This window comes from Somniosus microcephalus, unplaced genomic scaffold (genome assembly GCF_052327205.1).
Source record: "Somniosus microcephalus isolate GS21.2 unplaced genomic scaffold, FLI_Smic_1.0 unresolved_chr7, whole genome shotgun sequence".
In the NCBI taxonomy this organism is placed as follows: Eukaryota; Metazoa; Chordata; class Chondrichthyes; order Squaliformes; family Somniosidae; genus Somniosus; species Somniosus microcephalus.
The window spans coordinates 19,306,636-19,377,760 of record NW_028225185.1 but is presented as its reverse complement, the minus strand read 5'-3'; the positions used below and the strand labels follow the sequence as shown (position 1 = coordinate 19,377,760).

Genomic DNA, 71,125 nt, shown 5'->3' with positions numbered 1-71,125 from the left:
CTGCACGGCCCGTGTGTGTCTCAGTGTCAGCTCCTGTACATGTGCAGCACACACAGCGGGTAAAAGGGAACGATTCACTCCCGTCTGGTACTGTACGGCCCGTGTGTGTGTCTCAGTGTCAGCTCCTGTACATGTACAGCACACACAGCGGGTAAAAGGGAACGATTTACTCCCGTCTGGTACTGTACAGCCCGTGTGTGTCTCAGTGTCAGCTCCTGTACATGTACAGGACACACAGCGGGTAAAAGGGAACGATTCACTCCCGTCTGGTACTGTACGGCCCGTGTGTGTCTCAGTGTCAGCTCCTGTACATGTACAGTACACACAACGGGTAAAAGGGAACGATTCACTCCCGTCTGGTACTGTACGGCCCGTGTGTGTCTCAGTGTCAGCTCCTGTACATGTACAGCACACACAGTGGGAAAAGGGGAACAATTCGCTCCCGTCTGGTACTGTACGGCCCGTGTGTGTGTCTCAGTGTCAGCTCCTGTACATGTACAGTACACACAGCGGGTAAAAGGGAACGATTCACTCCCGTCTGGTACTGTACGGCCCGTGTGTGTCTCAGTGTCAGCTCCTGTACATGTACAGCACACACAGTGGGAAAAGGGGAACAATTCGCTCCCGTCTGGTACTGTACGGCCCGTGTGTGTGTCTCAGTGTCAGCTCCTGTACATGTACAGCACACACAGTGGGAAAAGGGGAACAATTCGCTCCCGTCTGGTACTGTACGGCCCGTGTGTGTGTCTCAGTGTCAGCTCCTGTACATGTACAGCACACACAGCGGGTAAAAGGGAACAATTCGCTCCCGTCTGGGACTGTACGGCCCGTGTGTGTGTCTCAGTGTCAGCTCCTGTACATGTACAGCACACAGCGGGTAAAAGGGAACGATTCACTCCCATCTGGTACTGTACGGCACGTGTGTGTGTCTCAGTGTCAGCTCCTGTACATGTACAGCACACACAGTGGGAAAAGGGGAACGATTCACTCCCGTCTGGTACTGTACGGCCCGTGTGTGTGTCTCAGTGTCAGCTCATGTACATGTACAGCACACACAGCGGGTAGAAGGCAACGATTCACTCCCGTCTGGTACTGTACGGCCCGTGTGTGTCTCATTGTCAGCTCCTGTACATGTACAGTACACACAGCGGGTAAAAGGGAACGATTCACTCCCGTCTGGTACTGTACGGCCCGTGTGTGTCTCAGTGTCAGCTCCTGTACATGTACAGTGCACACAGCGGGTAAAAGGGAACGATTCACTCCTGTCTGGTACTGTACGGCCCGTGTGTGTCTCAGTGTCAGCTCCTGTACATGTACAGTACACAGCGGGTAGAAGGGAACGATTCACTCCCGTCTGGGACTGTACGGCCCGTGTGTGTGTCTCAGTGTCAGCTCCTGTACATGGACAGCACACAGCGGGTAAAAGGGAACGATTCACTCCCGCCTGGTACTGTACGGCCCGTGTGTGTGTCTCAGTGTCAGCTCCTGTACATATGCAGCACACACAGCGGGTAAAATGGAACGATTCACTCCCGTCTGGTACTGTACAGCCCGTGTGTGTCTCAGTGTCAGCTCCTGTACATGTACAGTACACACAGCGGGTAAAAGGGAACGATTCACTCCCGTCTGGTACTGTACGGCCCGTGTGTGTGTCTCAGTGTCAGCTCCTGTACATATACAGCACACACAGTGGGTAAAAGGGAACGATTCACTCCCGTCTGGGACTGTACGGCCCGTGTGTGTGTCTCAGTGTCAGTTCCTGTACATATACAGCACACACAGTGGGTAAAAGGGAATGATTCACTCCCGTCTGGTACTGTACAGCTCGTGTGTGCCACAGTGACAGCTCCTGTACATATACAGCACACACAGCGGGTAAAAGGGAACGATTCACTGCCATCTGGTACTGCACGGCCTGTGTGTGTCTCAGTGTCAGCTCATGTACATGTACAGTACACACAGCGGGTAAAAGGGAACGATTCACTCCCGTCTGGTACTGTACGGCCCGTGTGTGTGTCTCAGTGTCAGCTCCTGTACATATACAGCACACACAGTGGGTAAAAGGGAACGATTCACTCCCGTCTGGGACTGTACGGCCCGTGTGTGTGTCTCAGTGTCAGTTCCTGTACATATACAGCACACACAGTGGGTAAAAGGGAATGATTCACTCCCGTCTGGTACTGTACAGCTCGTGTGTGCCACAGTGACAGCTCCTGTACATATACAGCACACACAGCGGTTAAAAGGGAACGATTCACTGCCATCTGGTACTGCACGGCCTGTGTGTGTCTCAGTGTCAGCTCATGTACATGTACAGTACACACAGCGGGTAAAAGGGAACGATTCACTCCCATCTGGTACTGTACGGCCCCTTTATAACACAATATGTTTATTGTGTAACTCGGGTAAATTGAAAAATATAATCTTATTCCTGTACTAATTTTATATGAGCAATTACAATTGACTTTCCAGCAGAGGGCAGCACAGTCCAGCCATGTCGGACTTGGTCCCTCTGAGATGGACTCAGGTATAGGAATGGATGTTCACCCCATCTAAACTCATTCGGCCAGCGATAACGCAGGCCCCTCGCTAATTGGGGATGGCGTCGAAAGGGTTCAGTGCCAACCGCACTACTAGATATCTCTCCCAAACATCGATCTATTTCATTAGTTCTTGGGTTTATTCCCACAGAGGAGATACGGGACAGAAACAGGCCATTCGGCCCGCCCAGTCCGTGCCGGCCCTGAGAAGGCGGTGGTGGGCCGCCTTCTTGAGCCGCTGGTTCAATTGATTGAGACAAAGAGAGTGCCCACTTCCGAGGGGCAGTTAAGTGTCAACCACGTTGGGTGTGGGACTGGAGTCACCTCCAGCCTGTGTCCAGTGGTGTACCGCAGGGATCGGTGCTGGGTCCCTTTGCTGTTTGTGGTCTACATTAATGATTTAGATATGAATGTAGGAGGTATGATCAGTAAGTTCGCAGATGACACGAAAATTGGTGGGGTGGTAAATGGCGAGGAGGGAAGCCTCAGGCTACAGGACAATATAGACGGGTTGGTCAGATGGGCAGAACAGTGGCAAATGGAATTTAACCCTGAAAAGTGTGAGGTGATGCTTTTTGGGAGGACTAACAAGGCAAGGGAATACACAATGATTGGTAGGACCCTAGGAAGGACAGAGGATCAGAGGGACCTTGGTGTGCATGTACATAGATCCCTGAAGGCAGCAGGACAGGTGGATAAGGTGGTTAAAAAGGCATATGGGGTACTTGCCTTCATTAGCCGAGACATAGAATATAAGAGCAGGGAGGTTATGATGGAGCTGTACAAAACTCTGGTTAGGCCACAGCTGGAATACTGTGTGCAGTTCTGGTCGCCACACTATAGGAAGGATGTGATTGCATTGGAGAGGGTGCAGAGGAGATTCACCAGGATGTTACCTGGGCTGGAGCACTTCAGCTATGAAGAGAGACTGGACAGGCTGGGATTGTTTTCCTTAGAGCAGAGAAGGCTGAGGGGGGACCTGATTGAGGTGTACAAAATTATAAGGGGCATAGATAGGGTAGATAGAAAGGAACTTTTCCCCTTAGTAGAGGGGTCAATAACCAGGGGGCATAGTTTCACGGTAAGGGGCAGGAGGTTTAGAGGGGATTTGAGGAAAAACTTTTTCACCCAGAGGGTGGTTGGAATCTGGAACTCACTGCCTGAAAGGGTGGTAGAGGCAGGAACCCTCACAACATTCAAGAAGCATTTGGATGAGCACTTGAAACGCCATAGCATACAAGGCTAGGGACCAAGTGCTGGAAAATGGGATTAGAATAGACCGGGCTTGATGGCCGGCGCGGACACGATGGGCCGAAGGGCCTCTTTCTGTGCTGTATGACTCTATGGGCAGGATTTTCATTGGGCCGTGGAGGCGGGATTGGAGGCGTGTGGGGGTTAAAATCTTGAAATCGGGGGTCACGAACCCATCCCGCCCCCAACCCGCCTCCATGCCAGTTTCAAAGGAGGATGTGGTGTATGTAACCTGTTCCACCTTAAGAGAACTACTTTAAGAGATGTACTACTTTCTCTTGGCTGCTGTATACTGTAATACCGGTGGTGACCACACCGGTATATAAGTGTTGTGTAAGGATTTGCTGGGCAGTTCAGCCCTGACCTCCGAATAGTAAAGACCTGTTAAAAGTTATTCTTGTTGTCTGTGTCCAGTGATTGATCCTAAACATAACTGGGACACACAGACTCAACAGTGGCGACGAGTCCGATCTTACACTGCAGCAGTTTTACATCCAAGGCAGCTTCGTCCTCAGAACGGGCGTCGAGAAGAGGCATCCGCCCTCATCATCCTGCTGAGCACCATCGCACGGGAGGCATCGAGAACCCGGGTTAAAAAGAAAAAGAATTCTGACCACGAAGCCCTCCATCAGCGACAGGCAGTGATCATCCCTTCTACCACGGTGGTGGGTAAGCCGATCAGCGACACGAGCAGAAAGTCGGCCGCGTTGGCTGTGGAGTAGGGGAGGGAAAACGGAGGAATAAGGGCGGAGAGCTCGACCACGGCCGGTAGAAAGGGCCGGGCTGCAATCGAGGCCGAGAGGCACAGCGACTGTGGCAGCTTAAGGCTCGAGAGCCGCGGAGAACTCAAACGCAGCCGGTGTACAGGACCGGGCTGCAAGCGGGGCTGCGAGGCAAAGCAGCGTCGGGGAATTGAGAAGCTTAAGGCACAAGAGCCGTGGAGAATTCAAACGCAGCCGGTGTAAAGGACCGGGCTGCAAGCGGGGCTGCGAGGCAAAGCAGCGTCGGGGAGTGAGAACCGCTGGGGAGGCGAGAACGGCAGCAGCACGGCAATCGCCATTGCAGCCAGCGGGGGAAGAAGGCAAACGCGGGAATCCGCCATTGTAGTCGGCGGGGGAAGAAGACGAGCGCGGGAAAGACCGCCAAGCACGGGAAGCCGCCATTTTAGTAGGCGGGGGAAGAAGACAAGCGCGGGAAGCCGCCATTTTGAGAAAAAGAAAATTTAAATTTTTTTTTAAAATTGCAAGGATGCCTAAACATGGGAGCATTAATACCTTTGATAGTGATATCGAAGATTGGACCACGTATGTAGAACGCATGGAAGTGTATTGTAAAGCAAATAAGGTACCAAATGATGAGAAAGCACTAACCTTATTAAGCTCAATGGGTGTGAAAACATACGGGCTATTGAAGCACCCTCTATCACCAAATAAACCGGCGGATCAGACTTTCACGAATATTGTTACTGTCCTGAAAGATCATTTAAACCCCACGCTGCTGATGATAGCGGAACGATTTAAATTTTACAGAAGAACGCAGCTGAAAGACGAAAGCAACGCTGAATTTTTAATTGAACTGCGTAAGCTAGCAAAGTACTGTCAGTTTGGAACAGGACTAGCAGATGCGCTGAGAGATAAATTTGTGTGTGGATTGTTAAAAGAAGGAACACAAAAGTGACTGCTTGAGGAGAATGAGCTTATGCTTGATAAAGCTGTCACTATTGCAGCATCGCACGAAGCCGCAGCGAGAGGCACTGCGGAAATGCAGCTACGGTCACCGGAACTCAGCACCAATCAAATGGTCTTGAGTACAGTAAAATGTTATCGTTGTGGAAAGACAACGCACGATCAGAACCAGTGCTGGTTCAAAAATCAGGAATGCAGAAAATGTGGCAGGCTTGGTCACATAGCTAAAGTATGCCGGTCAGGAAAGAAGACCAGCAACAAAAGGTCACCGCAGGAAAAGTACAGAAAGGTACACAAGGTGACAGAGAACAGTTCGAACGAACAGGAGTCAGATTCAGACCAGCAGTAATGAACTGGGTAGTCTAAGAGTACACAATGTTGGTAAGGAAGCAGACCTCCAAACAGTTTGGGTCACACTTCAGATAGCAGGAGTCCAAGTGAAGATGGAATTGGACACTGGATCGGCATTGACGGTCATGAATAAGAAAGATTACAAAAGGTTATTCCCACATATTCCCCTACGGGATACGGAGATTGTATTGAAAACATACACGGGGCAAAGAGTATACCCCATCGGGAAGATAGAGGTAAAGGTGGTCCACAAGGGCAAAGAAAGCCGAGGAATGGACTTATATGTGCTACCTGAGGGAGGTCCACCACTACTGGGACGGGAGTGGATTAGGAAAATAAATATGGACTGGCATTCCTTAAAAGCACTAACGGTACAAAAGATGTCAAACCTAAACGATTGTCCAGAATATTGGACGATGCTAAAGAGGTGTTCCAACAGGGACTGGGAACACTGAGAGGAATTACGGCAAACATCAAGGTTGAAGAACATGCAAACCCGAAATTTTTCAAAGCCAGTCCGGTACCTTATGCAATATGACCTGCTGTGGAAGCTGAGCTGGAAGGGCTAGAACGTTCAGGAGTACTGTCTAAGGTAGACTGGAGTGAGTGGGCCACGCCCATTGTCCCCGTCATGAAGCGTTCATCGAGCAACAAGCCGGGGGAACCGGGGAAGGTTCGCATCTGTGGAGATTTCAAGATCACTGTTAATCCGGTGCTTCACACGGTGCAGTATCCGCTTCCGCGGATTGAGGATATCTTCGCTTCGTTGTCTGGCGGGAAACACTTCACCAAGATAGACCTGGCGCAGGCGTACTTACAGATGGAAGTTGAGGAAGAGTCACGCCAGTATCTCATGATCAACACGCATAGAGGCTTGTACCGGTATAATAGACTGTTTTTTGGAGTGGCATCGGCTCCAGCAATTTGGCAGAGGGCCATGGAGCAGGTATTACAGGGAATTCCAGGTACACAATGTTACCTGGACGATATTCTGATTACAGGAGATGATGACGAGGAACACCTTGCAAACTTGGAACTGGTGCTCACCAGATTGAAAGAATATGGTCTTCGAGTTAATCGCCAGAAATGTGAATTCTTTCAGAAGCGGATCTCGTACTGTGGTCATGTCATTGACCAGGAGGGGCTTCATAAGTCTCTTGACAAGATCAAAGCTGTTATGAAGGCTCCCGCTCCGGATAATGTATCCCAATTGAGGTCGTTTCTAGGGTTGATTAACTATTACCATAAGTTTCTGCCAAATTTATCCACGGTGCTGCACCCGCTGAACGCTCTTTTGCAGAAGGGAGTACCATGGAAGTGGAGCGAGGACTGTAAGAGGGCCTTTCGCGAAAGCAAGGCATTGATCACCTCAGAGGAAGTGTTGGCTCACTTCAACCCAACGCTGCCTATTCGTTTGGCTTGTGATGCTTCGCCATATGGTATTGGGGCAGTACTCTCACACAAGTTGCCAAATGGCCAGGAGAGGCCAGTTGCGTTCGCATCCAGATCATTGACCTCCGCTGAGCGCAACTATGCTCAGATAGATAGGGAGGCTCTCAGCCTTGTGTGGGGAGTAAAGAAGTTTAATCATTAACTGCAGGGCCAAAAGTTTACGCTTCTGACAGACCACCAGCTGTTGGTATCCATTTTTAACCCTAAGAAGGGTGTTTCGGTGATGACAGCACAGAGACTCCAGAGATGGTCCCTTTTCCTAGGGGCACATCAATATCAGATAGAATTCAAAGGTACAAAGCAGCATGGTAATGCTGATGGGCTGTCGCGCCTGCCACTACCTACAGAGGAGGAGGCACCGACGGTTGACCCTGTTGAGTTATTTCACTCGACCATCATCGAATGTTTACCAGTCACCAATGCAAGTATTGAAAGAGAAACCAGGAACGACCCAACACTGTCCAGGGTCTACAAAGTGACAGTGAAGGGATGGCCAGCACATGGTGATCCACTGTTACCGGCATTCTCAGCACGACGAGAACAGCTGTCCGTCTGTCAAGGAACATTGATGTATGGAACAAGGGTGATTATTCCTCCTAAGTTAAGAGAGAGAGTTCTAAAGGAACTGCATGAAGGCCATCTGGGGGGAGTCAAGATGAAAAGCCTTACTAGGGCTTATGTGTGGTGGCCGGGTATCGACCAACAGATAGAGGAGCTGACGAAAAGCTGCTCAGGGTGCCAAAAAGTGCAAAATGCACCTCCGATTGCACCGCTGCATCCATGGGAATGGCCTTCAACCCCATGGCAACGTGTACATATTGACTTTGCTGGTCCTTTCATGGACTCCATGTTTTTAATTGCGGTGGACGCACATTCTAAATGGCCAGAAGTGATTAAGATGACTACCACTACCTCGGAAAAGATGATCGCGGTGTTAAGAACGATATTTGAAAGAAATGGATTGCCAGAACAAATATGTTCAGACAACGGACCGCAGTTCGTGTCAGAAGAATTCCAGAGATTCATGAAGAAGAATGGGGTGAAACATTATACCTCTGCCCCATATCATCCAGCTACAAACGGGTTGGCTGAGAGATTTGTACAAACGTTCAAAAAAGCGATAAAGGCCATGAGCGAAGATCAGATTCCACTACAACACAAGGTGGACAAATTCCTACTGGCATATCGAAACGCCACCCATGCAGTGACAAACCAAAGTCCTGCCATGATGTTCTATAACAGGAGGTTGCGGTCCAGGTTGGACTTGTTAAAACCAAATGTGCGGAGGGAAGTTGAAAACAAACAGTTCCAGCATATAAATAACAAGACCACTCGGAGTTTTGAAATAGGACAACCAGTGTTAGCCCGGGATTATAAAAACGAGAAATGGCAATCTGGAACAATTCGGGCCAGACAAGGACCCCTGATGTACACGGTAGATGTTGGTGAAAATGTAATACGGCGTCATGCTGACCAACTGGTAGAATCGAGAACAAGGGTCGAACCCATGGTTACGGCAGAGACAACCGTGGAAGAAGTGAGTGAACCTGAAGCATCTACCTCAGAAGTGAATGTACCTGATGATGATGTCCAATCCATAAGAGACCAACTAGATGAGTCACCCCAACAACGAGAATCAGAGGCCCCTGAAAGGCGTTATCCAACTCGAATCAGGAGGCCTCCTCAGAGACTGAATCTTTGAACTGTTTTGCATGAAGTTGTATATATATTATGTTATGTTAAATGGGGATATAACTGTTAAGCTAAAAAGGGAGGATTGTGGTGTATGTAACCTGTTCCACCTTAAGAGAACTACTTTAAGAGATATACTACTTTCTCTTGGCTGCTGTATACTGTAATACCGGTGGTGACCACACCGGTATATAAGTGTTGTGTAAGGATTTGCTGGGCAGTTCAGCTATGACCTCCGAATAGTAAAGACCTGTTAAAAGTTATTCTTGTTGTCTGTGCCCAGTGATTGATCCTAAACATAACTGGGACACACAGACTCAACAGAGGGCGATACCTGACCTGTGCTGGGACCCGCCTCCCCGAGGCAGGAAGGGGATTAGTGCCAATTAACTGCCTGTTAACTGGTAGTTAACAGGCAGTTTTTAGCCTAATCCCTATTTTTATTGCTGAAGTGTGGGATTCCTGACAGCTCCAAACCACGCCAAGTTAGCGAGGCGGGATGAAGGGCTTGGAGGGTTCGAGATGTCCGGTGTTCAGGTGAGTGATGGGTGCATGAGTGCAGAGGTAAGTGTGTTTGGTGTGTGTAAAGTGTTTAAAGAAGTTTTACTTACCTTTACTTACCTTTACAGCCTTCCTTCCTTCAGGTCTCGGGAGTCCCTCATCTCACCGGCACAGAAAGCAGAATGGCCGCGAGCTGTCAAACGTTGCAGCATTCAGCTTTCTGTTCCGGGGAGACCTCTAAATCATCCTGAGAGGAAGGAATTAACTTAGTGTACAGATTGTCAGTGTTTGACAGCTTCAAACAGCTGTGAAACGCTGATATTTCATCTGTCAAAAGCTCTTGACAGATGAAATGTCAACCTGTGACGTCACCTGTTGCCGGGTGGCCCTTAATTGGCCCGCTGGTCGGGCTCAACAAGGTCAATCAAGTGAAAATCACGTGGGTTGGCCACAACTCGATCTCCCGGATTATTAGCCCAGTAACCGAACCGCTGCACCACCGTACCATACTAGAACAAAAAACGACATTTCTCCAGCATCTTTCCAGGACGTCCCAAAGCGCTTTACAGCCAATGAAGTACTTTTTTTGAAGTGTAGTCACTGTTGTAATGTGGGAAACGTGGCAGCCAATTTGCGCACAGCAAGCTCCCACAAACAGCAATGTGATAATGACCGGATCATCTGTTTTTAATGATGTTGGTTGAGGGATAAATATTGATCCCAGGACACCGGGGAGAACTCCCCCTGCTCTTCTTCCAATAGTGGCCGTGGGATCTTTTACATCCACCTGAGAGGGCAGACGGGGCCTCGGTTTAACGTCTCCTCCAATGATTCACTCCCGTCTGGTACGGTACGGCCCGTGTGTGTCTCAGTTTGAGTTCACTTTGAGGGGGTGCGGTGAATTCTGCGGGGTATGCAACACTGGACTAAAATCCCGTCATCGACCTCAAAGAGACAGTGAGGGAAAGCGAGAGAGACAGAGACAGAGAGAGAGAGAGAGAGTGAGGGAGCCAACGGGCGAGAGAGAGACATAGAGACAGTGAAAGAGAGAGAGCAAGAGAATCAGACAGAGTCAGAGAGAGACAGAGAGAGAGACAATGAAACAGAGGAAAGAGATAGGTAGATAGTGAGAGAGACAGGTACAGAGAGAATGAGAGAGATAGAGAGACAGGTACAGAGAGAGTGAGAGAGATAGAGAGACAGGTACAGAGAGAGTGAGAGAGATAGAGAGACAGGTACAGAGAGAGTGAGAGAGATAGAGAGACAGGTACAGAGAGAGTGAGAGAGATAGAGAGACAGGTACAGAGAGAGTGAGAGAGATAGAGAGACAGGTACAGAGAGAGTGAGAGAGATAGGGAAAGAGACAGGTACAGAGAGAGTGAGAGAGATAGAGAGACAGGTACAGAGAGAGTGAGAGAGATAGAGAGACAGGTACAGAGAGAGTGAGAGAGATAGGGAAAGAGACAGGTACAGAGAGAGTGAGAGAGATAGAGAGACAGGTACAGAGAGAGTGAGAGAGATAGAGAGACAGGTACAGAGAGAGTGAGAGAGATAGAGAGACAGGTACAGAGAGAATGAGAGAGATAGAGAGACAGGTACAGAGAGAGTGAGAGAGATAGAGAGACAGGTACAGAGAGAGTGAGAGAGATAGAGAGACAGGTACAGAGAGAGTGAGAGAGATAGAGAGACAGGTACAGAGAGAGTGAGAGAGATAGGGAAAGAGGCAGGTACAGAGGGAGAGATAGATACAGGTACACAGAGGTGGGAACAGAGAAGGACAGAGAGAGAGAGAGAGAGAGAGAGGGAGAGAGACAGAGAGAGAGAGAGAGAGAGACAGAGAGAGAGAGAGAGAGAGAGACAGAGAGAGCGAGAGAGAGACAGAGAGTGAGAGAGACAGAGAGAGAGACAGGAGAGAGTTAGGTGGACAGTTGAGAGAGACACAGAGGGAGAGAAAGACAGAGAGAGAGACAGCGAGAGAGAGAGAGACACACACAGAGAGACAGAGGGAAAGAAAGACAGAGAGAGAGACAGTGAGAGAGAGAAAGACAGAGAGAGAGAGACAGAGAGAGAGAGAGACAGAGAATCAGGAGAAGCGGAGTAACTGGAGACAAGAGATGGAATTAATTGTGAGTGCCTGCGATCAAGAGAAAAAGGCTGAATATTCATAAGTGAGTCACACCAGAGTCTGAATCTTATTTTGCAACTAATACTTTCCAGACACTGATCTCCCAGTGCTGGCCCTGCTCACGGCTCTCAAGCCAGAATGGATGGCCCAGTGTAGTTTGGGTGAAGCTGTTTGCTGTTGAACCTGGGGCTGGAGTCTGTGAGACAGCGCGGTGTATTTAAGAGCACAGCTAATGACTCACAGCGTACTTACGCTAGAAGCTCTTTGGGATGTTTCCTTCATCATATTCTGCAGCCAGGACTAACTGGGGCTTGGAGATGGAGTATCAACAACCCACAATGTCCCTGCGGTGCCCGCGTGTAGTCTCTTAGCTCAGTGTGATTCATACAACAATAACGTGCATTTATAGAGCGCCCGTAACATAGTAAAACGTCCCAAGGTGCTTCACAGGAGCGTAATTTGACACCGAGCCACATAGGAACATAGAAGATAGGAGCAGGAGTCGGCCATTCGGCCCCTCGAGCCTGCTCCGCCGTTTAATGAGATCATGGCTGATCATCCAAATTCAGTACCCGGTCCCTGCCTTCTCCCCCTATCCCTTGATCCCTTTAGCCTTAAGAAATATATCCAACTCCTTCTTGAATATATTTAATGAATTGGCCTCAACTGCCTTCTGTGGTAGAGAATTCCACAGGTTCACCACTCTCTGGGTGAAGAAATTCCTCCTCATCTCTGTCCTAAATGGCTTACCCCTTATCCTTAGACTGTGACCCCTGGTTCTGGACTCCCCCGCCATCGGGAACATCCTTCCTGCATCTAGTCTGTCCAGTCCTGTTAGAATTTTATAAGTTTCAATGAGATCCCCTCTCATTCTTCTAAACTCCAGCGAGTATAAGCCCAATCGACCCAATCTCTCCTCATACGTCATTCCTGCCATCCCAGGTATCAGCCTGGTGAATCTTCGCTGCACTCCCTCCATGGCAAGAACGTCCTTCCTCAGATAAGGCGACCAAAAGAGAGATTAGGGCAGTTGACCAAAAGCTTGGCCAAAGAGGTTGGTTTTAAGGAGCGTCTTAAAGGAGGAAAGGGAGGTAGAGAGGTTTACAAAGTATTTACAGCCCAGAAACAGGCCATTCGGCCCGACTGCCCCGTGCCAGTGTTCATGCTCCACACCAGCCTCCTCCCACCCCTCTTCATCTCACCCCATCACCTTATCCTTCTATTCCTTTCTCCCTCGTGTGTTTATCCAGCTTCCCCTTAAATGCATCTATATTATTCACCTCAACCACTCCCTGTGGTAGCGAGTTCCACATTCTCACCACTCTCTGGGTAAAGAAGTTTCTCCTGAATTCCCCATTGGATTTATTAGTGACTCTCTTATATTGACGGCCCCTAGTTCTGGTCTCGCCCACAAGTGGAAACATCTCCATGATTTTCAAGGCCTCGATCAGGTCACCACTCAGCCTTCTCTTTTCCAGAGAAAAGAGCCCCCGCCTGTTCAATATTTCCTGATGGTTATAACCGCTCAGTTCTGCTATCATCTTCTCCAGTGCCTCAATAAACCATTTTGTAACATGGAGACCAGAACTGTGTATGTTCCTCCAAGTGTGGTCTACGTTCGAGCGAGACCAATCCAAAACAGGTCCCTTTGCACCAGTGGCTCCCAAGATCCCTGTATCTTCATTTGAGAATCTTCCACTACATCTCCTCTCGGCCATCACGTGTCTCCCTCTCTCTCTCTCCAGGAGGAAGTGTGTGCGACGGGGGATTTGAGTCAAGGCGGGACAAGGGAGATGAACATCGCAGGACTGAGAAAGTAGAGAGAGAGACAAGGAAGGTTGCAAGTACGAGCGGAGGCAACAAATGGACTGGATTCCACAGCCAAGGCGATTAGCACCTCTAGTTCCTTGCTGGGTCACTCATTGCCAGTCAATTAAAGATACCAGGGGTATATATCATGGCCCTGCTAGAAGCAAGCACTATCATTGGGTGCTCCTCGTCTCCCAAGCATTCAGCTGCTCTGACAACACGTTGAAAATCCAAACACAAATCTGAATGATGCATGTTGGATATCCGTGACTCACAGGATAACCCTGAAGCTCAATTCGCACGTCAGTTTCTCATTAACTCCTCACAGGCTGAAGCACTTTTCGACTTTCGAAAGACCGTTTCATCTTTCCTTTTTACTTATTCATCAACAGGAGGGGGGTCAGTGCCCGGGGAACGGAACACGTTGCATTTCAGGCAGCCAGTGTCGAGCAGCCCCCCAGGACAAGGATGGGTTAGATACTGGGGGGAGTGTCGGACTGGGTGCCAATAGGGAATTCACAGCGCCAGGGACCCGGGTTCAAATCCGGCCTCGGGTGACTGTCTGTGTGGAGTTTGCACATTCTCCCCGTGTTCGCGTGGGTTTTCTCCGGGTGCTCCGGTTTCCTCCCACAGTCCAAAGATGTGCGGGTTAGGTTGATTGGCCATGATAAAAATTGGCCCTTAGTGTTAGGGGGGATTAAATGCGTGGGGTTACGGGGATAGGGCTTGGGTGGGATGGTTGTCGGTGTAGGGACCGGGTGCTAGGGTTTGGATGATCAGCCATGATCTCGTTGAATGGCGGAGCAGGCTCGAAAGGGCCGAATGGCCTACTCCTGCTCCGATCTTCTATGTTTAAGAGAAACTTCTTTACCCAGAGAGTGGTGAGAATGTGGAACTCGCTGCCACAGGGAGTGGTTGAAGTGAATAGTGTAGATGCCTTTAAGGAGAAGCTGGATAAACACATGAGGGAGGAAGGAATAGAAGGATATGGTGATGGGATGAGATGAAGAGGGGCGGGAGGAGACTGGTGTGGAGCATAAACACCGGCACGGAGCAGAGGGGCCGAATGGCCTGTTTCTGCGCCGTGCATTCTATGTAAAAGAAACAATCGGAACAATGTAAGTAGGTGGACAGGTGAATCCCACAACCGAGGCTCTCCCATTTAACTCTCAATGTTGTGTTTCCGGTTGAATTTAGTGATAGGCAGAATGAGGGATGCCATTGATTGGAGAATTCACCGCTACTCCCCCTTCTCCCCACCCAAGGTCAGCACCAAGAACACCCGGCTACCGGTGGGGGAGCGGGAAGGCAGACAGAATCCTGAATCCCATTCAATTGATCTTAGCGGTTCAGGAAAAGGCAATTTGTTATTCAAACTTGTGCAGCCCCTTCGGTTTCAGAAGATAGATTTGGGCTTGAAAGCTCAGGGATTGCTATTCCTAGCTGGTAGTCTCGCGTGGCAAAGTGGGATCGGGCGCGGAGGTCAGTGCGCCTGGTTAGAATCACTGACTCCTGCATTTAAATGTTGATGGCTTTGAGCGGTGACAGAGGGAAGCCAGCACACTACACACCCATTCCTGTCACATTACTAAACAATGTTAATCATCTACACCAACATGTGTAGCCTAACAATGGCGAATTAGGGCAACCTTTGAACTTACAAACCAATCAGGTTGGTGGTGGAGATCTGGGGTGGTAATACTACCTGTCCTGGGAGTGTTAGACTGGACAGTGCAGAGGGAGCTTTACTCTGTATCTAACCCGTGCTGTACCTGCCCTGGGAGTGTTAGACTGGACAGTGTAGAGGGAGCTTTACTCTGTATCTAACCCGTGCTGTACCTGCCCTGGGAGTGTTTGATGGGACAGTGTAGAGGGAGCTTTACTCTGTATCTAACCCGTGCTGTACCTGCCCTGAGAGTGTTAGACTGGACAGTGTAGAGGGAGCTTTACTCTGTATCTAACCCGTGCTGTACCTGCCCTGGGATTGTTTGATGGGACAGTGTAGAGGAGCTTTACTCTGTATCTAACCCGTGCTGTACCTGCCCTGGGAGTGTTTGATGGGACAGTGTAGAGGGAGCTTTACTCTGTATCTAACCCGTGCTGTACCTGCCCTGGGAGTGTTTGACGGGACAGTGTAGAGGGAGCTTTACTCTGTATCTAACCCGTGCTGTACCTGCCCTGAGAGTGTTAGACTGGACAGTGTAGAGGGAGCTTTACTCTGTATCTAACCCGTGCTGTACCTGCCCCGGGAGTGTTTGATGGGACAGTGTAGAGGGAGCTTTACTCTGTATCTAACCCGTGCTGTACCTGCCCCGGGAGTGTTTGATGGGACAGTGTAGAGGGAGCTTTACTCTGTATCTAACCAGTGCTGTACCTGCCCTGGGAGTGTTTGATGGGACAGTGTAGAGGGAGCTTTACTCTGTATCTAACCCGTGCTGTACCTGCCCTGGGAGTGTTTGAATGGACAGTGTAGAGGGAGCTTTACTCTGTATCTAACCCGTGCTGTACCTGCCCTGGGAGTGTTTGATGGGACAGTGTAGAGGGAGCTTTACTCTGTATCTAACCCGTGCTGTACATGCCCTGGGAGTGTTTGATGGGACAGTGTAGAGGGAGCTTTACTCTGTATCTAACCCGTGCTGTACCTGCCCTGGGAGTGTTTGATGGGACAGTGTAGAGGGAGCTTTACTCTGTATCTAACCCGTGCTGTACCTGCCCTGGGAGTGTTTGATGGGGACAGTGTAGAGGGAGCTTTACTCTGTATCTAACCCCGTGCTGTACCTGCCCCGGGAGTGTTTGATGGGGACAGTGCAGAGGAAGCTTTACTCTGTATCTAACCCATGCTGTACCTGCCCTGAGAGTGTTAGACTGGACAGTGTAGAGGGAGCTTTACTCTGTATCTAACCCGTGCTGTACCTGCCCTGAGAGTGTTAGACTGGACAGTGTAGAGGGAGCTTTACTCTGTATCTAACCCATGCTGTACCTGCCCTGGGAGTGTTTGATGGGACAGTGTAGAGGGAGCTTTACTCTGTATCTAACCTGTGCTGTACCTGCCCTGGGAGTGTTTGATGGGGACAGTGTAGAGGGAGCTTTACTCTGTATCTAACCCGTGCTGTACCTGCCCTGGGAGTGTTTGATGGGACAGTGTAGAGGGAGCTTTACTCTGTATCTAACCCGTGCTGTACCTGCCCTGGGAGTGTTTGATGGGACAGTGTAGAGGGAGCTTTACTCTGTATCTAACCCGTGCTGTACCTGCCCTGAGAGTGTTAGACTGCACAGTGTAGAGGGAGATTTACTCTGTATCTAACCCGTGCTGTACCTGCCCTGGGAGTGTTTGATGGGACAGTGTAGAGGGAGCTTTACTCTGTATCTAACCCGTGCTGTACCTGCCCTGGGAGTGTTTGATGGGACAGTGTAGAGGGAGCTTTACTCTGTATCTAACCCGTGCTGTACCTGCCCTGGGAGTGTTTGATGGGACACTGTAGAGGGAGCTTTACTCTGTATCTAACCCGTGCTGTATCTGCCCTGGGAGTGTTTGATGGGACAGTGTAGAGGGAGCTTTACTCTGTATCTAACCCGTGCTGTACCTGCCCTGGGAGTGTTTGATGGGACAGTGTAGAGGGAGCTTTACCCTGTATCTAACCCGTGCTGTACCTGCCCTGGGAGTGTTTGATGGGACAGTGTAGAGGGAGCTTTACTCTGTATCTAACCCGTGCTGTACCTGCCCTGGGAGTGTTTGATGGGACAGTGTAGAGGGAGCTTTACCCTGTATCTAACCCGTGCTGTACCTGCCCTGGGTGTGTTTGATGGGACAGTGTAGAGGGAGCTTTACTCTGTATCTAACCCGTGCTGTACCTGCCCTGGGAGTGTTAGACTGGACAGTGTAGAGGGAGATTTACTCTGTATCTAACCCGTGCTGTACCTGCCCTGGGAGTGTCTGATGGGACAGTGGAGAGGGAGCTTTACTCTGTATCTAACCCGTGCTGTACCTGCCCTGGGAGTGTTTGATGGGGACAGTGTAGAGGGAGCTTTACTCTGTATCTAACCTGTACTGTACATGCCCTGGGAGTGTTAGACTGGACAGTGTAGAGGGAGCTTTACTCTGTATCTAACCTATGCTGTACCTGCCCTGGGAGTGTTTGATGGGACAGTGTAGAGGGAGCTTTACTCTGTATCTAACCCGTGCTGTACCTGCCCTGGGAGCGTTTGATGGGACAGTGTAGAGGGAGCTTTACTCTGTATCTAACCCGTGCTGTACCTGCCCTGAGAGTGTTAGACTGGACAGTGTAGAGGGAGATTTGCTCCGTATCTAACCCGTGCTGTACCTGCCCTGGGAGTGTTTGATGGGGCAGTGTAGAGGGAGCTTTACTCTGTATCTAACCCGTGCTGTACCTGCCCTGGGAGTGTTTGATGGGACAGTGTAGAGGGAGCTTTACCCTGTATCTAACCCGTGCTGTACCTGCCCTGGGAGTGTTTGATGGGACAGTGTAGAGGGAGCTTTACTCTGTATCTAACCCGTGCTGTACCTGCCCTGGGAGTGTTTGATGGGACAGTGTAGAGGGAGCTTTACTCTGTATCTAACCCGTGCTGTACATGCCCTGGGAGTGTTTGATGGGACAGTGTAGAGGGAGCTTTACTCTGTATCTAACCCGTGCTGTACCTGCCCTGGGAGTGTTTGATGGGACAGTGTAGAGGGAGCTTTACTCTGTATCTAACCCGTGCTGTACCTGCCCTGGGAGTGTTTGATGGGGACAGTGTAGAGGGAGCTTTACTCTGTATCTAACCCCGTGCTGTACCTGCCCCGGGAGTGTTTGATGGGGACAGTGTAGAGGGAGCTTTACTCTGTATCTAACCCGTGCTGTACCTGCCCTGAGAGTGTCAGACTGGACAGTGTAGAGGGAGCTTTACTCTGTATCTAACCCATGCTGTACCTGCCCTGGGAGTGTTTGATGGGACAGTGTAGAGGGAGCTTTACTCTGTATCTAACCCGTGCTGTACCTGCCCTGGGAGTGTTTGATGGGACAGTGTAGAGGGAGCTTTACTCTGTATCTAACCCGTGCTGTACCTGCCCTGAGAGTGTTAGACTGCACAGTGTAGAGGGAGCTTTACTCTGTATCTAACCCGTGCTGTACCTGCCCTGGGAGTGTTTGATGGGACAGTGTAGAGGGAGCTTTACCCTGTATCTAACCCGTGCTGTACCTGCCCTGGGAGTGTTTGATGGGACAGTGTAGAGGGAGCTTTACTCTGTATCTAACCCGTGCTGTACCTGCCCTGGGAGTGTTTGATGGGACAGTGTAGAGGGAGCTTTACCCTGTATCTAACCCGTGCTGTACCTGCCCTGGGTGTGTTTGATGGGACAGTGTAGAGGGAGCTTTACTCTGTATCTAACCCGTGCTGTACCTGCCCTGGGAGTGTTAGACTGGACAGTGTAGAGGGAGATTTACTCTGTATCTAACCCGTGCTGTACCTGCCCTGGGAGTGTCTGATGGGACAGTGTAGAGGGAGCTTTACTCTGTATCTAACCCGTGCTGTCCCTGCCCTGGGAGTGTTTGATGGGACAGTGTAGAGGGAGCTTTACTCTGTATCTAACCCGTGCTGTACCTGCCCTGGGAGTGTTAGACTGGACAGTGTAGAGGGAGCTTTACTCTGTATCTAACCCGTGCTGGACCTGCCCTGGGAGTGTTAGACTGGACAGTGTAGAGGGAGCTTTACTCTGTATCTAACCCGTGCTGTACCTGCCCTGGGAGTGTTAGACTGGACAGTGTAGAGGGAGCTTTACTCTGTATCTAACCCGTGCTGTACCTGCCCTGGGAGTATTTGATGGGACAGTGTAGAGGGAGCTTTACTCTGTATCTAACCCGTGCTGTACCTGCCCTGGGAGTGTTTGATGGGGACAGTGTAGAGGGAGCTTTACTCTGTATCTAACCTGTACTGTACATGCCCTGGGAGTGTTAGACTGCACAGTGTAGAGGGAGATTTACTCTGTATCTAACCCGTGCTGTACCTGCCCTGGGAGTGTTTGATGGGACAGTGTAGAGGGAGCTTTACTCTGTATCTAACCCGTGCTGTACCTGCCCTGGGAGTGTTTGATGGGACAGTGTAGAGGGAGCTTTACTCTGTATCTAACCCGTGCTGTACCTGCCCTGGGAGTGTTTGATGGGACACTGTAGAGGGAGCTTTACTCTGTATCTAACCCATGCTGTATCTGCCCTGGGAGTGTTTGATGGGACAGTGTAGAGGGAGCTTTACTCTGTATCTAACCCGTGCTGTACCTGCCCTGGGAGTGTTTGACGGGACAGTGTAGAGGGAGCTTTACTCTGTATCTAACCCGTGCTGTACCTGCCCTGAGAGTGTTAGACTGGACAGTGTAGAGGGAGCTTTACTCTGTATCTAACCCGTGCTGTACCTGCCCCGGGAGTGTTTGATGGGACAGTGTAGAGGGAGCTTTACTCTGTATCTAACCCGTGCTGTACCTGCCCCGGGAGTGTTTGATGGGACAGTGTAGAGGGAGCTTTACTCTGTATCTAACCCATGCTGTACCTGCCCTGGGAGTGTTTGATGGGACAGTGTAGAGGGAGCTTTACTCTGTATCTAACCTGTGCTGCACCTGCCCTGGGAGTGTTTGAATGGACAGTGTAGAGGGAGCTTTACTCTGTATCTAACCCGTGCTGTACCTGCCCTGGGAGTGTTTGATGGGACAGTGTAGAGGGAGCTTTACTCTGTATCTAACCCGTGCTGTACATGCCCTGGGAGTGTTTGATGGGACAGTGTAGAGGGAGCTTTACTCTGTATCTAACCCGTGCTGTACCTGCCCTGGGAGTGTTTGATGGGACAGTGTAGAGGGAGCTTTACTCTGTATCTAACCCGTGCTGTACCTGCCCTGGGAGTGTTTGATGGGGACAGTGTAGAGGGAGCTTTACTCTGTATCTAACCCCGTGCTGTACCTGCCCCGGGAGTGTTTGATGGGGACAGTGCAGAGGAAGCTTTACTCTGTATCTAACCCATGCTGTACCTGCCCTGAGAGTGTTAGACTGGACAGTGTAGAGGGAGCTTTACTCTGTATCTAACCCGTGCTGTACCTGCCCTGAGAGTGTTAGACTGGACAGTGTAGAGGGAGCTTTACTCTGTATCTAACCCATGCTGTACCTGCCCTGGGAGTGTTTGATGGGACAGTGTAGAGGGAGCTTTACTCTGTATCTAACCTGTGCTGTACCTGCCCTGGGAGTGTTTGATGGGGACAGTGTAGAGGGAGCTTTACTCTGTATCTAACCCGTGCTGTACCTGCCCTGGGAGTGTTTGATGGGACAGTGTAGAGGGAGCTTTACTCTGTATCTAACCCGTGCTGTACCTGCCCTGGGAGTGTTTGATGGGACAGTGTAGAGGGAGCTTTACTCTGTATCTAACCCGTGCTGTACCTGCCCTGAGAGTGTTAGACTGCACAGTGTAGAGGGAGATTTACTCTGTATCTAACCCGTGCTGTACCTGCCCTGGGAGTGTTTGATGGGACAGTGTAGAGGGAGCTTTACTCTGTATCTAACCCGTGCTGTACCTGCCCTGGGAGTGTTTGATGGGACAGTGTAGAGGGAGCTTTACTCTGTATCTAACCCGTGCTGTACCTGCCCTGGGAGTGTTTGATGGGACACTGTAGAGGGAGCTTTACTCTATCTAACCCGTGCTGTATCTGCCCTGGGAGTGTTTGATGGGACAGTGTAGAGGGAGCTTTACTCTGTATCTAACCCGTGCTGTACCTGCCCTGGGAGTGTTTGATGGGACAGTGTAGAGGGAGCTTTACCCTGTATCTAACCCGTGCTGTACCTGCCCTGGGAGTGTTTGATGGGACAGTGTAGAGGGAGCTTTACTCTGTATCTAACCCGTGCTGTACCTGCCCTGGGAGTGTTTGATGGGACAGTGTAGAGGGAGCTTTACCCTGTATCTAACCCGTGCTGTACCTGCCCTGGGTGTGTTTGATGGGACAGTGTAGAGGGAGCTTTACTCTGTATCTAACCCGTGCTGTACCTGCCCTGGGAGTGTTAGACTGGACAGTGTAGAGGGAGATTTACTCTGTATCTAACCCGTGCTGTACCTGCCCTGGGAGTGTCTGATGGGACAGTGGAGAGGGAGCTTTACTCTGTATCTAACCCGTGCTGTACCTGCCCTGGGAGTGTTTGATGGGGACAGTGTAGAGGGAGCTTTACTCTGTATCTAACCTGTACTGTACATGCCCTGGGAGTGTTAGACTGGACAGTGTAGAGGGAGCTTTACTCTGTATCTAACCTATGCTGTACCTGCCCTGGGAGTGTTTGATGGGACAGTGTAGAGGGAGCTTTACTCTGTATCTAACCCGTGCTGTACCTGCCCTGGGAGCGTTTGATGGGACAGTGTAGAGGGAGCTTTACTCTGTATCTAACCCGTGCTGTACCTGCCCTGAGAGTGTTAGACTGGACAGTGTAGAGGGAGATTTGCTCCGTATCTAACCCGTGCTGTACCTGCCCTGGGAGTGTTTGATGGGGCAGTGTAGAGGGAGCTTTACTCTGTATCTAACCCGTGCTGTACCTGCCCTGGGAGTGTTTGATGGGACAGTGTAGAGGGAGCTTTACCCTGTATCTAACCCGTGCTGTACCTGCCCTGGGAGTGTTTGATGGGACAGTGTAGAGGGAGCTTTACTCTGTATCTAACCCGTGCTGTACCTGCCCTGGGAGTGTTTGATGGGACAGTGTAGAGGGAGCTTTACTCTGTATCTAACCCGTGCTGTACATGCCCTGGGAGTGTTTGATGGGACAGTGTAGAGGGAGCTTTACTCTGTATCTAACCCGTGCTGTACCTGCCCTGGGAGTGTTTGATGGGACAGTGTAGAGGGAGCTTTACTCTGTATCTAACCCGTGCTGTACCTGCCCTGGGAGTGTTTGATGGGGACAGTGTAGAGGGAGCTTTACTCTGTATCTAACCCCGTGCTGTACCTGCCCCGGGAGTGTTTGATGGGGACAGTGTAGAGGGAGCTTTACTCTGTATCTAACCCGTGCTGTACCTGCCCTGAGAGTGTTAGACTGGACAGTGTAGAGGGAGCTTTACTCTGTATCTAACCCATGCTGTACCTGCCCTGGGAGTGTTTGATGGGACAGTGTAGAGGGAGCTTTACTCTGTATCTAACCCGTGCTGTACCTGCCCTGGGAGTGTTTGATGGGACAGTGTAGAGGGAGCTTTACTCTGTATCTAACCCGTGCTGTACCTGCCCTGAGAGTGTTAGACTGCACAGTGTAGAGGGAGCTTTACTCTGTATCTAACCCGTGCTGTACCTGCCCTGGGAGTGTTTGATGGGACAGTGTAGAGGGAGCTTTACCCTGTATCTAACCCGTGCTGTACCTGCCCTGGGAGTGTTTGATGGGACAGTGTAGAGGGAGCTTTACTCTGTATCTAACCCGTGCTGTACCTGCCCTGGGAGTGTTTGATGGGACAGTGTAGAGGGAGCTTTACCCTGTATCTAACCCGTGCTGTACCTGCCCTGGGTGTGTTTGATGGGACAGTGTAGAGGGAGCTTTACTCTGTATCTAACCCGTGCTGTACCTGCCCTGGGAGTGTTAGACTGGACAGTGTAGAGGGAGATTTACTCTGTATCTAACCCGTGCTGTACCTGCCCTGGGAGTGTCTGATGGGACAGTGTAGAGGGAGCTTTACTCTGTATCTAACCCGTGCTGTCCCTGCCCTGGGAGTGTTTGATGGGACAGTGTAGAGGGAGCTTTACTCTGTATCTAACCCGTGCTGTACCTGCCCTGGGAGTGTTAGACTGGACAGTGTAGAGGGAGCTTTACTCTGTATCTAACCCGTGCTGGACCTGCCCTGGGAGTGTTAGACTGGACAGTGTAGAGGGAGCTTTACTCTGTATCTAACCCGTGCTGTACCTGCCCTGGGAGTGTTAGACTGGACAGTGTAGAGGGAGCTTTACTCTGTATCTAACCCGTGCTGTACCTGCCCTGGGAGTATTTGATGGGACAGTGTAGAGGGAGCTTTACTCTGTATCTAACCCGTGCTGTACCTGCCCTGGGAGTGTTTGATGGGGACAGTGTAGAGGGAGCTTTACTCTGTATCTAACCTGTACTGTACATGCCCTGGGAGTGTTAGACTGCACAGTGTAGAGGGAGATTTACTCTGTATCTAACCCGTGCTGTACCTGCCCTGGGAGTGTTTGATGGGACAGTGTAGAGGGAGCTTTACTCTGTATCTAACCCGTGCTGTACCTGCCCTGGGAGTGTTTGATGGGACAGTGTAGAGGGAGCTTTACTCTGTATCTAACCCGTGCTGTACCTGCCCTGGGAGTGTTTGATGGGACACTGTAGAGGGAGCTTTACTCTGTATCTAACCCGTGCTGTATCTGCCCTGGGAGTGTTTGATGGGACAGTGTAGAGGGAGCTTTACTCTGTATCTAACCCGTGCTGTACCTGCCCTGGGAGTGTTTGATGGGACAGTGTAGAGGGAGCTTTACTCTGTATCTAACCCGTGCTGTCCCTGCCCTGGGAGTGTTTGATGGGACAGTGTAGAGGGAGCTTTACTCTGTATCTAACCCGTGCTGTACCTGCCCTGGGAGTGTTAGACTGGACAGTGTAGAGGGAGCTTTACTCTGTATCTAACCCGTGCTGGACCTGCCCTGGGAGTGTTAGACTGGACAGTGTAGAGGGAGCTTTACTCTGTATCTAACCTGTACTGTACATGCCCTGGGAGTGTTAGACTGGACAGTGTAGCGGGAGCTTTACTCTGTATCTAACCCGTGCTGTACCTGCCCTGGGAGCGTTTGATGGGGCAGTGTAGAGGGAGCTTTACTCTGTATCTAACCCGTGCTGTACCTGCCCTGGGAGTGTTAGACTGGACAGTGTAGAGGGAGCTTTACTCTGTATCTAACCCGTGCTGTACCTGCCCTGGGAGTATTTGATGGGACAGTGTAGAGGGAGCTTTACGCTGTATCTAACCCGTGCTGCACCTGCCCTGGGAGTGTTTGATGGGACAGTTTAGAGGGAGCTTCACTCTGTATCTAACCTATGTGTACCTGCCCTGGGAGTGTTTGATGGGACAGTGCCGAGGGAGCTTTACACTGTATCTAACCTGTGCTGTACCTGCCCTGGGAGTATTTGATGGGACAGTGTAGCGGGAGCTTTATTCTGTATCTAACCCGTGCTGTAACTGCCCTGGGAGTGTTTGATGGGACAGTGTAGAGGGTCTTTACTCTGTATCTAACCGGTGCTGTACCTGCCCTGGGAGTATTTGATGGGTCAGTGTAGAGGGAGCTTTACTCTGTATCTAACCCGTGCTATACCTGCCCTGGGAGTGTTTGATGGGACAGTGTAGAGGGAGCTTTACTCTGTATCTAACCCGTGCTATACCTGCCCTGGGAGTGTTTGATGGGGACAGTGTAGAGGGAGCTTTACTCTGTATCTAACCCGTGCTGTACCTGCCCTGGGAGTGTTTGATGGGACAGTGTAGAGGGAGCTTTACTCTGTATCTAACCTGTGCTGTACCTGCCCTGGGAGTGTTTGATGGCACAGTATAGCGGGGGCTTTACTCTGTATCTAACCCGTGCTGTACCTGCCCTGGGAGTGTTTGATGGGACAGTGTAGAGGGAGCTTTACTCTGTATCTAACCCCATGCTGTACCTGCCCTGGGAGTGTTTGATGGGGACAGTGTAGAGGGAGCTTTACTCTGTATCTAACCCGTGCTGTACCTGCCCTGGGAGTGTTTGATGGGACAGTGTAGAGGGAGCTTTACTCTGTATCTAACCCGTGCTGTACCTGCCCTGGGAGTGTTTGATGGGACAGTGTAGAGGGAGCTTTACTCTGTATCTAACCCGTGCTGTACCTGCCCTGGGAGTGTTTGATGGGACAGTGTAGAGGGAGCTTTACTCTGTATCTAACCCGTGCTGTACCTGCCCTGGGAGTGTTTGATGGGACAGTGTCGAGGGAGCTTTACTCTGTATCTAACCCGTGCTGTACCTGCCCTGGGAGTGTTTGATGGGACAGTGTAGAGGGAGCTTTACTCTGTGTCTACTTTTATTGGAAGTCCTTGGGAAAGTTCCCAGCTCTAACATCCTTTACTCAAGGATCTGGAAACGCAGGTAAAAGGAGCAGGAAGTAGCCAAGTCTGGTATAATCACCTGATAAGTTTATTACCACATACACCATCTCACTGAGGAGATTTAACTGGTTCCTTATTAAACACAACCTGAAGTAATAAATATTACAAAGGTTTTTTGAAAAACTTGCTTATTTTTTTTATCCCAGTCATTGGATGACTGATCGCTTGGCAGTTTCTAATTCCCGTCGGTATATAACATGTGTAATACAACGCAGAGTACACAAGGTCAGCACAATACAAAATGATAAACAAGCTCAGCAACCTCAACAAGCTACGGAAATATTTTTTCTTTTTTTTTAAAAAAAAGAAAGAGAAGGGAAAAGAAAAACTGCCTAAATTAAAAAAAAATTTAAAAAATAAAAACAGAGAGCGCGGAGTGGAGGGATTGACCCAGCGTTACTAGAGAGCGAAAGATGTCGGACTGTTAACGTCCGGTTACACTGTAAACACGCAACAAAAACCATTTAGGATCCTCGCTCGCTGCGTCCGGATGGGATGTGGAAAGACTGTACAAGAGTATGGGGCAGCGAGCGGGTTGGGTGCGTTTTACGTCCACATGGCTTCAGTTGCACAAATTATCTTTTGAGTAAGAGATGCAAAGGAGGAGCTTCTTGGGGAAGTTCTCGTCGACTGTTTTGCTGGTGGGGGAGGCCATTCGGCCCCTTTAATAGCTCTGCCCAGGCGTTCCTCACTCTGTGTCCGTGGGTACGCTGTGAGCGTGTACGCCCCCCCCCCTCGATCCAGTTTCCATGCTTCCCGTTGCGGGGGGTGCGGGTCCACCGAATGCGGCCGTGCTGTTGAACTGGTGGGGGCATCACATCCCAGCCGGACATCTTTCCCACCCAACGCGTGCACTAGCCAGCAGGGGCCTGTAGGTGGTGATCAGGAGCTGGGACCACCCACCGGACCCGACATTTTCTCCAGCCGGCGCTGTCCGGGGCGTACAGAACTGCAGCCCAGCTGAGATCAGGCAAAAGACGTCACAGGCTAAAGTTCGGAGTGCCCATTAAAGGACATAAAAGTCCCCGCGCGAGAGGCAGACGCCGGGCTGTTCAAGCCCGCTCTCCCCACCCGCCCCCCCATCTGAATCAGTGATCGCTCACCCACCACCCTCACTCTGTAGAACCACAAGTCCCTTTCCCAACCAACCACCCACCCACCTTGGGTTAATCTCGGGGCGCGCAACTCAGCGAGGCGCTGCTCGGTACATCAATGGGGGGAAAACCCGATCGGGCAACTGGATCTCGAACGGGACAGGCGGCAAATGTTGTCCCTCGACAATCACAGCGCCTCTCGGTTAAAGGGGCACCGGCATCGCTTCACCGGAAGCACGGCAGCCTCTCGCGTGTTTTAGCCCTGACTGACCAATGTCTCGCTGGGGAGCGCCACGCGGCAGTAAAAGGGGGGAGCGCCACGCGGCAGCAAAATAGGGGGAGCGCCACGCTGCAGTAAAAGGGAGCGCCACGCGGCAGTAAAAGGGAGCGCCACGCGGCAGCAAAATAGGGGAGCGCCACGCGGCAGTAAAAGGGGGAAGTGCCACGCGGCAGTAAAAGGGGGAAGCGCCACGCGGCAGTAAAAGGGGGAAGCGCCACGCGGCAGTAAAAGGGGGGAGCGCCACGCGGCAGTAAAAGGCGTCGAAACAAGTACGCGCTCAACACGGGGTAACACAAGGTCACCGCCCCCGCTGTGCCGCCGAGGGAGATCAAGTTCAGTCATCTCCTGGTGCCTCTCCCAGCAGATTGCTCGTCGTAACACAGTCGCTGCGGCTGGGTGAACAAACGCAGCTATGAGACGATCGGCCAGTGGTACTGGCCCCAGGACACCGGGGAGAACTTCGCCCCGCCCTGCCCCCCCCCACCCCTGCTCTCCTTTTCAATAGTTCCGTGGGATCATTAACGTCCACCTGAAAGGGCAGACGGGGCCTCGGTTTAACGTCTCATCCGAAAGACGGCACCTCCGACAGTGCGGCACTCCCTCAGTACTGGCACTGGGAGCATCGGCCGGGATTATGGGCTCGAGTCTCTGGTGGTGGGGACTCGAACCCACGACCTTCTGACTCGGGAGAGAGCGAGCGAGAGTACTGCCCACCAAGCCACGGCCGACGCTGAGTGACTGTGTAATAAACGGTCAGAGGTTCAGCGGCTGACTCTTGTAGAGTAACTAGACTTTGTCAATATACAATAAACCCCACCCACCCACAATCACACACAATGTGGAACAAGCCGGTCGCACGGCTCCAGAAACTAAAACCAGGGAACGTTTCAGAACCGATAACTGGCCCAATACCGCGGGCTCACACTTATTGACTGAACCGGTCAAAGGTCGCAGGGTCAGCGAGGCAGCTTGGCCCAAAATCAACCAGACTGGGCCAAATTGAGAAAGAGGAGGGGGGAGCGGGTGATGCCCCCTTTGCACTCGGGTTCCCCTCAGCTGTGCCATTACTGGGGTGAAGGGGGGGGGGGCGCACAGCCTTGAACTTACCAGCAACCTACAATCACTGTTACCAAGTATTAGCTTACAATCCGACCACAAACTCCACTCGGCCGCAGGGCAGCAGGGACCACAGTGCGCTCAGGGGGCATCGCCGGCCGCAGCGCAGCACCGTGAACCAGGCGACAGTTTTCAATGGGACCGAGATCGGAGGGAGCGAGTGCAGCGGGAAGACAAGCTCACAAATGGGCTCCTGGAGCACGGCGAGCGGAGTGGAACACGCTAGGTGCATTTACACCACTCGATCCATTTCGGGTCAGCGAGGGAAGAGGATGCGAGGGGAGGGGGTGAGAGGGGAGGGAAGAGGAGAGATGGGAGGGGTCACGAGAAGAGCGGAGGGGGAGAGTGGAGGAGGAGGGCGGAAAGGGAGGGCGGAGGAGAGCGGAGGGGGAGGGCGGAGGAGAGCGGAGGGGGAGGGCGGAGGGGGAGGGCGGAGGAGGAGGGCGGAGGAGAGCGGAGGGGGAGGGCGGAGGGCGGAGGAGAGCGGAGGGGGAGGGCGGAGGAGAGCGGAGGGGGAGGGCGGAGGAGAGCGGAGGGGGAGGGCGGAGGAGCGGAGGGGGAGGGCGGAGGAGCGGAGGGGGAGGGCGGAGGAGAGCGGAGGGGGAGGGCGGAGGAGGAGGGCGGAGGAGAGCGGAGGGGGAGGGGGAGGGCGGAGGAGAGCGGAGGGGGAGGGCGGAGGGGGAGGGCGGAGGAGAGCGGAGGGGGAGGGCGGAGGAGAGCGGAGGGGGAGGGCGGAGGAGAGGGGCGGAGGAGGCGGAGGGTAAAGGTGAGGAGAGGGGGAGGGTGGAGGGAAAGAGACATACACTCACCGTACAGCGTCCCCTTCAGTCGCCCCCCCCAATAAAGAATTCTGAATGTTTCATGCTTTGTCATTTGAGTGGCAGGACTGACAATGTGCTTTTTTTTTAAAAAAGGTATGTCCCTGTGGAGAGACTGGAGAAGCTGGGATTCTCCAACTCTGAGCACCACACGGTCTTGGCGAGGGTGCGGAGATTGACCAGAACAGTCCCAGGGAATGAGGGGCTTTGGTTACGTGGAGAGACTGGAGAAGCTGGGATTGTTCTCCTTGGAGCAGAGAAGGTTAAGGGGAGATTTAATCGAGGCGTTCAAAATCATGAGGGGTTTTGATGGAGTAGATCGGAGAAACTGTTTCCAGTGGTGGGAGGGTCGGTAACCAGAGGACACAGATTGAAGATAATCGGCAAAAGAACCAGAGGGGGAGATGAGGAGAATGTTTTTTACGCAGCGAGTTGTTGTGATCTGGAATGCGCTGCCTGAAAGGGCGGTGGAAGCAGATTCAATAGTGACTTTCAAAAGGGAATTGGAGAAATACTTGAAGGGGAAAATTCACAGGGCTGTGGGGAAAGAGCAGGGTGAGTGGGACTAATTGGAGAGCTCTTTCAAAGAGCCGGCACAGGCACGATGGGCCGAATGGCCTCCTTCTGTTCCTATGTTAGACCTGCTCAAGTATTTACGCCAACCAGACTTTTCCGTACCCCAATTAACCTGGAACGGTGCAGACAGGGGCGAGCGGGGGGAAAAGGTTTTTTTTTTTTTTTTTTTATAAATACAAACAACATGAACGTTTTCACCTCTCCCTCTTTTTAACTGGCTGAAGGATGGGGGGGGGGGGGTCAGAAAACCCACTCGGCAATTTACAAAGCAATTTACAAAGTGCAACATTGCTGTCCAAACCACAGCATCAGTCCCACATTGGGGGGGGGGGGGGGGGGAATGAGCTGATCCCACACTGTGGGCCTCGCCACCTCGTTTCCCCCATAGCGCACTCTCCCCACAACGGGCACTGCCCACCCCGAACCACACGGCCCGCACTAATCCTTCTGCTACCCCTCTCTCTCCTGCCGCCCCCTCCGGCCTCCCACCGCTCAACTCTCGCAAGCAAACTGCCGGTCAACCTGGTCCGTCACCCACTGCTGCGCGCGGGGGATCCACAGGGCAGTTACAGCCCCCCCACCCCCTCGGCCAAACCCACTCCGAACGGGAACCGTGCCCGGACTTTCCAGGGTTGAAAGGGTAAAAGGTTAACCGCTCTGGGCATGACCTTCACTCAAACTCCAAGCAGTACGTCACTCCTGGGCGCTCCTTTCAATCTCAAACTGCTCGGCGTCATGGGAAAACGTCAGAAAAGTTTACATGGCTGGGTGAGAAAGAGTGGGGGCTGTGGGGGAAAGAGGACTGGGTCTAATTGGAGAGCTCTTTCAAAGAGCCGGCACAGGCACGATGGGCCGAACGGCCTCCGTCTGCGCTGCAAGAGTCTACGACTGTGAGTCACACCCACGGACGCAATAAATAGGAAGAATAATCCCTTCGCCAAAAGGTAGGCCGCAGTTTCAAGTAACTCCCACTCTCCTCTCTGCTGCATCTCGGGTTCCTCCATCTCCGAGCTCCCCTCCCCCCCCCCCACCCCAAGAGGAGCTGATTCTCGCTGTCGCCCCCTCACCACCCCCCCCAGCTCCATCTTTTCCCGCGCACATGCCTCCCGGGGACGTTCGGTGATCGGGGAAGTCAGGCTCCCGGCCCCTCTCTGCCCCAGGGTCTGATTCTAACCCCCCCACCACCCCCAGCCCTTCAGGATGAGAGCAGCTATTTCAGCACAGAGAGGGGATGGAATCTGTACATTCCTGGGTTTTAAACTGGCGATGGAGCTCACTGGAACTGCAGTCCCTGGAATACCTTCTCCTCAAGCGATTCAAACAATCCGTCCCCATCTTCTATTTCTCTCCGCCCTTCTCCTGACAGAACATGTCACACCCCCTCATCACTATTCCCCTTAGGGTGAGGATTGGCCTGTACCCCTCAACAATAAAATGAGCAAACACACGTTTGTTCTGAAGCTGTGCTATAATTACTGGAGCGCCATCTTAAATAATGGAGCGGTGCTCGCGAGCAACGTGTTATCCTGACGACCAATGGAAGGTCAGAGAGAACCCATCTCTTCGCAAGGCGGTCGTGGTCTCCCTGGGAGACCGTCGCAATCGATCGGGCTAACGGGAAATCCAGGTGACGAGGCTCTGGAGCCACAGGATGTGAGGAGTGTCCTAGCTTCCGGCAAGCAGAGGTGGCCCCTGGGCCCCTTGAAGAAGGTTTGAACACCTTCAGGAGCCCCACGCTCACAACCGCAGTCTAGTCCCCAGCGAGGCCCAACCGCCCCCCCAACCCTGCCCTTCCCTCTCCAACAAGGCTCACTAGACACCCCTGCCCCGGGTCTGGGAGTCCACCTAAAGCCAACGACGCCCTTGGGTCCTACCAAAGAGGCCGCCTCGGACGCTGGCGCTCAGCTCCATCTTAAGCTTGCCGCTGCTCGACATCCTACGAAGCACCTTTCTCACCGTCAATGCCCCGGGACAGGAGGGGGGAAGAGTGCGGGGGGTGGAGCGGCGGGGAGGTATCACTCGTGCGCCACTTAGGACAGTGGGGAAATGGGACAATCAACCAGAACATTGGCCACCGTTGTCGACTGATCTACAGGAACAGCACTTTATATCTGTGTATGTACAAAAGGAAAGATACTGCGACAAGAGTAGAACGTGCTCGAGCATAGCGGAGCAGCTCAACGCATGCGCAGTGGCGGGCGTAACGCCTTTGGCTACCACCAGATGTCACTCAAAACAACCGCGCCGGCGGCCCCTCGGTGCGGCGCATGTTTTCTATTAACACTATAAAACCCCAAGTCTCCAGGGGTGACCGGCGTCAAAAAAAAGGGGATGAAAACTCCCAACGCTACCCGCTCCCCCCCCCCCCCACACGGTCCGTCGTGCGGCGGGCGAGTGGGACGGCCGCCTCGCCTCCTACCAACCGGGAAAAGGGGGGAGGGGAGGGGGGCAAAGGCGCTTTCGAGGGCCAGGGTTAAGATCTCCTCGCCGCCCCTCGAGCTCGCCAGCGCTACCAACGGGCCGGTTAGCCGGGGGCTACCAAGTGCCGAACCGGTATCCTTGGGGTGGGGAAAAACACACACACACACACATTTCTGAAGTCTGACCCCTTGCTCTGCAGCCTCGTGCGAGCGGAAAAGGGTCGGGAGAGGCCGTCCCACAATGAAGTTAGCAATAGACACAAAGTACAATAATATCGGGGATGGGGGGGTGGGGGGTTAGCTCCCCCAAGCGTTGGGTGAGTACTAGGCACCAGTACAGGCACGGCATGCGGTGGGCAGCTCTTCACTTCGGCGCGCTGACAGACTGCGAGATGGGCCTGGGCGGGATCATGTCCAGCAGGTACTCGCGCTGACGGTCCGCCAGAGTCGACCCCTTCTGGCCTCCGACCCCGGCGTTCAGATACGACATGTTGACCCCTGCGGAGCAAAAAAAAAACGAGCGTTTGAGAACCAAAACCGAGTTGGAAAGTTGAAGGGGGGGGGGTTGGGAAGTTGGGTTTTGGGGGGTTGGGAAACCAATGCCCAGTGCCACCTCGTGGTGGGGTGCCCGTTGGCATCCAGTGTACCCCACATTTCCTCCTCCCCAAGGTGCCAGCCTCTGCTGGCGTCCAGGTCCACAGGGGCCGGGCAGCCCGCCGCTACGCTCACCCAATGCCCAGCGCGACCGTAGACCATGAGACGCTGGCTACTCGCCTGGGAGGGGCTTCCCAGAACAGCCTGACCCTGTCGTCGCCCATCAGGGTTCAGTGGACAGGGGGGAACTCTGGCTGACCTCTCCCCTCCCTCGGTAAAGTTTAAAGTCAACAGTAGTGCCCGGGTTATATGAGCTAGCTCAATGTGGACCGACCAAGAAAGCGGGGACCTTCTAGGTGGCAAGGGTCACCAGGCCATGAGATGAGTCTGCGAACCGCTGTGGTCCTGGTCTTAACCTTGCTGCCGCGGAGATGCGGAGCAACAGTTAGCCGCTTCCCACTGGGTAGAGAAGGGAATGGGGGAGGTCTGTTGTCCCCAGCACATCTCCCAGAACAGTGGGAGGTCTCAGAATCAGGCCCCACCCTGCCCGAGCTGTTGCCTGGTTGGGGGGGCGGGGGCGCAGCGGTCAAAGAATAAGGACAAAAGTGTCAATGTGGCTCAGTGGGTGGCACGCCCGCCTCCGAGTCCGAAGGTCGTGGGTTCAAGTCCCGCTCCCGAGACTTGAGTCGCCTTATCCAGGCTGACGCTCGGAGAGCGCTGCTCTGTCGGAGGTGCCGTCTTTCGGATGAGACGTCAAACCGAGGTCCCCGTCTGCCCCCTCGGAGTGGGCACGAACGAAAGCTGTAATTGAAGGACGCCGGGGCTGGCCATTCCGCGCCACCAGAGGCGTGCACGCCAAGGAGCTGTCGCCCGCAGATCTTCCCACCACGGGAGTTGCTGGGCGACAGGCGGGTGCGATCTTCCTCCCTTGTGCAGGCAAACGGCCTCCCTGTGCCCAGCTAGGGGCAGATGCAGGGAGGATGTTTCCCCCTGGCTGGGGAGTCTAGAACCAGGGGTCACAGTCTCGGGATAAGGGGTCGGCCATTTAGGACTGAGATGAGGAGGAATTTCTTCACTCAGAGGGCGGTGAATCTTTGGAATTCTCTACCCCAGAGGGCTGTGGAGGCTCAGTCATTGAGTATATTCAAGGCTGAGATCGAGAGATTGTTGGATACTAAGGGATATGGGGACAGTGCAGGAAAGTGGAGATGAGGTAGAAGATCAGCCATGATCTTATTGAATGGATCGAATTGCCGACTCCTGCTCCTATTAACGTACTTCTGTTCTTAATTGGAAGGTGGCTGGAGGGGGCAGACTGGGTGGGCAACAGGTGGGGACAATAAACTGGTGGGAGGCTTAGCATCAGGGGGGCCAGGTGGCAAGAGGCTCAGAGGACTGCAGGTGGTCGATATCACAGCCCTACTTGCAATCTCGAAGGTGTACCGCCCGTCGGGAATCCCTAACTGGCCGAGTGCATGTCCCTGGTCACCAGAGGGCGCTAACCCGGTGAAGTACAGGTCCGGTGGCCCTCTCCCCAGCACCCGCTCGTTCCTGTGAGAGCCCGGCCAGTGATCGTCAGCAGGCAAACCCTGACGTTCACAACCGCACGCAGCTCATTCCCAGCCAGGGTCACTAGTTAGCGGTGAGGGGCATCGGCCACTGCTGGTCCGTCTCCATCCGAATCCAGGTCTGCTGGATTAACAACCCGACGAGACGCTGGGAATGGAACCTGGGACATTCTAGGTGTGTACAGGTTAAAGAAAGTACTTGCAATCCTATAGTGCCTTTCACATCCTCAGGAGCCCCAGTGCACTTTGCAACCAATTCATTTGTTTTGAGGTGTAGTCACTGCTGTTTTGTAGGCAAATACCAGCTCTACCCAGGGTTATACTTTGCATTGGGCAACCAAATTAACTTCACAAAACCACCGTTATAAAGAGTAAAGCTCCCTCTACACTGTCCCATCAAACACTCACAATTCACAATTCACAATTCAAATCGCTTTATTGGCATGACAAGTTACATCCTATGTTGCCAAAGCATCAAAATACATTCATGGTTTACCACACAAACGCAGTTCTATTCATACAGTGTATAAACAGGTATATCCCTGAGTGTACAAATATACATTCGCATCGTTTATATATACTCTTTTCTTAGTTTACTGGTTGGCTCTCTGTTCATGGCAAGCTGCAACATAGCGTGCCGCCAGTGTTATACAGCTTCTCTCCTCTCCCAGTAGGAATGGGAGTTTTTGGTTGTCATTCAGATTTCTGAAATCAGGGCATATTTGTGAGAATTTTTGGTAGAAATTCTCCCTGATGCCCTGATATTTTCCACAAGCTGTGAGGAAGTGCATCTCTGTCTCCACCACTCCCTGACTGCAGTGCGAGCATATCCTGTCCTCTCTTGGCAGCCTGGTCTGCCTGTGTCTGCCTTTTTCGATCGCTAGGCTATGTTCGCTAAGTCTGTACCTTGTCAAGGTTCTTCTCAGTTTGTTATCCTTTACCATGGTCAGGTAATCAGCTATGTTGTATTGTCTGTTTAGGGCCAAGTAGCAATTGAGTTTGCTTTGGGTTTTTGTTGTTTCTGCCCAATATGTCAGATATTTTTCCTTTTGCTTAGCGACGATTGTGTTGGGTCGAATTCTTTGTGTTACCCTGTCACTGTCCTGGGGCTGGTTATTGTTAGTATTGTTAGTAGTTACTTCACTGAGTCCCAGGACTAGTTGACTGAGGGTATTCTTCTTTATGGTCAGCTCTTGGCATTTCAGGGCGTCGTAGTGATAGCATTGGGGATTGCTCATTTGTAGGTGATTCCAAAATTTGGTGGCTCTTTTTTGGATAGTGATTATTAATGGATATTGGCCTAGTTCCGCCCTGCATGCATTGTTTACTGTTTTCCTTTGAGTCCGGAGGATACTTTTACAGAATTCTGCATGTAGGATCTCAATTGGGTGTTTGTCCCATTTTGCAAATTCTTGTTGAGTTAGCGGTCCCCATACCTCACTGCCATAGAGTGCAATTGGTTCAATTACTGATTTGAAAATTTTGAGCCAAATGCTAATTGGAATTTCTATTTGGATTGATTTTTTGATGGCATAGAAAGCCCTTCTTGCTTTCTCTTTCAGTTCATTCACAGCCAGTTTGAAGTTTCCCGTAGAACTGATTTTTAAGCCCAAGTATGTGTAGTTAGTGGTTTGTTCAATTTTGGTTGTTCCTACTGTGAAATTTATTTTGGGTCCCTGATGTTTGGATCTTTGCTGGAACACAAGGACTTTGGTTTTTTGGGGATTTATTGTCAGGGCCCAAGTCTGGCAGTACGACTCCAGCAGGTCCAGGTTTTGCTGTAGCCCCTCTTTAGTAGGTGACAGCAGAACCAGGTCGTCTGCATAGAGGAGGAATTTGACCTTGGATTCATATAGGGTGAGGCCGGGTGCTGTAGATTGTTCAAGTAGTTTTGCCAATCCATTTATGTAAATATTAAAGAGTGTCGGTGAGATTGGCGAGCCCTGCGTCACCCCCCGCCCCTGTGGGAAGTATTTTGTTTGTTTGTCTCCAATTTTAACTGCACATTTGTTGTTTGTATACATTGATTTAATTACATCATATGTTTTCCCTCCTACCCCGCTTTCGATAAGTTTCAGGAATAAACCGTCATGCCAGATGGAGTCGAAAGCCTTCTGGAAATCTACAAAGCATGCGTAGATTTTGCTTTTGTTATGGTGAACGTGTTTGTCAATTAGGGTCTGTAGGGTGAAGATATGATCGGATGTTCTATAGTTTGGCAGGAATCCAATTTGGCTTTTACAGGTACAGCACGGGTTAGATACAGAGTAAAGCTCCCTCTACACTGTCCCATCAAACACACCCAGGGCAGGTACAGCACGGGTTAGATACAGAGTAAAGCTCCCTCTACACTGTCCCCATCAAACACTCCCAGGGCAGGTACAGCACTGGTTAGATACAGAGTAAAGCTCCCTCTACACTGTCCCATCAAACACACCCAGGGCAGGTACAGCACGGGTTAGATACAGAGTAAAGCTCCCTCTACACTGTCCCCATCAAACACTCCCAGGGCAGGTACAGCACTGGTTAGATACAGAGTAAAGCTCCCTCTACACTGTCCCATCAAACACTCCCAGGGCAGGTACAGCACGGGTTAGATACAGAGTAAAGCTCACTCTACACTGTCCCCATCAAACACTCCCAGGGCAGGTACAGCACTGGTTAGATACAGAGTAAAGCTCCCTCTACACTGTCCCATCAAACACTCCCAGGGCAGGTACAGCACGGGTTAGATACAGAGTAAAGCTCACTCTACACTGTCCCCATCAAACACTCCCAGGGCCGGTACAGCACAGGTTAGATACAGAGTAAAGCTCCCTCTACACTGTCCCATCAAACACACCCGGGGCAGGTACAGCACGGGTTAGATACAGAGTAAAGCTCCCTCTACACTGTCCCATCAAACACTCCCAGGGCAGGTACAGCACGGGTTAGATACAGAGTAAAGCTCCCTCTACACTGTCCCATCAAACACTCCCAGGGCAGGTACAGCACGGGTTAGATACAGAGTAAATCTCCCTCTACACTGTCCCATCAAACACTCCCAGGGCAGGTACAGCACGGGTTAGATACAGAGTAAAGCTCCCTCTACACTGTCCCATCAAACACTCCCAGGGTAGGCACAGCACGGGTTAGATACAGAGTAAAGCTCCCTCTACACTGTCCCATCAAACACACCCGGGGCAGGTACAGCACGGGTTAGATACAGAGTAAAGCTCCCTCTACACTGTCCCATCAAACACTCCCAGGGCAGGTACAGCACGGGTTAGATACAGAGTAAAGCTCCCTCTACACTGTCCCATCAAACACTCCCAGGGCAGGTACAGCACGGGTTAGATACAGAGTAAATCTCCCTCTACACTGTCCCATCAAACACTCCCAGGGCAGGTACAGCACGGGTTAGATACAGAGTAAAGCTCCCTCTACACTGTCCCATCAAACACTCCCAGGGTAGGCACAGCACGGGTTAGATACAGAGTAAAGCTCCCTCTACACTGTCCCATCAAACACTCCCAGGGCAGGTACAGCACGGGTTAGATACAGAGTAAAGCTCCCTCTACACTGTCCCATCAAACACTCCCAGGGCAGGTACAGCACGGGTTAGATACAGAGTAAATCTCCCTCTACACTGTCCCGTCAAACACTCCCAGGGCAGGTACAGCACGGGTTAGATACAGAGTAAAGCTCCCTCTACACTGTCCCATCAAACACTCCCAGGGCAGGTACAGCACGAGTTAGATACAGAGTAAAGCTCCCTCTACACTGTCCCATCAAACACTCCCAGGGCAGGTACAGCACGGGTTAGATACAGAGTAAAGCTCCCTCTACACTGTCCCACTTGCCCCTCCTACTGTATCACTGTGCAATCAGTCAGAGGCCGCAGAGCTCAGAGCAGATCTGGGAATGCCCTCCGAGTCTCGTATTAAAGGTGAAGTTATTGAGACCCTATTCCAGCAGCACCTCAGCCAAGGCACACTTCTGATGGTCTAAGAAAGCACCCCGCCACCTTTTCCCCCTTTCTTGAAGGCACAAGGCCCCGATACGTCACCTCAGTAGTCATTGTTGATGTGGGAGCGTAGACAGTGAGTGCAGGGAGGATATTTGACTGAGGGGGCCGCTGGGGATCAAAGTCTAACCCCGCACTCGCCCGAACCTGCGCACACGTGCACCCGACAGCAGGGGTCACTGGAGAGCGGCAGCCGTGGCCCATTTTACCCGCTCCCTTCCCCCCCACAGGCTCTTCGGCCCCATCACAGCCTACTGAAATCGAGCGGAACCGGGGGCCAATCCTGGAGCCTTGCTGTGGTTCGGTGCAGAGCGATAATAGTTAGAGGAAGGATGTTCTTGCCATGGAGGGAGTTCAGCGAAGATTCACCAGGCTGATACCTGGGATGGCAGGAATGGCGTATGAGGAGAGATTGGGTCGATTGGGCTTATACTCGCTGGAGTTTAGAAGAATGAGTGGGGATCACATTGAAACTTATAAAATTCTAACAGGACTAGACAGACTAGATGCAGGAAGGATGTTCCCGATGGTCGGGGAGTCCAGAACCAGGGGTCACAGTCTAAGGATAAGGGGTAAGCCATTTAGGACTGAGATGAGGAGGAATTTCTTCACCCAGAGAGTGGTGAACCTGTGGAATTCTCTACCACAGAAGGCAGTTGAGGCCAATTCATTAAATATATTCAAGAAGGAGTTCGATATATTTCTTAAGGCTAAAGGGATCAAGGGATATGGGGAGAAGGCAGGGACAGGGTACTGAATTTGGATGATCAGCCATGATCTCATTGAATGGCGGAGCAGGCTCGAGGGGCCGAATGGCCTACTCCTGCTCCTATCTTCTATGTTTCTATGTTTAGTCGCCGAGTCAACTGGGCAGCTCAGATAGACACACTGCCCCAAGCAGGAGTGACGGAGGGGCTGGAGCTGCGGAGCAGGCGGTGCCAATCCTGCCCGTGGGACACAGTCCCCCTCAACTGGACCAAGTCACTGAGGGGGGGGGGGGTCTTTAACAAGGGGTGTTCCTGGAACCACAACTCTCGTCTCGAGGAATGGGGGGCAGGAGGAGGTGTCCACCTTGTACGGTTTGGAGCGTTGAGAAGCTGGGTTTACGCTGGTTAAATCTACAACTCCTTTTAGGCGACTTTGCCACAACTTGTGTCGCGTTATTGAAAAGCCGGTGGGCCGTGCGTGTCTCTCCGGCTGGGACCAAGGCGGGAGAGTCGGCGAGAAACTCCCGGCACCTCGCTCAGTGACCGGCGCTCGCAGAGCTCAACCACAACGGCATCGCGGCCCAGCTCTGTCCTGGCCTGGTGCCCAGACACGCGCTCCCTCTCCGGCTGGAGTAAGCGGGCAGCAGTCAGCTGCGGAAAGGCTGGTCCACCTGTTTACTCTTGCCCCCCCCAGCCCTGCCCGCCGAGGCCAACTACCGTTGCGATAAACCGCGACCTGGGAGCCCGGCAACCTGGGAGGGCGCTGCAAATTAAATCTGCGAACCCTTTATCGTGGGCCTCACAGAAACTTACACACAGTGAAACCTGTACGAACGGACACACCCACCCCACAAAAACAGACACTTATTAATGCACCCAAATGACTTGCACAGTTAAAATACACACGAGGCGCTCGTGAACCGGTGGGCACTCGCAGGTTAAGAACTACAGACAGCCTTCAACACACCCAGTAACCTTTCACACACTAACGCACGGTCAGGGCAGGTTTTTGGTGAAAGGAACGGCTATTTTGCGGAATGGCGAGTTCTTCGCCCAGGGTGCCCGGCAGCGGGGAAGGTGCTCTAGCACTGGGATCAAAGGCTCGCAACTGGGGCTCGGCGCCCGGGGTAGAGCGCTTTCTCTTCCGCTGTGGACTCCGGGTGGAAAAACTCCCCGTTCGACCGACGGTTTTGACAGTACGTACAACGACCGTTTTTGAAAACGACACCCACCAACACAACAAAGAAGGCAACTGATGCCAGTCTCCCGCCGCGCCCCGCGCCGAAGTGTCCGAACTTTACAGGTTTCACTGTCGGAGAAGCAGCTGGAAGTCAAGAAAGAAAAACTGGAAGGAGGTTTGTGCCGTTCATTTGAACGGAGGTATTGTGTCTACCTGAGCTTGTGAAGTATGGCCTTCGTCCTCGGTTCTGGGCTCCGCTCCGCATTGCATGCTTACCTGGCATGCCTAAGAGACCGCTGGCCACGTGCAGCTGGGGGCCCTGGGCAAAGTTAGACAGCACGCTACGGGCGGAGGTGTGGAGCCCTCGCTGGAGTGACGACTGCGACTGAGGCGGTTGCTGCAAGAGGCAAGAGGAGAAACACGTCGTTAGGTGAGCAGTGCGATCCCAACAGATGGGAGGGCGAACTGGGCAGCACAGCAGGTGAGGCATTGTCCCTTCAGCTCAAGGGCCTGGGTTCAATCCATCCCAGACTAGTGGGATAAAAGCCAGCTCCCTCCGCTGACTAACCTGGGAGTGTTTGATGGGACAGTGTAGAGGGAGCTTTACTCTGTATCTAACCCCGTGCTGTACCTGCCCTGGGAGTGTTGATGGGACAGTGAAGAGGGAGCTTTACTCTGTATCTAACTCATGCTGTACCTGCCCTGGGAGTGTTTGATGGGACAGTGTAGAGGGAGCTTTACTCTGTATCTAACCCCTGCTGTACCTGTCCTGGGAGTGTTTGATGGGGCAGTGTAGAGGGAGCTTTACTCTGTATCTAACCCCGTGCTGTACCTGTCCTGGGAGTGTTTGATGGGACAGTGTAGAGGGAGCTTTACTCTGTATCTAACCCGTGCTGTACCTGTCCTGGGAGTGTTTGATGGGACAGTGTAGAGGGAGCTTTACTCTGTATCTAACCCGTGCTGTACCTGCCCTGGGAGTGTTTGATGGGGACAGTGTAGAGGGAGCTTTACTCTGTATATAACCCCGTGCTGTACCTGTCCTGGGAGTGTTTGATGGGACAGTGTAGAGGGAGCTTTACTCTGTATCTAACCCGTGCTGTACCTGTCCTGGGAGTGTTTGATGGGACAGTGTAGAGGGAGCTTTACTCTGTATCTAACCCGTGCTGTACCTGCCCTGGGAGTGTTTGATGGGGACAGTGTAGAGGGAGCTTTACTCTGTATCTAACCCGTGCTGTACCTGCCCTGGGAGTGTTTGATGGGACAGTGTAGAGGGAGCTTTACTCTGTATCTAACCCGTGCTGTACCTGCCCTGGGAGTGTTTGATGGGACAGTGTAGAGGGAGCTTTACTCTGTATCTAACCCCGTGCTGTACCTGTCCTGGGAGTGTTTGATGGAACAGTGTAGAGGGAGCTTTACTCTGTATCTAACCCGTGCTGTACCTGCCCTGGGAGTGTTTGATGGGGACAGTGTAGAGGGAGCTTTACTCTGTATCTAACCCGTGCTGTACCTGTCCTGGGAGTGTTTGATGGGGCAGTGTAGAGGGAGCTTTACTCTGTATCTAACCCGTGCTGTACCTGCCCTGGGAGTGTTTGATGGGACAGTGTAGAGGGAGCTTTACTCTGTATCCAACCCGTGCTGTGCCTGCCCTGGGAGTGTTTGATGGGACAGTGTAGAGGGAGCTTTACTCTGTATCTAACCCCTGCTGTACCTGCCCTGGGAGTGTTTGATGGGGACAGTGTAGAGGGAGCTTTACTCTGTATCTAACCCTGTGGGGTGGGTGATATTGAAGCTGTGGAGCGGGAGCAGAGGAGGAGCCACTGGACTAATTCCCAGTCTAAAGTTATCAAGGGAGGCTGCAGGAGTTGGGACTTTCGAGAAGTGTAGGTGCAGGAGTGATCTAATCGAGGTTTATAAGATGATGAAGGGAATAGATTGTGGTCCAGTTGACAGTTTGTCCCCACTGCATAGATTCGGGCGGACCAGGGCTCACAAATCTAAGTTGTACGAGGCCAGATCTAGGCTGGATGTCAGGAGGTGGGTCTTTTCCCAGGGAATAGTGGATCTCTGGAACAGGCTGCCATCCCATGCAGTGGATGCCAATTCGCTGAATTCTTTCCAACGAGAGCTGGACCTGTTACTGGCTGGGGGCGGAGATCACCTCTTACAGAAGGTGGGCACTGCAGGGAGTTCAGAGCCAGAGTGATCGACTAGGCTGGTTTCCATCACCTAAGGGGGTTGGAGAGGAACATTACAGATTCTCCCACCCCCCTGTAAATTGCCCTGGGGGTGTGGGGAGGATTTAATCTGGTTTTCACCTCTCCCAGGAGATCACGGGTGGGGTGGGGAGTGTCTGCGTCTGCATTGTCATTGCACGAGGGACGGGTTGGATGTGCCAAGGGGGCCCTTTTCCTGTCCGCACGCTCGTGTGACTGGAGGGTTCTTTCCGGCCGGGAGAATCCAGAGCCTCGCGGCCGTTGGGATCCCGCCGGACCTGCTGCGGTGCCTTTCTCGGCGTATCTGCCGCTCGCGGGGGCTCCCGAGCCTCTCCCTTGAGCCTCCGCTGGGGTGGGGGGGACACCGGCTTGGGAGAAGGTCGCGGCGCTTACCTGTCGGAGAGGGTGGTGCCTGATCACGGGTTCGGGCTTATTCATTACCACGCCGGTGGACACGGATGTGGGAGGGGCCGACACTGCCGCGGCTTGCTGCTGTATCCGTTGTTCGATTTCCTGCAAAGGGGGGCGGGGGGGTTACAAGGTGACGAGAAAAAAGTCGGGTATTAGTCACCAGTGCACTCTGTTTGCATTTGCATAGCGCTTTGAACCTCCCAAGGTGCTTCACAGGAGCGATTATCAGACAAAATTTGACACCGAGCCACATAAGGCGATATTAGGACAGGTGACCAAAAGCTTGGTCGAAGAGGTCGGTTTTAAGGAGCGTCTTAAAGGAGGAGAGAGAGGCGGAGAGGTTTAGGGAGGGAATTCCAGAGCTCGGGGCCCAGGCGGCTGAACTCCCCACCAGAGGAACCACAGGGAGAACCCCAAGCTCGAGTCACCGGCCACAGGGCAGGAGGAGGAGCTCCCCCTTGTGACCTGCTGGGTCACTGCCCCGCCGAGTGAGCCACAGTGATACCCTGGGGGTGGGGGCTGAAAGGGTTAAATTCCGAGGACAGGTTGCACAGACTGGGCTTGTATTCCCTCGAGTTTAGAAGATTAAGGGGTGATCTAATCGAGGTGTTGAAGATGATTAAAGGAGTTGATCGGGTCGAGAGAGAGAGAGAAACTATTTCCTCTGGTGGGGGGAGTCCAGAACAAGGGGGGTCGTCACCTTAAAATTAGAGCCAGGCCATTCAGGGGTGATGTCAGGAAGCACTTCTTCACACAAAGGGGGGTGGAAATCTGGAACTCTCCCCCCCAAAAAGCTGTCGAGGCTGGGGGTCGATTGGAAATTTCAAAACCGAGATTGATAGATTTTTGCTGGGTAAGGGTATCGAGGGGTATGGAACCAAGGCGGGTAGATGGAGTTAAGATACAGATCATAGAATAGCGTAACAGGGCCAGACAGACTAGATGCAGGAAGGATGTTCCCGATGGCGGGGGAGTCCAGAACCAGGGGTCACAGTCTAAGGATAAGGGGTAAGCCATTTAGGACAGAGATGAGGAGGAATTTCTTCACCCAGAGAGTGGTGAACCTGTGGAATTCTCTACCACAGAAGGCAGTGGAGGCCAATTCATTAAATATATTCAAGAAGGAGTTAGATATATTTCTTAAGGCTGAAGGGATCAAGGGGTATGGGGAGAAGGCAGGGACAGGGTACTGAATTTGGATGATCAGCCATGATCTCATTGAATGGCGGAGCAGGCTCGAGGGGCCGAATGGCCTACTCCTGTCCCTATGATCAGGCTCCCGGAGATCTGTGCCGAGATAGCTGATTTTTTTCATTCATTCATTCATTCATTCACGGGATGTGGGCGTCGCTGGCAAGGCCGGCATTTATTGCCCATCCCCAGTTGCCCTGAGAAGCTGGTGGTGAGCCTCGGCCGCCGCCTTCCTGAACCGCGGGGTAGCGGGCTTGATACAAACTGAGAGGGGGCTCGCTCGGCCCACTTCGGAGGGTAGTTAAGAGTCAACCACGTTGGGTGTGGGACTGGAGTCACCTCTAGGCCCAGACCGGGTTCAGGCCGGCAGGTTTCCTACCCTAGAGGGACAGGAGTGAAGCAGATTGGTTTCTACATCAATCCCACAGCGTCACTTTTTAACTGAGACCAGCTTCTTATTCCGGATTTTATTAAACTGAATTCAAATTCTCAAACTGCGGCGGTGGGATTTGAACTCGCGTTCCCTGGATTACTGGTCGAGTAACGCAACTACTGCACCACCCGGACCCAGCGCTCCCAACTGGGGCGGCAGCGGAGTGGTCGTAGCGCCTCGAGACCTGAGCTCATCGCCCTGCAGTGACATCTGCTGGAGAGTCCTGGAACACCAGGCTCTGGACCAGGACAGGGCCCGGCTGCAGTGCAACGCTCCCCGCGGCCCCAACGCCTACCGACCGACCGACCGTCGCCGATTAGACTCACTCACACACACACTCTCATACTCACACACACACACACTCTCACACTTTCACACACACACTACTCACACACACACACTCCCTGACACACTCTCACACTCCCCTCACACACACTACTCACTCACTCTCTCACACTCCCACACACACACTCACTCACTCTCACACACACTCCCTGATACTCACACACACACTCTCACACTTTCACACACACTCACTCTCACATACTCCCTGACACTCTCACACTACTCACACACACACACACACACACACTCTCTCTGACACACTCTCACACTCCCCTCACACACTCCCCTCACACACTCCCTCACACACTCCCTCACACACTCCCTCACACACACTACTCACTCACTCTCACATACTCCCTCATACACACTCCCTGACACACTCCCACTCCCCTCACACACTCCCTCACTCACTCACACACTCACTCCCTGACACTCACACACACTCACTCCGACACTCACACACACTCACTCCGACACTCACACACACACACTCACTCCCTCACACTACTCACTCACTCTCTCACTCACACACACTCCCCTCACACACTCCCTCACACACACACTCACTCCCTCACTCACACACACACTCTCCCACTCGGCGGGTACACACGTATAAAGCGGCAGAGAAGGCGGCACCTGTTCCTGCTGCAAAGCCTTGACGAACGCGGTCTTCAGTCGGTTGGTGTGCTCCGCCTTCAGCGCCTTCTTCTGGTTGGACGTTACGCACTGCTCGCACAGGATGCTGCCATTCTTCTCCTGCTTCCAGTGAGGGGTGAAGTCCGTCCGACACTGAGAGCAGACGAAGGGGTCGATCTGGGACAGCTGGAAACGCCCCTTTCCTGGATGGAGCAAGGGAGGGCGAGAGAGAGACAGAGAGAAACAAAAAAAGTGTGAAATCCTACATTCCCCACCAAAGAATATCTCTTCGTAAAACTCGATCAGGTCTCTGCTCATGTGGTGCTTGTGCCCCCTGCTGGCTGGGGCGCCACCTGCAGCAGCTTCATTGCTTGCGATGGAGGAGGGAGGGAAGGTGCTGCCCCCTACAGTTAGATAGCCGTATAGCACTCGCAGCCCAGGCTGAAGTGGGGGAGATCCTCGTGGGGCAAGGAACGCCCGCGGAACTGTACCCCCGCAAGAGTCGCCGCCGACCGGGCAGGAATGGGGAAAAAGTTGGACTGCAACATCGGATGCATTTGGGAGAAGAACGAGGAAAGGAAGTATAAAGCAAATGGCACCATTTTAAACAGGGTGCATAGAAAATAGGAGCAGGAGTAGGCCATTCGGCCCCTCCAGCCTGCTCTGCCATTCAATGAGATCATGGCTGTGCAGGAACACAAAGACCTGGGGGTTTGCGTACAGAAATCTTTGAAGATAATCAAGTTGAGGGGGCTGTTAAAAAATCGTACGGGATGCTTGGCTTTATAAATAGCAGCATTGAGTACGAAAGCAAGGCGGTTTTGCTGAACCTTTATAAAACACTGGTTAGGCCCCAGCTGGAGTGTTGTGTCCAATTCTGGGCACCGCACTTTAGGAAGGATGTCAAGGCCTTGGAGAGGGTGCGGAGGAGATTTACTAGAATGGTTCCGGGGGATGAGGGACTTCAGTGATGTGGAGAGACTGGCGAAGCTGGGATTGTTCTCCTTAGAGCAGAGAAGGTTAAGGGGAGATTTAATCGAGGCGTTCAAAATCACGAGGGGTTTTGATCGAGTAGATCGGGAGAAACTGTTTCCAGTGGCAGGAGGGTCGGTAACCAGAGGACACAGATTGAAGATAATCGGCAAAAGAACCAGAGGGGGAGATGAGGAGAATGTTTTTTACGCAGCGAGTTGTTGTGATCTGGAACGCGCTGCCTGAAAGGGCGGTGGGAGCAGATTCAATAGTAGCTTTCAAAAGAGATTTGGATAAATACTTGAAAAGGAAAAATTCACAGGGCTGTGGGGAAAGAGCAGGGGGGAGTGGGACTAATTGGAGAGCTCGTTCAAAGAGCCGGCACAGGCACGATGGGCCGAATGGCCTCCTGTACGGTGCGATTCTGTGATTCTAGTCAGCGGAGTTCAGCCGAGGGAGCAGTTGGGGCCACGGATTCCCCAGAGCCAGAGGTCTGAGCTACGAGGAATGATTGGAGAAGCTTGGGCTACGCAGCCTTGAAAGGAGGCGTCTTAAGAGGTGATCGAGAGAGGGTACGAGACGGTTAATGGCATGGAAAGTGGGATTAGGCGGGACTAAATATTATCCTCAGTCCAGAATATTATCCTCAGTTAAACTGCGAGAGGGAGGGGGGGGGGGAACAAGGGGAGTCCTTCTTCACAGAGAGACTGATCGAGGCTGGGAAAGGACTTCCAGAGAGAGGGGATGGGAGGGGGGGGCGGGGGGGGGAAGGAGAAATCCCCTGGGTCAGTTAAGATGATGTAATGAGGGCACTTTCTGGACAGGCTAAGATGGGCCAAATGGCCTTCCTTGTTCATATGTCATGAATTGACCTCATCGCTCCCAGGTGAGGAAGGGGAAAAGAAGTAAAGAGAACAGCCAGAATGTAATCCTCAGTTAAGCTGCGAGTGGAGTTAATCGGAGAGCTCTTTCGAAGAGCCGGCAGGGGTACGATGGGCCAAATGGCCTCCGCCGGTGCTGTAGGTAAGAGGAACAGATCAGACCGGCGATGGGAGCAAGGCCCCCCCCCCCCCCCGCCCCCCTCACCTTGGCTCTCGATGACGCTCTGCACCACCTCCTCCAGGCCCAGCATGTAGATGAACTCGTTGTTGGCCGCGCTGGGCAGGAAGTTGAGGAGGGGAGGCGAGGGCTTGGGCGGCGGGATCTCCAGCAGCGTCTTCTCCAGCTGCTTGCGCAGGGCCAGCTTGGCGGCGGCCTGGCTGCTGGCCGGGTCACTCAGGCCGCCGGGGCTGGACATGGCGGGGCTGACCGCCGTTGTCAGGCTGGGCTGGACGTGCGGGGAGACGTTCATGTAGATGGTGGACGGAGTGGTCCGAGGCGACGGGATGGAGGAGCCAGCCTGCCGGAGAGAAGAGGGCATTAGAAACATAGAAGACAGGAGCAGGAGTAGGCCATTCGGCCCCTTGAGCCTGCTCCGCCATTTAATGAGATCATGGCTGATCATCCAAATTCAGTACCCGGTCCCTGCTTTCTCCCCGTATCCCTTGATCCCTTTAGCCTTAAGAAATATATCTAACTCCTTCTTGAATATATTTAATGAATTGGCCTCAACTGCCTTCTGTGGTAGAGAATTCCACAGGTTCACCACTCTCTGGGTGAAGAAATTCCTCCTCATCTCAGTCCTAAATGGCTTACCCCTTATCCTTAGACTGTGACCCCTGGTTCTGGACTCCCCCCGCCATCAGGAACATCCTTCCTGCATCTAGTCTGTCTAGTCCTGTTAGAATGTTATAAGTTTCAATGAGATCCCCTCTCATTCTTCTAAACTCTAGCGAATATAAGCCTAATCGACCCAATCTCTCCTCATACGTCATTCCTGCCATCCCAGGTATCAGTCTGGTGAATCTTCGCTGCACTCCCTCCATGGGAAGAACATCCTTCCTCAGATAAGGCGACCAAAACTGCACACAATACTCAAGGTGTGGTCTCACCAAGGCCCTGTACAACTGCAGCAAGACATCCTTGTTCCTGTACTCGAACCCTCTCGCTACGAAGGCCAACATACCATTTGCCTTCTTAACCGCCTGCTGCACCTGCATGCTTACCTTCAGCAACTGGTGCACAAGGACACCCAGATCTCGTTGCACTTCCCCTTCTCCCAATCTATTGACGTTCACATAATAATCTGCCTTCCTGTTTATGCCACCAAAGTGGATAACCTCACATTTAGCAGAGGCTTCCAGCCGCCTGGCGATACACAAGAACATAACAAAATCGGAGCAGGAGTCGGCCATTCGGCCCCTCGAGCCTGCTCCGCCATTCAATAAGATCATGGCTGATCTTCTACCTCAACCCCACCTTCCCGCCCGATCCCCATATCCCTCGATTCCCCTAGAGTCCAAAAATTTATCGATCTCATAAACTCAACGACTGAGCCTCCACAGCCCTCTGGGGCAGAGAATTCCAAAGATTCACCGCCCTCTGGGTGAAGAAATTCCTCCTCATCTCAGCCCTAAATGGCCGACCCCTTATCCTGAGACTGTGACCCCTGGTTCTAGACTCTCCAGCCAGGGGGAAACATCCTCCCTGCATCTACCTTGTCAAGCCCTCTCATAACTTTATACATTTCAATGGGCTCGCCTCTTAATCTTCTAACTTCCAGAGAATATAGGCCGTTTCTACTCAATTACGCGGGACTATTACGATCCACCTGTAACGAGACACTGTAACACAGCCAGTACTTTACATAGGTCAGTGACTGAGGCCTGGTGTGTCACAGCCACCCCATTAGTCGCACACACCCCCCACCCCCCCTCTCTTTCCCCATAGCCTCTGGAGTGGGGCTTGAACCAACAACCTTCTGACTCCAATGCGAGAGCGCTACCCAGAACCGTGGCTGTAAATTCTAAACACTGCAGTGAGTGGGCGGTAGTCAACTGAATAGGTCGGAAGGTCGTGAGTTCGAGCCCCACTCCAGAGACTTGAGCCGAGACTCCCGGTGCCAGTGCTGAGGGAGCGCCGCACTGTCGGAGGGGCAATACTGAGGGAGCGCCGCACTGTCGGAGGGGCAATACTGAGGGAGCGCCGCACTGTCGGAGGGGCAGTACTGAGGGAGCGCCGCACTGTCGGAGGGGCGGTACTGAACGAGCGCCGCACTGTCGGAGGGGCGGTACTGAGGGAGCGCCGCACTGTCGGAGGGGCGGTACTGAACGAGCGCCGCACTGTCGGAGGGGCGGTACTGAGGGAGCGCCGCACTGTCGGAGGGGCGGTACTGAACGAGCGCCGCACTGTCGCAGGGGCGGTACTGAGGGAGCGCCGCACTGTCGGAGGGGCGGTACTGAGGGAGCGCCGCACTGTCGGAGGGGCAGTACTGAGGGAGCGCCGCACTGTCGGAGGTGCAGTGCTGAGGGAGCGCCGCACTGTCGGAGGGGCAGTGCTGAAGGAGCGCCGCACTGTCGGGGGGGCGGTACTGAGGGAGCGCCGCACTGTCGGAGGGGCGGTACTGAGGGAGCTCCGCACTGTCGGAGGGGCGGTACTGAAGGAGCTCCTCACTGTCGGAGGGGCGGTACTGAGGGAGCTCCGCACTGTCGGAAGGGTAGTACTGAGGGAGCGCCGCACTGTCGGAGGGCAGTACTGAGGGAGCGTCGCACTGTCGGAGGGGCAGTACTGAGGGAGAGCCGCACTGTCGGAGGGGCGGTACTGAGGGAGCGCCGCACTATCGGAGGGTGGTACTGAGGGAGCGCCGCACTGTCGGAGGGGCCGTCTTTCAGATGCGGGTTCGATCGGTTTTGGTAGAAGCAGCAGGGCGTGTGCAAGCTCCACGAACGCTGGGGGCAAGGGCCGGTCAGTCTGCGGCTCCTCACTCGACCGTACCCCGGGGTCTGCAGGCGGGCGGGTAATGCGAGCCGCTCTCTCGCACACACACACACCCTAGTAACCAGACTGCCTAGCAACAGCAGCCTGGAAAAGGAAGGGGGGGGGGTGGGGAGTGCTCGTTAAAGGCTGGAAGGGAAGATAATATGTGGGTGAATGTGTGTCTGGGGAGGTTGGGGGGAGTCAGTAAGAGCTCCTGTTCCCCATCTGGCAACCCCTGTCGGGCAGGATCGGGGATGGCTGTGAAGCCAGCCACGGTGCACCTGCCGGGGCCCATGGAACCGTCCCTCAGTGAGAGTCGGCATCTTCAGGGGGGAAACGAGAGAACCAAAAGAAAACAAGGGGGGGAAATAAACAGAAAAAATTCAAGTTGCGTCTCTGGGCTGCGCTGCCTGAAAGGGCGGTGGAAGCAGATTCAATAGTGACTTGCAAAAGGGGAATTGGAGAAATACTTGAAAAGGAAAAGTGCAGGGCTGTGGGGAAAGAGCAGGGGGGAGTGGGACTAATTGGAGAGTTCTTTCAAAGAGCCGGCACAGGCACGATGGGCCGAATGGCCTCCTCCTGTGCTGTGGGATTCAACAAATCGATCGATAGACAGGCAGACGCGCATCACTGACCTTCTGATAGGTGCCGGCTGGACTCTGACTGGTCACCGGGCTGTGGATGAGGCCTGGCTTGGCGATCCTCATGTTCTGCATCTGGGCTGGGCTGGGTGCGATCACACGCTGGGACATGAGTAGCTGCGGCAGCGTGCTGTTGGGAACCGACCTGATGACTGGGTGACCCTGCTCGAGGAGACAAAGAGACAAGAGGCGCTGGAAGAACGCAGACTGACTGGCAGGGATTGAAGCAGTCACGCCAAGGTGCCAACACGCGCATCCGTTACAGCCCCCTTCACCCCTGGCCTTGGGCGGGATGGGCACTATCCGCGGCCGGGGTTTCTACCCCGCCGGTGCGACCCGTCGGTTCCTGAGGCAACACGGACTGCGCTAAATGCCCTTCTCACAAAACACGGCCCGTCCAAAACCAGTAACTTGATGGGCAGGGAGGGAGGGGGAGCGAGAGGCGGGGCGGGGGGGAGAGAGAGGCGGGGAGGGGGAGAGAGAGAGGCGGGGAGGGGGGGAGAGAGGGGCGGGGGGAGAGAGGGGCGGGGGGGAGAGAGGGGCGGGGGGAGAGAGGGGCGGGGGAGAGAGAGACGGGGGAGAGAGAGACGGGGGAGAGAGAGGCGGGGGGAGAGAGAGGCGGGGGGAGAGAGAGGCGGGGGGAGAGAGAGGCGGGGGGAGAGAGAGGCGGGGGAGAGAGAGGCGGGGGAGAGAGAGGCGGGAGAGAGAGGCGGGAGAGAGAGGCGGGGGGAGAGAGAGGCGGGGGGAGAGAGAGGCGGGGGGAGAGAGAGGCGGGGGGAGAGAGAGGCGGGGGGAGAGAGAGGCGGGGGGAGAGAGAGGCGGGGGAGAGAGAGGCGGGGGAGAGAGAGGCGGGGGAGAGAGAGGCGGGGGAGAGAGAGGCGGGGGAGAGAGAGGCGGGGGAGAGAGAGGCGGGGGAGAGAGAGGCGGGGGAGAGAGAGGCGGGGGAGAGAGAGGCGGGGGAGAGAGAGGCGGGGGAGAGAGAGGCGGGGGAGAGAGAGGCGGGGGAGAGAGAGGCGGGGGAGAGAGAGGCGGGGGAGAGAGAGGCGGGGGAGAGAGAGGCGGGGGAGAGAGAGGCGGGGGAGAGAGAGGCGGGGGAGAGAGAGGCGGGGGAGAGAGAGGCGGGGGAGAGAGAGGCGGGGGAGAGAGAGGCGGGGGAGAGAGGCGGGGGAGAGAGAGGCGGGGGAGAGAGAGGCGGGGGAGAGAGAGGCGGGGGAGAGAGAGGCGGGGGAGAGAGAGGCGGGGGAGAGAGAGGCGGGGGAGAGAGAGGCGGGGGAGAGAGAGGCGGGGGGGAGAGAGGCGGGGGGGAGAGAGGCGGGGGGGAGAGAGGCGGGGGGGAGAGAGGCGGGGGGGAGAGAGGCGGGGGAGAGAGAGGCGGGGGAGAGAGAGGCGGGGGAGAGAGAGGCGGGGGAGAGAGAGGCGGGGGAGAGAGAGGCGGGGGAGAGAGAGGCGGGGGAGAGAGAGGCGGGGGAGAGAGAGACGGGGGAGAGAGAGACGGGGGAGAGAGAGACGGGGGAGAGAGAGACGGGGGAGAGAGAGACGGGGGAGAGAGAGACGGGGGAGAGAGAGACGGGGGAGAGAGAGACGGGGGAGAGAGAGACGGGGGAGAGAGAGACGGGGGAGAGAGAGACGGGGGAGAGAGAGACGGGGGAGAGAGAGACGGGGGAGAGAGAGACGGGGGAGAGAGAGACGGGGGAGAGAGAGACGGGGGAGAGAGAGACGGGGGAGAGAGAGACGGGGGAGAGAGAGACGGGGGAGAGAGAGACGGGGTGGGAGGAGGAGGACGTGGGGGGGAGGAGGACGTGGGGGGGGAGGAGGACGGGAGGGGGAGCAGGGCAGGGGGAGGAGGACGGGAGGGGGGAGGAGGGCAGGGGGTGCAAAAGTATTTGGTTGGGAACGGTGCAGCTCAAATCAACACACAACGGACATCGGCATTCCTCTGTAAACCACGTTTAAAAGTCTATAAATATACACAGAGCAGGAAGGTCCCACGTTCAATTCCAACACAGTTCACATTTTCAAACCTTAGAAGTTGAGAAGGCTGTTGAAAAAGCTTACGGGATCCTGGGCTTTATAAACAGAGGCACAGAGTACAAAAGCAAGGAAGTTATGCTCAACCTTTATGAAACACTGGTTAGGCCCCAGCTGGAGTCTTGTGTCCAATTCTGGGCCCCGCACTTTAGGAAGGATGTCAAGGCCTTGGAGAGGGTGCGGAGGAGATTTACTAGAATGGTTCCAGGGATGAGGGACTTCAGTGACGAGGAGAGACTGGAGAAGCTCGGATTGTTCTCTTCAGAGCAGAGAAGGTTAAGGGGAGATTTAATCGAGGCGTTCAAAATCACGAGGGGTTCAAAATCATGAGGGGTTCTGATCGAGTAGATCGGGAGAAACTGTTTCCAGTGGCAGGAGGGTCGGTAACCAGAGGACACAGATTGAAGATAATCGGCAAAAGAACCAGAGGGGGAGATGAGGAGAATGTTTTTTACGCAGCGAGTTGTTGTGATCTGGAATGCGCTGCCTGAAAGGGCGGTGGAAGCAGATTCAATAGTGACTTTGAAAAGGGGAATTGGAGAAATACTTGAAGGGGAAATATTCACAGGGCTGTGGGGAAAGAGCAGGGGGGAGTGGGACTAATTGGAGAGCTCGTTCAAACAGCCGGCACAGGCACGATGGGCCGAATGGCCTCCTGTACGATGCGATTCTGTGATTCTAGTCAGCGGAGTTCAGCCGAGGGAGCAGTTGGGGCCACGGATTCCCCAGAGCCAGAGGTCTGAGCTACGAGGAATGATTGGAGAAGCTTGGGCTACGCAGCCTTGAAAGGAGGCGTCTTAAGAGGTGATCGAGAGAGGGTACGAGACTGTTAATGGCATGGAAAGTGGGATTAGGCGGGACTAAATATTATCCTCAGTCCAGAATATTATCCTCAGTTAAACTGCGAGGGGGGGTGGGGGACAAGGGGAGTCCTTCTTTGTAGCGAGAGGGTTCGAGTACAGGAGCAAGGATGTCTTGCTGCAGGTGTACAGGGCATTGGTGAGACCACACCCTGAGTATTGTGTGCAGTTTTGGTCACCTTATCTGAGGAAGGATGTTCTTGCCATGGAGAGAGTGCAGCGAAGATTCACCAGACTGATACCTGGGATGGTAGGAATGACGTATGAGGAGAGATTGGGTCGATTGGGTTTATACTCGCTGGAGTTTAGAAGAATGAGAGGGGATCTCATTGAAACTTATAAAATTCTAACAGGACTAGACAGACTAGATGCAGGAAGGATGTTCCCGATGGCCGGGGAGTCCAGAACCAGGGGTCACAGTCTAAGGATAAGGGGTAAGCCATTTAGGACAGAGATGAGGAGGAATTTCTTCACCCAGAGAGTGGTGAACCTGTGGAATTCTCCACCACAGAAGGCCGTAGAGGGCAATTCATTAAATATATTCAAGAAGGAGTTAGATATATTTCTTAAGGCTAAAGGGATCAAGGGATATGGGGAGAAGGCAGGGACCAGGTACTGAATTTGGATGATCAGCCATGATCGCATTGAATGGCGGAGCGGGCTCGACTGGCCTCCTCCTGCTCCTGTCTTCTATGTTTCTTCACAGAGAGACTGATCGAGGCTGGGAAAGGACTTCCAGAGAGAGGGGATGGGGGGGGCGAGGAGAAATCCCCATGGTCAGTTGAGATGGTGTAATGAGGGCACTTTCTGGACAGGCTAAGATGGGCCAAATGGCCTTCCTCGTTCATATGTCATGAATTGGCCTCATCGCTCCCAGGTGAGGAAGGGGAAAGGAAGAAAAGAGAACAGCTAGGATTCCACCCCACCCCCACGACCCCCGGTTGTGAAATGTCAGGGGATGGACAGCATCGGCCTTGGCTGTGATGCCTCCCGTGGCTCAATAGCCTGATGGCACTCCGTGTCTAAGCTGAGACATGAAGAATGGCCATTTGGGGGCGCTTGGGATTGATTACAGGAGGGGTCCTGGGGCCTGTAGGACTGTTCTCCAGTCAGGGGGATGCTAGATAAACACACGAGGGAGAAAGGAATAGAAGGATACGGTGATGGGGTGAGATGAAACACCGGCACGGAGCGGTGAGGCCGAATGGCTTGTTTCTGTGCTGTTAATACGGTGTAAAAAGAAAACAGACTCTCATTTCTCCAGCGCCTTTCACAACCTCAGGACGTCCCAAAGCACTTTACAGCCAATTAAGTACTTTTTGAAGTGTGGTCACTGGTGTAATGTAGGAAACGAGCGGTTAATTTGCGCACAGCAAGCTCCCACAAACAGCAATGTGATAATGACCAGATCATCTGTTTTTAGTAATGTTGATTGAGGGATAAATATTGGCCCCAGGACACCGGGGAGAACTCCCCCCTGCTCTTCTTACAATAGTGGCCGTGGGATCTTTTACGTCCACCCGAGAGGGCAGACGGGGCCTCGGTTTAACGTCTCATCCGAAAGACGGCACCTCAGACAGTGCAGCACTCCCTCAGCACTGCACTGGGAGTGTCGGCCTAGATTTTTGTTCTCAATTCTCTGGAGTGGGACTTTTAAGTGACAGAGCCTGCAGGAGAGCTGCAACGAAACTTGCTTAGGGTGTGAGGTTGGAGTTACCTGGAAGAATCAGAATGCAGTTCTTTCTTGCCCTGTAGCCTCGAGGGGAGGGGCACGGCAAACAACAAACTCCAGCTATCTCGTGCGATCGAGTTTGCACACACAACACACGCTACCTCGCGACGGGCGGGAAGATGCGCTCTGCGTTGCACTGACCTGAGCTCCTCGCAGGTTCTGAGGATCCAATACCTGAGAGATGGGCCGGGATGGTGGCTTGGACATCAGCTGACCGCCTTGAGCCAGCGAGGGCTGGACGATAGACGGTGTGTTCTGTACGACAGGAACCTTGCGTATCAGAAACAGAAACCGCACATCAGTTACCACACTGGTACGAGCCGAGATCACGTGTTTCAGTTAATGGAACAGTTCGCATCCTCACCTTCGAATCCCTTCACTGCTCCCAACCTCTGCAATCTGTCCGGCCTCATGTCCACGCTTGCATCCTTCGCTATTCTAGTTCAGGTTAATTGTGCCCCCCAAAGTAACACCATTATCGACAGAACTCTCAATCATCCTGTACTCTGTAATGACCTTTCTTAATCTCTCTGCCGTGCTTTATCTCACTGTGTTCAAAAGGCTCCTCAAAACCTTCAGTCATCTCCCAAACTCTTCTCCCAGGTCCTGATCAGTGACCATGTCTTCAGTCACCTCCCAAACCTTTCTCCCAGGTCCTGCACAGTGACCATGCCTTCAGTCACCTCCCAAACCCTTCTCCCAGGTCCTGCACAGTGACCATGCCTTCAGTCACCTCCCAAACTCTTCCCCCAGGTCCTGCACAGTGACCATGCCTTCAGTCACCTCCCAAACCCTTCTCCCAGGTCCTGCACAGTGACCATGCCTTCAGTCACCTCCCAAACTCTTCCCCCAGGTCCTGCACAGTGAACATGCCTTCAGTCACCTCCCAAACCCTTCTCCCAGGTCCTGCACAGTGACCATGCCTTCATTAACCTCCCAAACCCTTCTCCCAGGTCCTGCACAGTGACCATGCCTTCAGTCACCTCCCAAACTCTTCTCCCAGGTCCTGCACAGTGACCATGCCTTCAGTCACCTCCCAAACCCTTCTCCCAGGTCCTGCACAGTGACCATGCCTTCAGTCACCTCCCAAACCCTTCCCCCAGGTCCTGCTCAGTGACCATGCCTTCAGTCACCTCCCAAATCCTTCTCCCAGGTCCTGCACAGTGACCATGCCTTCAGTCACCTCCCAAACTCTTCTCCCAGGTCCTGCACAGTGACCATGCCTTCATTAACCTCCCAAACCCTTCTCCCAGGTCCTGCACAGTGACCATGCCTTCAGTCACCTCCCAAACCCTTCTCCCAGGTCCTGCACAGTGACCATGCCTTCAGTCACCTCCCAAACCCTCCTCCCAGGTCCTGCACAGTGACCATACCTTCAGTCACCTCCCAAACCCTCCTCCCAGGTCCTGCACAGTGACCATGCCTTCAGTCACCTCCCAAACCCTTCTCCCAGGTCCTGCACAGTGACCATGCCTTCAGTCACCTCCCAAACCCTCCTCCCAGGTCCTGCACAGTGACCATACATTCAGTCACCTCCCAAACCCTCCTCCCAGGTCCTGCAGTGACCATGCCTTCAGTCACCTCCCAAACCCTTCTCCCAGGTCCTGCTCAGTGACCATGCCTTCAGTCACCTCCCAAACCCTCCTCCCAGGTCCTGCACAGTGACCATGCCTTCATTAACCTCCCAAACCCTTCTCCCAGGTCCTGCACAGTGACCATGCCTTCAGTCACCTCCCAAACCCTTCTCCCAGGTCCTGCACAGTGACCATGCCTTCAGTCACCTCCCAAACCCTCCTCCCAGGTCCTGCTCAGTGACCATGCCTTCAGTCACCTCCCAAACCCTTCTCCCAGGTCCTGCACAGTGACCATGCCTTCAGTCACCTCCCAAACCCTTCTCTCAGGTCCTGCACAGTGACCATGCCTTCAGTCTCCTCCCAAACCCTTCTCCCAGGTCCTGCACAGTGACCATGCCTTCAGTCACCTCCCAAACTCTTCTCCCAGGTCCTGCACAGTGACCATGCCTTCAGTCACCTCCCAAACTCTTCCCCCAGGTCCTGCACAGTGACCATGCCTTCAGTCACCTCCCAAACCCTTCTCCCAGGTCCTGCACAGTGACCATGCCTTCAGTCACCTCCCAAACTCTTCTCCCAGGTCCTGCACAGTGACCATGCCTTCAGTCACCTCCCAAACCCTTCTCCCAGGTCCTGCACAGTGACCATGCCTTCAGTCACCTCCCAAACTCTTCCCCCAGGTCCTGCACAGTGACCATACCTTCAGTCACCTCCCAAACCCTTCTCCCAGGTCCTGCACAGTGACCATGCCTTCAGTCACCTCCCAAACTCTTCCCCCAGGTCCTGCACAGTGACCATGCCTTCAGTCACCTCCCAAACCCTTCTCCCAGGTCCTGCACAGTGACCATGCCTTCAGTCACCTCCCAAACTCTTCTCCCAGGTCCTGCACAGTGACCATGCCTTCAGTCACCTCCCAATCCCTTCCCCCAGGTCCTGCACAGTGACCATGCCTTCAGTCACCTCCCAAACTCTTCCCTCAGGTCCTGAACAGTGACCATGCCTTCAGTCACCTCCCAAACTCTTCTCCCAGGTCCTGCACAGTGACCATGCCTTCAGTCACCTCCCAAACCCTTCCCCCAGGTCCTGCACAGTGACCATGCCTTCAGTCACCTCCCAAACCCTCCTCCCAGGTCCTGCACAGTGACCATGCCTTCAGTCACCTCCCAAACCCTTCGCCCAGGTCCTGCACAGTGACCATGCCTTCAGTCACCTCCCAAACTCTTCCCCCAGGTCCTGATCAGTGACCATACCTTCAGTCACCTCCCAAACCCTTCTCCCAGGTCCTGCACAGTGACCATACCTTCAGTCACCTCCCAAACCCTTCTCCCAGGTCCTGCACAGTGACCATGCCTTCAGTCACCTCCCAAACCCTCCTCCCAGGTCCTGCACAGTGACCATGCCTTCAGTCACCTCCCAAACTCTTCTCCCAGGTCCTGCACAGTGACCATGCCTTCAGTCACCTCCCAAACCCTCCTCCCAGGTCCTGCTCAGTGACCATGCCTTCAGTCACCTCCCAAACCCTCCTCCCAGGTCCTGCACAGTGACCATACCTTCAGTCACCTCCCAAACCCTTCTCCCAGGTCCTGATCAGTGACCATGCCTTCAGTCACCTCCCAAACCCTTCTCCCAGGTCCTGCACAGTGACCCCTTCCTGCTCCCACCTATCTCCATTAAAAACATTTTGAACAGATGATACTGAGCTGTAAAAGTCCAGGTTCCACTGCCAGTTCATACTGAGCTATCTGATCTCAGTGGGGTCTACAATTAGGTCTGGTGTGATAACTGGCCTCAACAATCACTGGGCAGGGGAATGGGGAAACAACATTCTAGCTCAATTTCCCCCTTCGGATTGCTATCTAGTTACCGGAGGGCTAGCTGTGGAACCGTGTAGAACATGCACCAAAAATACTCTTCACTACAAGATGCACCGCAGCAAGTCGCCAAGGCTTCTTCGACAGCACCTCCCAAACCCGTACCTCCGCCACCTAGACGGACAAAGGCAGCAGGCGCATGGGAACACCACCACCTCCAAGTCCCCCTCCAAGCCACACACCCCCATCCCGACTTGGAAATACAATCGGCCGTTCCTTCATCATCACGGGGTCAAAATCCTGGAACTCACAAACCTAACGGCACGGTGGGAGCTCCTCCACCCCACGGGACCGCCGCGGTTCAATAAGGCGGTGCTCACCGCCACCTGCTCGAGACCAATTAGGGACCAATTCTCTTTCTGCATCCTGCAGGTTAGTGTGGCTTTGTGGGGTAGAGACCCAGAGAAGGGAGTTGATTCTGGGTCAATTGGCACCTTTAGAAAAGCACCGGATCGATATCTGCCCGAAGAGCGATTTACAGGAATATTAATAGAACTTTTTCCTCTTCTTTCGGAGGCGGTAGGGGAACAACCAAAGAAGGGGGAGGAATCCGTGATGCTCGAGAGAGAAAGAGGTGACCTTGGACCTCTGGTTCCCAAAGCTCCTCCACCACTGGGGGTTTTCCTCGCCTATGATAAATTGACCCTTAGTGTTAGGGGATTAAATACATGGGGTTACAGGGATAGGGTGGGATATGTGTCGGTGCAGGCTCGATGGGCCGAAATGGCCTCTATCTGCACTGCAGATTCTGTGATTCTGTGATGTCTGGGTCCGTTGTAGACTCACTGAGCGAGATCGATCGTCGTGATTAGTCAACAACTCCATTATCGTTGGATCGTGCGACTACTGGGATGGTAGTCATTCCCAGTGGGTAGTGACATGAATCTTGACATTCATGTGGAAATTACTTATGAACTAATACCAGGCGGCCTGCTGGTGGCGCTGTCCAGGGAGAGCATAAATACTCAGGCACGGGCCCAGCTTGCTCAGGATATTCTTTAACAGGGACTAGTGAAGGACACAACTAGATCTCCATGTTGTAAAACAGTTGATTAAAGCTTTGTTTAACGCTGAGACCGAGTGCCTCGTAGTTTTCTTATGTCAGGTAGTGAGCCTCTGGAATACGAGGGCAAGTTATTATCTAAATGGAGAGAAACTGCAAAGTGCTACAGTACAAAGGGATCTGGGGGTCCTGGTGCATGAAACACAGAAGGTTAGTATGCAGGTGCAGCAGGTGATCAGGAAGGCCAATGGAATCTTGGCTTTTATTGCAAGGGGGATGGAGTATAAAAACAGGGAAGTCTTGCTGCAGTTATACAGGGTACTGGTGAGGCCACACCTGGAATACTGCGTGCAGTTTTGGTTTCCATATTTAAGAAAAGATATACTTGCTCTGGAGGCGGTTCAGAGAAGGTTCACTCGGTTGATTCCGGAGATGAGGGGGTTGACGTATGAGGAAAGGTTGAGTAGGTTGGAACTCTACTCACTGGAATTCAGAAGAATGAGAGGCGATCTTATTGAAACATATAAGATTGTGAGGGGGCTTGATCGGGTGGATGCGGGGAGGGTGTTTCCACTGATGGGTGAGACTAGAACTAGGGGGCATAATCTTAGAATAAGGGGCTGCCCTTTCAAAACTGAGATGAGGAGAAACTTCTTCACTCAGAGGGTAGTAAATCTATGGAATTTGCTACCCCAGAGAGCTGTGGAAGCTGCGACATTAAATAAATTTAAAACGGAGATAGACAGTTTCCTAGCTGATAAGGGAATTGGGGGTTACGGGGAGAGGGCAGGGAAGTGGACGTGAGTCTAGGTTCGGATCAGCCATGATCCTATTGAATGGCGGAGCAGGCCCGAGGGGCCGTATGGCCTACTCCTGCTCCTACTGGACCTCTTATGCTGGACCGGATCCTGACTGGGGCAGAGATCGCATCGTATGGAGATTTACAGATAGTATTTGGCCCACGTGATCTCCTGGAGTGGGACTAACTGGAGCCGGCGCAGACTCAATGGGCCGAGCGGCCTCCTCCTGTGCTGCACTATGCTATGATTGGTTTCGATCACCTGAGGGGGTCCGGAGAAGAATTTTCCGAGATTACTTCTTCCTCTTATTGGGCCCTGGGTCTTTTCCCCTCCGTCCCTTTTGCCTCTCCCAGGAGATTACACGGCTGCGGGCTGGGAAGTATCTAAGTCTCGATGCTCCAGCCATCGGGAGTGTGAGGCAGGCTTGATGGGCCAGTTGTTGCTTCCCTGCACGTCACTTTGGCACGTTGGTAGGGGAGGTGGTCAACTCGACGGGCCTGGGTCTCTCGCTGCCGACGAGCTCAGGCTTACCTTCTGCACCACGTTCTCCTTCTGTATCTGGCTCTGACGGAGTTTCTTCAGCAGCACCAGCCGGGCCTCCTCCAGCCGCAGCTCGTCCCGAAGCTGCTTGATGATCATCTGCCTCTCCTCGGGGCCCTTGCCCTGCAAGCAGAGAAAAGGATGAAAAAGGGCCCGCACGTTCCCAGGTTCCCGGATTACCCCCAAGGCAAGGGATCTATCATAGAAACATAGAAGATAGGAGCAGGAGTAGGCCATTCGGCCCCTCGAGCCTGCTCTGCCATTCAATGCGATCATGGCTGATCATCCAAATTCAGTACCCTGTCCCTGCTTTCTCCCCATATCCCTTGATCCCTTTAGCCTTAAGAAATATATCTAACTCCTTCTTGAATATATTTAATGAATTGGCCTCCACTGCCTTCTGTGGTAGAGAATTCCACAGGTTCACCACTCTCTGGGTGAAGAAATTCCTCCTCATCTCTGTCCTAAATGGCTTACCCCTTATCCTTAGACTGTGACCCCTGGTTCTGGACTCCCCCGCCATCGGGAACATCCTTCCTGCATCTAGTCTGTCTAGTCCTGTTAGAATTTTATAAGTTTCAATGAGATCCCCTCTCATTCTTCTAAACTCCAGCGAGTATAAGCCCAATCGACCCAATCTCTCCTCATACGTCATTCCTGCCATCCCAGGTCCCATGTCGCAGCACGCCAAGGCTTCTTCGGCAGCACCTCCCAAACCCGTGACCTCTTCCACCTAGAAGGACAGGGGCAGCAGGTGCATGGGAACACCACCACCTCCAAGTTCCCCTCCAAGTCACACACACCATCCCGACTTGGAAATATATCGGCCAATCCTTCATTCAAAATCCTGGAACTCCCTCCCCTAACAGCACTGTGGGAGCACCTTCACCACACGGACTGCAGCGGTTCAAGGAGGCGGCTCACCACCACCTTCTCAAGGGGCAACGAGGGATGGGCAATAAATGCCGGCCTTGCCAGCGACCCTCAGAATTAATTTTTTTTTATTAAACATCCAGGGAATGAATGCATTTAACGCCTCGTGTGTGATTTACCCACCTAAGCAAAACAGTCAATAATATATTAAGCGAGAAAGAAAGGAAAGGGAAACAAAAAGACATTATACAGCAAATTACCACGTATGTCTCCGAGCCCTTCAATTAAATATTGCTCATTTAACAGAAACAGGAGCTTGTGTTCCAATTTAATTCCTATTCCGAGTGACCACGGGAGGTACAAGGAACTTTATTCCGAACTTGCAGCTTACAGAAACCTTCATTCAAGCTCAACACTCCCAGGCAAAGAGGTCACGAGTTTAATCTGGGTCGGATGATGTAAGATAGTGCGGAAAAGGTTACACCGTGTCAGTGGGATAATGGGACGCGGGGCTGAACTGAGAAACATAGAAGATAGGAGCAGGAGTAGGCCATTCGGCCCCTCGAGCCTGCTCCGACATTCAATGAGATCATGGCTGATCATCCAAATTCAGTACCCTGGCCCTGCCTGCTCCCCATATCCCTTGATCCCTTTAGCCTTAAGAAATATATCTACTCCTGCTCCTATCTTCTATGTTTCTATGTTTAATCGACCCAATCTCTCTTCATACGACAGTCCTGCCATCCCAGGTATCAGTCTGGTGAATCTTCGCTGCACTCCCTCCATGGCAAGAACATCCTTCCTCAGATAAGGCGACCAAAACTGCACACAGTACTCAAGGTGTGGTCTCACCAAGGCCCTGTACAACTGCAGCAAGACATCCTTGCTCCTGTACTCGAACTCTCTCGCTACGAAGGCCAACATACCATTTGCCTTCTTAACCGCCTGCTGCACCTGCATGCTTACCTTCAGCGACTGGTGCACAAGGACGCCCAGGTCTCGTTGCACTTCCCCTTCTCCCAAGGAGGTTGGGGGAAGGGGGTGCGAAAGAGAACAGGACAGCAAATTCTGAGGCGGTGACCGGAAATTCGATGTATATGGATACAAAATTGGCTAAGGGACAGAGAGTAGTGGTCAACAGTTGTTTTTTCAGTCTGGAGTGAGGTATACAGTGGGGATTCCCAGGAGTTGATATTAGGACCAACGTTCCCTCTGAGATACACGGCCGCACGGCCTTCCGCCGGCCCCACACAGCCCGGGACCGCTTTTTTCCCAACGTGAAGTTTCGCACACGTGCAAAGCTGTGAAGGGGCCACCCCAAAAAAATGAGGGGGAACACTGATTCGGACCACTGCTCTTTTTGATGTATGTTAGTGACCTGGACTTGGGTATACAGTGGCATAACTTCAAAGTTTGCAGATGATACGGAACTCAGAAATGTAGTCAACAATGAGGAGGATAGTGACAGGCTTCAGGAGGACAAAGACAGGCTTGTAAGTCGGGCAGACTCGTGGTGGATGAAATTTAACACAGGGAAGTGGGCAGTGATTCATTTTGGCAGGAAAAATGAGAGGCAATATAAACAAAATGATCCAATTTTACAGGGTGTGCAGGAACAGAGGGACCTGGGGGTGGACGTATACAAGACTTTGAAGGTGGCAGGACAGGTTGAGAAGGCTGTTAAGCACACGGGATCCTGGGCTTTATTAATAGAGGAATAGAATAAAAAAAGCAAGGGAGTTATGCTCAACCTTTATAAAACACTGGTTAGGCCCCAGCTGGAGTCTTGTGTCCAATTCTGGGCACCGCACTTTAGGAAGGATGCCTTGGAGAGGGTGCGGAGGAGATTTACCAGAATGGTTCCAGGGATGAGGGACTTCAGTGACGTGGATAGACTGGAGAAGCTGGGGTTGTTCTCCTTAGAGCAGAGAAGGTGGAGAGGCGATTTGATCGAGGCGTTCAAAATCATGAGGGGTTTAAACAGAGTAAATAAAGAGAAACGGTTTCCAATGGCTGAAGGGTCGATAACCAGAGGACACAGATTTAAGGTGACTGGCAAAACAACCAAAGGGGGAGATGAGGGAAAACGTTTTTACACAACGAGGGGTTAGGATTTGGAATGTGCTGCCTGATACGGCGGAGGACACAGATTCAATAGTCGCCTTCAAAAGGGGATTGGATAAATAATTGAAGGAGAAAAAATTGCAGGGATCTGAGGAAAGAGCGGGGGAGTGGGACTAACGGGATTGCTCTTCGAAAGAGCCGGCGCAGACTCGATGGGCCGAATGGCCTCCTCCTGTGCTCCACTATTCTGTGATTCAACTGTGGGGGGTGGGCAAGGTGGCACAGGGTCTGACAGTGGAGGTGCCGTACCGCACCGGGTGCCAGCATCCTGGAGAGGATTCATGACAATGAAATGTAGACGGAGCTCGAAGACATTCCCCCCAGCCCTTTCCCCGGCCAGTCGCTTACCTTGAAAATCTCCAGGTTTGCCATTTTGATTCTGTCTTCGAAGCGCCCGTTGGCCCGAGGGCTGGAGGCCTCATTGTCCGACAGCACTATGATATCCGGCGAGGGGGTGCTGCGCTCCCTGTCCACGTCACTGCAAGGGGACCAAACAGCACACATATCAACCCTGCACAGACTGTGCATTACTAGACACCCTCCACCATTGACCAGAAACTCCACTGGACCAGCCACATAAATACTGTGGCTACAAGAGCAGGTCAGAGGCTGGGTATTCTGCAGCGAGTGTCTCACCTCCTGACTCCCCAAAGCCTTTCTACCATCTACAAGACACAAGTCAGGAGTGTGATGGAATACTCTCCACTTGCCTGGATGAGTGCAGCTCCAACAACACTCAAGAAGCTCGACACCATCCAGGACAAAGCAGCCCGCTTGATCGGCACCCCATCCACAACCTTCAACATTCACTCCCTCCACCACCGGCGCACCGTGGCCGCAGTGTGTACCATCTACAAGATGCACTGCAGCAACTCGCCGAGGCTTCTTCGGCAGCACCTCCCAAACCCGCAACCTCTACCACCTAGAAGGACAAGGGCAGCAGGCGCATGGGAACGCCACCACCTTCAAGTTCCCCTCCGAGTCACACACCATCCTGACTTAGAAGTATATCGGCCGATCCTTCATCGTCGCTGGGTCAAAATCCTGGAACTCCCTCCCTAACAGCACTGTTGGGAGTACCTTCACCACACGGACTGCAGCGGTTCAAGAAGGCGGCTCACCACCACCTTCTCAAGGGGCAACTAGGGATGGGTAATAAATGCTGGCCTCGCCAGCGACGCCCACATTCCGTAAGTGAATTTTTAAAAAACCTCCACGTGCCTGTGCGCTACTGGACACGCCTGCACGAGCAGCAATTGCATCTTAGCCCGGGGACGCACAGGGATTACAAATGGGCCCAAGAGACAGGCACGACGTGCTTCTGGCTGATACCCCAGTGCCAGTAAAGAGCGAGTGCTGCACTGTCAGAGGTTCTGTCCCTCAGGTGAGAAGTTAAACCGAGGCCCTGTCTCGGGTAAAAGATCCCAGGGCACTACTGAAGGATTAAAGAACTTGCATTTCTCCAGCACCTTTCACCACCTCAGGACGTCCCAAAGCCCTTTACAGCCAATGAAGTACTTTTTGAAGTGTGGTCACTGTTGTAATGTAGGAAACGCGGCAGCCAATATGCGCACAGCAAGCTCCAACAAACAGCAATGTGATAATGACCAGATAATCTGTTTTTTAGTGATGTTGGTTTGAGGGATAAATATTGGCCCCAGGACACGGGGGAGAACTCCCCCTGCTCTTCTTCCAATAGTGGCCGCGGGATCTTTTACGTCCACCTGAGGGGGCAGACGGGGCCTCGGTTTAACGTCTCGTCCAAAAGACGTTAGGAGCCAGTTAGAGCACAGGATTACAAACAGAGATGCACAAGGTCATCGATTTCTATCCGTCAGTTATCAGGTTTCCGTACTTCACGTTACTCCTCTTGCCGTACACTAAAATAAAACCCTTTCTGCACGGCTGTCCTTCGGGTAACTGTCTTTTTGAAATTAGGACAGAGGTCCTCGAGTGTATCAACGTTTACATAAGAACATAAAAAAATAGGAGCAGGAGTCGGCCATTCGGCCCCTCGAGCCTGCTCCGCCATTCAATAAGATCATGGCTGATCTTCTACCTCATCTCCACTTTCCCGCACAATCCCCATATCCCTTGATATCCAAAAATCTATCGATCTCAGCCTTGAATATCCTCAACGACTGAGCCTCCACAGCCCTCTGGGGCAGAGAATTCCAAAGATTCACCGCCCTCTGAGTGAAGAAATTCCTCCTCATCTCAGTCCTAAATGACCGACCCCTTATTCTGAGACTGTGACCCCTGGTTCTAGACTCCCCAGCCAGGGGGAAACAGCCTCTCAGCATCTACCCTGTCAAGCTCTGTAAGAATGTTGTATGTTTCAATGAGATCACCTCTCATTCTTCTAAACTCGAGAGAATATAGGCCTAGTCTACTCAATCTCTCCTCATAGGGCAATCCCCCCATCCCAGGAACCAGTCTGGTGAACCTTCGTTGCACTCCCTCTATGGCAAGTATATCCTTCCTTAGGTAAGGAGACCAGAACTGTACACAATACTCCAGGTATGGTCTCACCAGGGCCCTATATAATTGCAGTAAGACATCTTTACTCTTATACTCAAATCCTCTTGTATGGGGCTGTGGTGGAAAGGGTGGACAGCTTTAAGTTCCTCGGAGTCCACATCACGGAAGACCTCTCCTGGTCCCTCAATACCTCCTCTCTGGTGAAGAAGGCCCAGCAGCGCCTATATTTCCTAAGGAGGCTGAAGGGATGTAACCTGTCGCCCCTGATCCTCTCTAACTTTTACCGCTGCACAATAGAGAGCATCCTGACGAACTGTATCACAGTATGGTATGGCAGCTGTAGCTACTATGACCAGAAAGCCCTGCAGCGGGTAGTCAAAACTGCCCAACGCATTACCGGCACCCGACCATAGAGCACATATACCAGAAACGCTGTTTACGGAGGTCACGGTCCATCATCAAAGACCCTACCCACCCCAGCCACAGTCTGTTCGCCCTCCTGCCATCTGGGAGACGCTACAGATGCATTCGCACCCGTACGACCAGATTTAGGAACAGCTTCTTTCCCAGGGCTGTCATCCTACTGAACTCCACAAATAAACTCTAAAGTCTGCACATCTGCCAATGCACTTTATTATGGTTATGTTTATGTTAATATATTACAAATGTCTTAATCTAAATGTACACTCTCGGGAGCCGCAAGCCTACATTTCGCTGTACTGCACTTGTGCACTAACAATGTCAATAAAGTTGATTATGATTATGATAAAGGCCAACATACCATTGCTTTCCTAATTGCTTGCTGTACCTGCTTGTTAACTTTCAGTGATTCGTGTACAAGGACACCCAGGTCCCTCTGAACACCAACATTTCCCAATCTCTCACCATTTAAAAAATACTCTGCTTTTATATTATTCCTACCAAAGTGGATAACTTCACATTTCACCACATTATATTCCATTTGCCATGTTCTTGCCCACTCACTTAGCCTGTCTATATCCCCTTGAAGCCTCCTTGCATCCTCCTCACAGCTTACTTTCTAGCTTTGTATCATCAGCAAACTTGGATATATTACATTTGGTCCCCTCATCCAAATCATTGATGTAGATTGTGAATAGCTGAGGCCCAAGCACTGATCCTTGCGGTACCCCACTAGTTACAGCCTGCCAACCCGAAAATGACCCGTTTATTCCTTCTCTCTGTTTTCCGTCTGTTAACCAATCCTCAATCCATGCTAGTATATTACCCCCAATCCCAGGAGCCCTAATTTTGTTTAATAACCTCTTGTGTGTCACCTTATCGAACGCCTTCTGAAAATCTAAATACACCACATCCACTGATTCCGCTTAACTATTCTGTGAGTTACAACCTCAAAAAAGTCTAACAGATTTGTCAAACACGATTTCCCTTTCATAAATCCGTGTTGACTCCGCCCAATCCTATTATTATTTTCTAAGTTCCCTGTTACCACGTCCTTAATAATAGATTCTTGCATTTTCTCTACTACTGATGTCAGGCTAAGTGGTCTGTAGTTCCCCGTTTTCTCTCTCCCTCCTTTCTTAAATAGTGGGGTTACATTTGCTACCTTCCAATCCGCGGGAACGTTCTAGAATAAATGGAATTTTGGAAGATGACATCAGTTCCTCATTCTCGCTAGACCCATGGCTCTCCACTATTTCCGGGAGGTTGGACCACTTTTCCTGTGGGGTTTTTGTGCCTTAAAGGAACGTATATTTGTTGTAAATTATGTATTAATTCTTTAAATGCTAGCCATTGCTCGTCCACTGTCATACCTTTTAATGTAGTTTCCCAATCTACCTTAGCCAACTCGCCCCTCATACCTACGTAGTTTGAATTGTTTAGATTTAAGACCCTAGTTTTAGATTTAACTAAATCACTTTCAAACTTAATATAAAATTCTATCCTATTATGGTCACTCTTCCCTAAGGGCCCCTTTACTACAAGGTTAATAATGAACCCTTTCTTATTGCACAATACTAGATCTAAAATAGCCTGTTCCCTAGTTGGTTCCTCAACATACTGATCTAGAAAACTAACTTGTATACATTCCATGAATTCATCCTCCACACTATTACTGCAAATTTGGTTTGCCCAGTCCGGGAGGCACGGTGGCATAGTGGTTAGCACTGTTGCCTCACAGCGCCAGGGACCCGGTTTCAAATCTGGCCTCGGGCGACTGTCTGTGTGGAGTTTGCACATTCTCCCTGTGTCTGCGTGGGTTTTCTCCGGGTGCTCCGGTTTCCTCCCACAGTCCAAAGATGTGCGGGTTAGGTTGATTTGGCTATGATAAATTGACCCTTAGTGTTAGGGGATTAAATACGTGGGGTTACGGGGATAGGGTGGGATATGTGTCGGTGCAAGCTCGATGGGCCGAAATGGCCTCTATCTGCACTGTGGGGATTCTGTGATATGTGGATTCAAGTTCCCCATGATTACTGTATTACCGTTACCTGCGCCTCTAATTTCCTGATTTATGCTCTGCCCTACATTACACCTACTGTTTGGGGGCCTATAAACAATGTTTTCTGCCCCTTGCTGTTTCTCAGCTCCACCCAAACTGATTCTACTCCTTGATTTTCGGAGCGAAGATCCTTTCTCTCGACTGTCTTTATCCCATCATTTATTATCAGGGCTACCCCTCCTCCTTTCCCATTTTGCCTAAAAGTTAAATATCCTGGAATATTTAGTTCCCAAATTTGGTCACTTTGCAACCACGACCCTGTAATGGCTATTAGATCAAATCTATCCATTTCTATCTCCGCTATTAATTCATCTATTTTGTTGCGAATGCTTCACGCAGATATAGTGCCTTTAGCTTTGACTTTTTTCTGTTTTTCCCCTGATGTCACCTTAGTTACTGATGCCCTATTACCTTTGTTACTCTCTCTGTCCCTTCCTGACCCACTCTGCTTATTTTTACCCAGCCCAGTTTAAGTGGAGCCCGTCCCAACGGAACAGCTCCCTCTTTCCCCAGTACTTCTGCCAGTGCCCCATGAAGCAAAACCCCTGCCTCCCAAGCCACTCTTTGAGCCACGCATTTAACCTTCTAATCTGCTTATCCCCATGCCAATTAGTGCGTGGCTCAGTTAACAATCCAGAGATTATTACCTTTGAGGTTCTGCTTTTTAATTTGGTTCCTAGCTCCTCAAACTCCCTCACCTGAACCTCATTCCTAGTTCTACCTATGTCGTTGGTTCCTACGTGGACCACGACAACTGGATCCTCCCCTTTCCACTCCAAGTTCTTCTCCAGCCGTGAGCAGATGTCTTGAACCCTGGCACATGGCAGGCAACACAACCTTCGGAGCTCCCGGTTGCAGAGAACAGTATCTATCCCTCTGACTATACCGTCCTCTACCACAACTACATTCCCTTTCACTCCTCCCACTTGAATGGCCTCCTGCACCATGGTGCCATGGTCAGCTTGCTCATCTACCCCTCATCCACACTGGCAGCAAGAACCTCACACCTGTTGGATAAGGGCAAAGGCAGAGGCTCCTCCAGCACTGCACCTGGGGTCCCCTTACCTGCCTGAGTCACACCCTCCTGTCCCTGACCACTAACCAGACCTGTACCACTACCTAACCTAAGGGCTGTGACTGCCTCCTGGATCAAAATGTCCAGGTAACTCTTTCCCTCCCTGATGCCCCGCAATGTCTGCACCGCAGGCTCCAGCTCAACAGCTCCGAGTTGAAGTTCCTCAAGATACAGGCACCTACACCGATGTGTCAGAGCAGTGGGAGGCATTCAAGGAGATCTGGAGGGTTCAGAACAAATATGTGCCCTTAAAGAAAAAAGGTGGGCTGACAAACCTAGAGGCCCCCGGATGTCTAGAGACATACAGGGTAGGATAAAGACAAAAAGGGAGGCGTATGACAGATACCGAGGGCTAAATACTCCAGAATCTTTAGAGGAGTACAGAAAGTGCAGGGGTGCAATTAAAAAGGATATTAGGAAAGCAAAGAGAGAGCGTGAAAATTTCTTGGCAAGTAAAATCAAGGAAAACCCAAAGATGTTTTACAAATATATTAAGAGTAAGAGGATAACTAAAGAAAGGGTAGGGCCTATTAGAGATCAGGAGGGTAACCTGTGTGTGGAGGCGGGAGACGTCGGTAGGGTTCTTAATGAATACTTTGCGTCTATTTTCACAAAGGCGAAGCAGACATTGCTATCAGGGGGGAGGGGTGTGAAATATTAGATGAAATAAACATAGAGAGGAAGTATTAAGGGGTTTAAAAGTGGATAAAACCCCAGGCCCGGATGAAATGTATTCCAGGCTGTTAAGCAAAGCAAAAGAGGAAATAACAGAGGCCCTGACCATCATTTTTCAATCCTCTCTGGCTTCAGGTGTGGTGCCGGAGGACTGCTAATGTGGTACCCTTGTTTAAAAAGGGAGAAAAGGATAGGCCGAGTAATTACAGGCCAGTCAGCCTAACCTCGGTGGTGGGAAAATTATTGGAAAGAATTCTGAAGGACAGGATAAATCTTCATTTAGAAAGACACGGATTAATCAAGGATAATCAGCACGGATTTGTTAAGGGAAGGTCGTGTCTGACAAACTTGATTGAATTTTTTGAGGTGGTAACAAGGAGGGTAGACCGTTTGATGTAGTGTATATGGACTTTAGCAAGGCTTCTGATAAGGTA

General features: G+C 52.5%; 1 protein-coding gene across 2 annotated transcripts; it reads right to left on the bottom strand.

Moving 5' to 3' along the window:
* Nucleotides 1-25,525: 25,525 nt before the first annotated feature.
* On the bottom strand, nucleotides 25,526-64,534 carry gatad2b (GATA zinc finger domain containing 2B). 2 transcript variants are annotated; one of them, XM_085978749.1, is made up of 9 exons: nucleotides 64,327-64,534; nucleotides 60,973-61,104; nucleotides 55,338-55,466; nucleotides 50,571-50,738; nucleotides 47,167-47,479; nucleotides 45,109-45,311; nucleotides 42,486-42,605; nucleotides 40,156-40,276; nucleotides 25,526-32,322 (listed from the first exon to the last, which is right to left on the bottom strand). In XM_085978749.1, exons 1-9 carry the CDS (start codon nucleotides 64,504-64,506, stop codon nucleotides 32,189-32,191), a joined length of 1,500 nt encoding a protein of 499 aa, XP_085834875.1. In that variant the 5' UTR covers nucleotides 64,507-64,534; the 3' UTR covers nucleotides 25,526-32,188. The 2 variants fall into 2 exon arrangements, with proteins under 2 accessions (XP_085834875.1, XP_085834876.1); XM_085978750.1 differs by having other exon boundaries at nucleotides 40,093-40,276; nucleotides 64,327-64,521.
* Nucleotides 64,535-71,125: the final 6,591 nt, after the last annotated feature.

Bases quoted from the DNA above. Each gene is read 5' to 3' on its own strand.
- gatad2b (XM_085978750.1), bottom strand. From the start codon at position 64,506: ATGCACAGTCTGTGCAGGGTTGATATGTGTGCTGTTTGGTCCCCTTGC. The intron at 61,105-64,326 runs GTAAGCGACTGG...CTCTGCTTGCAG, and splicing joins CAAACCTGGAGATTTTCAAG to GGCAAGGGCCCCGAGGAGAG. The intron at 55,467-60,972 runs GTAAGCCTGAGC...CTGATACGCAAG, and splicing joins AGGAGAACGTGGTGCAGAAG to GTTCCTGTCGTACAGAACAC.